Genomic DNA, 72,089 nt, shown 5'->3' with positions numbered 1-72,089 from the left:
TACAGAGGTTCTTTCTGGAGTAACACAAATGTTCTAAAATGATTGTAGGGATGGTTGTACATCTTTGTGAATATATTAAAAAATGTAGTTGTACATTTTAAATAAGTTTTATGCTATGTGAATTATAACTCATTATAACTACTTAAAAGCTGAGATAACACTTCACACTCATTAGAACGATTAAAATTTTTAAGTCTAAAAAAAGACCAAGTGTTAGGATATGAAGCAACTGGAGCTCCCATATATATTTTTTGGAATTATAAAATGCTACAGCAATCTTTGTGCATTCTTAAGTAGTTTCATATAGAGTTACACACTCAATCGCCATAAAATTGGGTGATTGTACTACTTATAAATTCAACCAAGAGAATAAAAATATATACATCCATACAAGAGTGATATAGTACTAATGTTTATAACAACTTTACTTGTTATACACTTATGTAGAAGAAACACAAATGTCTATCAAAAAGCCAATATATAAGCTTATAAACTAATGTATTATTCACAAATTACCACAACAAATTATTGTGCTATAACAAAATGCTGCAAACTTAGGGTTCTTTTGGAAATATGTGTTGTGGGGGCTGCATATTTGTACCAACAAAAACCTGGAGCCATTGGTACCACAGCGTGAACACAACACAGAAGCCATATGCCATGTGCCCTGCCCTGGCCCTGGCCTTCCCAGTACTGGTCATGTCTGAAGTTCAGCGTACTGAGGAAGATCCTGAGCTTCCTTTGCGGGTTGAAGAAGTGGAAGGCTACAAGAAGATTACAGAGGCTATTTTGCTTCTTAAAAAATAAAATTAAATTAAGGCCTGGAATGATATCAAAAAGGTCTATTTCTCGCAGTGAATGAGAGCTGGCAAGGGCAAGATGAAAAGTCATCCTTGCATCCAGCACAGGGGACCTCGCATCATCTATTAGGACAACAGCATCAGCTAAGACTTCAGAAACATCCCCAGAATCACTCGACTTAATGTAAGCAAACTGAACATTTTAAAACTTGCTCCCGGTGGGCATGCAGGCCATTTCTGCATTTGGACTGAATGCTTTCCACAAGGATCTGCATGGCACTTGGTATAAAGCTGCCTCCCTCCAGAGTGACTACAACCTTCCCGGGCACAGGATGCTCAGTACAGACCTTAGCAGAATCATGAAAGCCAAGATATCCAAAGAGCCCTTCCTCCATTTCCAAAACCAGCACCATTTCAATGCTGCATCCTCTGACTAGTCTTCCATAGTCACATAATTCTGCATTGTTTGGGAGTTTTGCAATAAGTATTTCTAATTCAAAAATAATTAAAATGGACTTGCTCTTTAATCCATAAAGTCCATTTCTAAGAAAATGTTTTCTTATGGTTGGAATCAGAAATGCATGCAACATTTATATGCAAGAATATTCATTTTATAATGTTGCATAGGGAAATTAGAAATAACAAACTATCCAAGACCAGGGGTAGAATTAGGTTGTTTGGATGTAACTATTGGTTGATATCTATCATTGAAATGCTTTTATGCTGGCAGTAGTTTATGACACAGGAAAGATGAAATATAAATTAAAATAATAACTGCATATTTACCAAGATGCCATTTTTAAACACATAATATATTTCTAAACCAGAAACACTTACAAAATTGGCAGTAGTATTTCTGAAATTATTAATGACATTTATTATTTATGCCCTTTTATATTTTACACATCTATAATAATAAAGCATAATATGCTAACTAGACCAGACAGTCAAATGACCTTCCAGACGTCATTCTGGACAAAGCCATGGTGGCAGAGGCTGAGGCAGAGGCAGGTAGGGGCAATCAGGCAGGCAGGCAAATGGTTATGGGTGATCAGGCAGGCGGGCGAGTGGTTAGGGGCAATCAAAAAGGCAGGTGAGTAGGTAGGGGTGATCAGGCAGGCAGGCAGAAGTGGTTAGGGGCGATCAGGAAGGCAGACGAGTAGTTGGAGGTGACTAGGCAGGCAGGCAGAGGTGATTAGGGGAAATGAGGCAGGCAGGCAAACAGGGGTGAGCAGGCAGGCAGGCGAGCATTTAGGGGTGATCAGGCAGGCAGGCAAGTGGATAGGGGCAATGAGGCAGGCAGGTAAGCGAGCGGTTAGGAACCAATGGTTCAGGATTGGGAGAGGGATGTCCAACTGCCAGTTTAGGCCCAATCCCGCCGTCAATCGGACATCCCTCAAGGGGTCCCGGATTGTGAGAGGGTGCAGGCTGGGCTGAGGGACACCCCCCCACCCCGCACCAATTTCATGCATCAGGACTCTAGTCTAATATAAATGTGTATTACTTTTATGCAATAAAGCAAAATATGTGCCTAGAACATAAAATATGCTGAATTAATAGTGGTGAAATAAAATTAAGCAAAATGTTCAAAATAATGTAAGATGACTAGATATGTGTATGTGTTTCTACTGTATAATGGGAAATAGAAAAAAGGCTTTTAATAATGAATGAGAAGTTGCTTCATGTGAACTTGCCGGTTTTGTAGGTACAAAGTAGTCAAATATTAGCAATTTTCTATTTAAGCCTATTACATTGAAAAGATATTCTAAGAGATCTATTATGGAGAGAAATATCCATATAGAGCACTTATGGGAAGAAAACATCAATTTCTTCCCCCAAAGCAGCCATTTTCAGATTTGAAGAATTTTCAGGTTTGAAGAATTAAAAGGACTTTACTAGGATATATTTTCCATGTTGATCAATTTTTTTTCAATACTTAGCTTAGACTTGGATTTCATTTTTCTATAATAGCAACAGTATACGAGGTGATAATATCCGCAGTGCAGCTCACAAAAGCCTATTTAACCCACAATGTAGCTGAAATATCGTAGTAATTTTTCCACATAAAATCGTGTTCATAATAATGTTGCTATGGGGAGTTGAATGCAGAGTTTATTTCTAATGGAAACATTAGAAAACATGGCTCCCATGGGACTAGAACCCATGTTCCCTTTGTTGTGCATTCTAGTATGGATAAAACTGCTTTAAAGGCATGTGGCCCACAGGAGCATATTTTGCGTTCAGCATTCATGGATTGCTGGCAATGCATACCATTTCTGCTTTCAGCCTGCTGCCCTGAGAAGATGGGAGGTAGGCCAGGCATCTGCCAACATGGACTGTGTCTTGTTTCAGCCCCCATGTGCCTAGTGCCTCTAGTTAGGTCATTTAAGTTGTTGTGTGACCAAATTTCCATTTCTGAGGAAAATATACCTCCTAACAATGTATTCACTGGGGTTGTTAGTAAATATAATGAAATTGATTAAGTATTATTTGAATAATGTGTCTTTTATAATAAAGACTCACATTAGGCAACTGATTGAACTATGTGGATCCAAAGTAAAACTGAATACTGGAAATAAAAAACAACAAAAGTTGTTCCCTACATGTGCTCTTTTGTTGTCAGGTTATATGTATGCCACTTATTTGGTGTGAGTACTTAAAAGAGGGTATGGAGGACAAAGAAGGACAGAATAACCAGGGGGAAATACATACGCATGAACATAAGTGCACCCTACAGTGAAGGAGATAATGTGACACTTTATAAATGTGGAATGGATACACTATTCCTCTAGTGGGAATCAGAGTAATGATTGTGATTGCCAGGTATTGTTCAATGTAGTAGATTGTTAAATTAATACTGGAGAAGGAATTTTTTACTTAAGCCATTATATTTATTATATACTAGAGGCCCGGTGCACAAAATTTGTTCAGGGGGGTGGCGTTACCTCAGCCCAGCCTGTGCCCTCTTGCAGCCCAGGAGCCCTTAGGGGATGTCCGACTGAAGGCTTAGGCCTGTTCCCCGCTGCACTCCCAGCCATGAGCCCGGCTTCTGGCTGAGTGGTGCTATCCCTGTGGGAGCGCACTGACCACTGGGGGACAGCTCTTGCGTTGAGTGGGATCAGGCTGAAACCGGCTCTCCAACATATCCAGAGGGGTTCCAGATTGTGAGAGGGTGCAGGCCAGGCCAAGGAACCCCACTGGTGCACGATCAGTGCCAGGGAGGGATGTGGAAGGTTGGCCAGCCAGGGAGAGACCGCAGGAGGGCTCCAGGGTGTGTCCAGCCCATCTCCCTCAGTCCAGATCAGCCAGACCCCAGTAGCAAGCTAACCTAACGGTTAGAGTGTCTGCCCCCTGGTGGTCAGTGCATGTCATAGCAAACAGTTGAGCAACCTTAGCATATCATTAGCATATTATGCTTTGAATGGTTGAATGGACGACTGGACAACCAGACACTTAGCATATTAGGTTTTTATTAAATAGGACTAGAGGCCCGGTACACAAAAATTTGTGCACTCGGGGGTAGGGGGTCCCTCAGCCCGGCCTGTGCCCTCTCGCAGTCTGGGACCCCTCAGGGGTGACCACTGGCTGGCTTAGGCCTGCTCCCTGGGGGATTGGGACTAAGCTGGCAATCAGGCATCCCTCTGGCAGCCTGGCAGCCCTTGGGAAATGCCCACTTGCCAGCAGGGAGCAGACCTAAGCTGCAGTTGGACATCCTTAGTGCTTCTGAGAAGGCAGGAGAGGCTCCCACCACCACTGCTGTACTGGCAGCCATCAGCCTGGCTTGTGGCTGAGCAGAGCCCCCGCTGTGAGAGCGACTGACCATCAGAAGGCAGCTCCTGCATTGAGCATCGCCCCCTGGTGGTCAGTGTGTGTCATAGTGACCAGTCATTCCCAGTCTTTCTGCTGTTAGGGTCAGTTTGCATATTACCCTTTTACTATATAGGATAGAGGCCTGGTGCACGGGTGGGGGCCAGCTGGTTTGCCCTAAAGGGTGTCCTGGATTAGGGTGGGGGTCCTGCTGGGGTGCCTGACCAGCCTGGATGACAGGCTGATGGCTGTTTGCAGCTGGTCACACCCCCTTCAGGGTGGGGGTCCCCACTGGGGTGCCTGGCCAGCCTGGGTGAGGGGTTGAGGGCCATTTTCAGGCTGGTGGGCGACTGAAGCTCCCAGCCTCTTTTTTCCTTTTTTTTAATTCTGGGATTTATTTACCTTCTATGGCTGTCACTGGAGCTGAGAGCCTGCTCCAGCTCTGAGGCCATGACTGGCTGAAAGCAGGTATCTGGGTTTGTTTAGCTTCTATAATTGAAACTCTTTTGCCATCACTGGCGCTCTAAGTTCTGAGCCCACTGGTGGCTGAAAGCAGGTTTCTGGGTTTGTTTAGCTTCTATAATTGCAACATTGTTGCATCTGGAGCTCAGAGCTCAGCTGCAGCAGGCAGGGAACCTTGGCTTTCTCCATCACTGGAGCAAGCAAGCCTCTTATTCGCTTCAGCTGCCTGGCTGCCAGCCGCCATCTTGGTTGGCAGTTAATTTGCATATCACCCTGATTAGAGAATGGAAAGGGTAGCAAAGTTACAGTTAATTACCATGTTTGTCTATTATTAGATAGGATTATATTATAAATACATGACATGTAATATATATTATTTATTGTAAATATTTAATTTCTTTTTATAGTAAAGCAAAAATAAAACAAGGGAAGTTTAATTGTAGTGACAAAATACATCCCATAGTATGAGAATGCTATAGATCTTACTCTACAGATTATTAATTATGAATTAGACAAACCCTCATTAATGTACCTCTGATATAGAAAAATTCTAGTATTTAATTTCTAATGTCCTTTTTATTTTTGTATGTAAATGCCATGAGCCAAATGTGGTTAAGGGAAATATATGTTTCTTTTTTATTTTTTCACCAATATTTTTCCATTTCTTTTCTATTTGCTCTACAAGGCATTTTATCCACTTGGTTCTATTTAGATGGATATCTTTGTTATCAAGAGACAATATAGGATATTGGTTAAGGGCCTGCCTCTAACACTAGACTCCTTGGTTTTAAATGCCAGCCCTGTCATTACTACTCGTGTGACCTTGAGCAAGATGCCTCATCTCTCAGAGGCTCAGATTCTTCATCTGTATTATTGGAAATGGAATAGGATTGATGAGAGGATTAAATGAGTTCATGCACTTTGTACAGCTCTTGGAACATTTTATTCCTTTAAAGATGTCAATTTTTTTTATTTTTTATTTTTTGGTCTTTTGCTAGGTACTCTCTGAATTTTGTCCTTATGTTTGGTCCCACTAGTTTTGGGCAGGCATAATAATAACGTTAATGTTGTAATAACAGAAAGCATTGTATATTGAGCAATTATGATATAACATGCATTGTACTAATTGCTTTAAATAAAATGCCCACTGATGCTCACAGTAGCTTTGCAAAGTAGTTTAAGGAACTTGTAAAGATCATGTAGCTAAGAAAAAGGTGTTAAAATTCGATTAAATCCATGCATATAATACTTACTTAAATAGATGTCTAAATAATGTCCTTATTACCCACTCTCATGTATGTTACATTCCAAATAAGCCTGACCACACGCAGAGAATCCTATATAATAAAAGCATAGTATGCAAATTGTCCCCTTGACCGGGTGTTGTCTGGGAATTCAACCAGGGGGGCGGGCCGGCCGGGGGAAGGGAGGGAGGCCCTCGCCAGCAGCCAGCAGCCACTATGGGACCCTACCAGGGCCAGAATTTTGTGCACTGGGCCTCTAGTCCATTGATAACTTCCCTTATCCTGGGTCTGGACCATAAGGTCCTATGATGCTCTTTCTATCTCACTGTGAAATATTTAGGCTGTAAGTAATTTATGAAAGCAACTTTACAGCTCCAGATTTTGTTCAAGTGCACAAACACTTCTTAAAGCTTTCTGACAAATGGCACGGATAAGATTTTTAACTATATGATAGAATGGAAAATTAACAGAAAATTCTAAATGACTGACTTACCACAATTTAAGGGCATAATATCAAATTAAAACTAGGTGAGTGCATTGTTTAAGGGAGAGACCACTTGACACAAAGTTAAGGTTGAAACTTGTTTATAGCACAGTATTATTTGGCCTACAAATGATGTGTATGTGGGGATGTGTATGTGTGTGTACATGCACTCGTGCATGCGTGATCATTTTATTTTATGCCAGTGAGGTCAGGCAAGACATGCACTGTCTAGATCTAAGAGTTTACTTTTCCTTTCTCTCTTTGTAATGAACCAATACCTGGCTAGACTAATTGGCACTTCTCTATTACCTTTGAGGCATTTTCAAACCTTTGAGTTCTAATCCCTACATTTAATTAAAAAATCATTCCGAATATGGAACTAAATATTTTCTGTATTGTGGGAGCCTTTTATCTTAGGACTACTTGATCACTTTCTTACACATTCCTTCCCCCCTCCAATTCCAAGTAAGATGTGAGATAGCTATTTGGGATATTTAATTTGTTTAACCTCCAAAATTTTTTACTTGATTAGGTTAGATATAAAGGGGAAATCTGAGACACATAAATAAGGCAGAGAATCTGAAAAGCCATCCCATTTTCTATCTGGATCAACACTTTAAGGAACTTGATGGCATGCCTCTTAATTAGGGGTATAAATGTGTGTGTGTGCGTGTGTGTGTGTGTGTGTGTGTGTGTGTAATAAAGTGTGAGCATATGGGTATTGACAAGATGTTTTTGGAGCACACATCTGCCAATTAGATATAGATTTATTTGTGTTGTTTCTGAGACTAAAATATTCATATCTACTTCTCTTTTGCTTTTGTGATGACATAACAAAATGGATACGTGGATGTTATATATCAAGATCAGAAAAAAAAAACAGACAAAATAGATTAATATTTAATCAGAAGGGCATTTGCTAGGAACCATCATTTGTGTTGTAATGTGAAGTTTTCCATTAAATCCTGTTGCATCTTTGCTTATGAGTAATTCTATGGAAGATATCTCTGAAGGGATTTTTTAAGGGGGATGGGTGATGGGAGGAGGTGCCAGTACAGAACAGGAAAGATTGTGATGATAAAACACATAAGAGGTAAATTCTTTAAATGTCACTCCCCTGAGTTCCACAGGTATCAGAAGTTAGCTTTCGCCTTAATCACTCATCCCATTTTATTAACATAACTAGAGGCCCAGTGCACGGATCCATGCACCAGTGGGGTCCTTCGACTTGGCCTGCAGGGATCAGTGGACCTCCATGCCACTGCAGCCCAGCCTTACCCACCAGCTCATTGGGCTCCAGCCCACTCTTCCTGTCTGTCCTGTACAGCACGAAGTAGTGTGCCAAGCAGAAGGCGTGTGGGGAGGAACCTGAGCCTGGGCTGGGCGCTGCACCACTCCTGATCATCCAGGCCCCACTGCACCTGCCACTGCCATGGCTCAGGCGCGAAGTGGGAGTGTCCATGGGAGAGGCTTGCTCCGCCACAGCTTTGTTAGCCAGGCTTGCTCCACCGCAGCTGCTCTGGCCAGCCATCAGCCCCTCCTCTGGAGCCTGTAGGTCAGCTGAGTGGGTGCTCCTGCTGTGGGATCACACTGACCATCAGGGGGCAGCTCCTGTGTTGAGCATCTGCTCCCTGGTGGTCAGTGCGCATCATAACTACTGGCTGGTCGTCTGGTGTCCAGTTGTCAGGTTGCTTAGGCTTTTATATATATAGATGTAAATCACTTACTTACTAGTTGTGTCTTTCATCTTTCATTCACTTATTGGTTACCTATTTGAAAATATTTATTGCCTACTATATTCCAAGCACTTAGGAGAGAGGTATACAATATACAGACCCAATCTGTGGTGGATACTGTCTGTGCCTGGTCCATGATGATGAGGCGTTATTACTAGGTGCTTTGTGTGACTTCCCCCTGCCCTTCTGCATCTGTGCTGAAGACCACCTGTGCCACTGCAGGGGCCAGCTACCCTCCCCAAGCAGGCAGAAAGTGGTGAGAGATCAACAGCCCTTGGGAGCAGTCTTTACCAAGGACTCTCTGGAGTTACTATATAAATACTTCTGTTCACTTGTCTTGTTAGTAGGATAATATTGAAGAACTTATGCTGTCAAATGTCTCAGTTTCCCTATGGGATTAGGCTACAACTGTCTAATAATACAGCTTTTATCAGCTCTTATCTCTTCCCCCTATTGCATTTCCTCTCTTCGTCTGTATTGGTGTAATTTGGATGTCCTACAACAACTGCTCATTTGAATTCTAATCTCAGGTCAGCTTTTGGGAGGACCAAATTATGACACAGTACCTGTGGTCATGTAATTTATACTCTACTACCGTGTAACTCAAAATAAGGTCAGATGTTATCTGCATTTGAAAGTAATCTATATGCTTGCAAAAGCACAGTATTCTAGACACATTGAACCCAAATCTCTGAAGGAGGAGTTTAGTAATTTGGACTTTTTACCTGCTCTCTGGTGGATTCCTATGCTCCCTCAAGTTTGAGAACCATTGGTCTAATGAACAGCTCAGTGTTTGCAAGTCTTCTTGCCTTAACTTGCAAAGATATTGAGTCATAATGATTTAATATATTTTTGTCAAATATTTAATATTTTAGGAATAAAATATGTTTAATAAAAGTAAAATTTTAAAGAAAAATAATTGCTTTTATTTTTGTATTTAAAATATTAAAATGCATTTGAAAAACAGGGGTATCTTTAAATTTCAAATTGTTTGGATTATCAAACTAGAATGAAGGTTTAAACAAAATTTGCATACACTATGTAGAGATACAAATAAATACTTTTGTCAGATTTTTGCTTTGATGAGAGTATTTTGTGTTTTAATTAAGAGCATATTTTAGCATTTATCGATTTGCTTATTCACCCCTTAATCATTCAAAAACTATGTACTTAATAACATAATCAAGTACTAAATTAAAATATAGCAGTGCAGAAGTGAAAAAGCAAGACATGGCTATCACTTTCAAACATAGAGTAATTCTATGAGATCTAGGACATTCTTATTAAAATATAAACTTGAAATAAATTTCAAAAATAAGTATTTTCCCTAAATATCTAATGAGAAGAAAATATATTATTAGTGATTAATATTTGTGGTTTCCTATTCTTAAAAACAAAAAAAAAAGCTCTTCACAACTTTCGGTACACCTTTTGTCATTTCCTAGGAACTGTAGTTAGTGAAAGGGATATATTTACTTCTTGTTCAGAAAAAATGGCATGGTGTGTAGGAAGATGTGAATTTTTCCACCTGTATGTACCTAAAAATTCTTCAACTGAAAATTTATTTTATTGTTGTTGTTTTTTTCATCTTAGGTATAGCACAGGCAACTTGGAAAATGCTATTATTTCTAATGACTTCAAAATACATCCTTTTAATCAATAAGATTAGAAAGCTTATTTATCTCTTAGGCACATAAGTCCTCATCTATGTCCAGCTTTTCAAGAGGTCAGCCCTACATACATATGACAAATAGTCTGTCAAAATACAGAAACCATATTTGCATTCCAGGTTTAGACCTGCCAGTGAACCTACTGTTATACTTGCATCTCATAATATTGACATTTTGGAATTTCTGGAAATTTTAAAGACATTTGTTAGTGTTTAACAGCACTGCCTGAAACAAAACAGTAAAAAGTAACAATGGTATTTTGTATAATATGGTTATTCATTTAACAGCCCATTTCAATAGGCTCAAATGCTCATTTGAAATACTATAATCATCTATATATTGTATTGTGTGTTCACCACACCAAGTTAAATCTCCTTTCATCACCATTTATCTCTCCTTTACACTCTTCTACCTCCTCCCCATCCTCCTTCCCTCTGGTAATTACCACACTGTAGTCTGTGTCTATGACTTTTTTGTTTGTTTGGTTTTTGGCTCAATCCCTTCATCTTACCCACCTCAGCCCTCTAAACGCCCTCCCTTCTGACAGCTGTCAGTCTGTTCTCTATGTCTATGAGTCGGTTTCTATTTTTATTTGATAGTTTACTTTGTTTATTAGACTCCACACATAAATGAAATCATATGGTACTTGTCTTTCTCTGACTGACTTATTTCACTTAGCATAATACTCTTCAGGTCCATCCATGCTGTTTGTTGCAAAAGATAAGATTTCCTTCTTTTTTGTGGTTGAGTAGTATTTCATTATGTAAATGTACCACAGCTTTTTTATCCACTTATTTGGCCCACCAATAAATTCAATAATAAATATATAAATAAATAGGTAGGTAGATAGATAGATATTTCAGTACTGTCAAAGTGATGTTCAGCCATAAGTTCACACGAGAACCACTTTGGAAATGTGATGACAAACTGTTCTGTAAAAGAAAATTTTTACCTATCCTCACAAGCCTTGGCTTTCCAGTTTGTGCTGCCTCCACTGATTAGTCTGATGAAACAGTGTTACACAATATATAATAAAATGGGTATGTAATGAAAATTATTGACTTTAAAAAAAATACTGTCATGACCATTCCTTCCTGTACCACATTTTTTTTCTCGTCTCAAACATGTGCTCATGTGAGTTTTTCATTAGCAAGTCATTTTCCCGGCCCCACCTCAGATATCTTGACTGTATTCCTGTGTTCCCAAACGTGTTTCTGCCAGCTTGATTATTATTTCTGTGCCTGTTTTGCTCTCACATTTTTTTCTGCTACCTCTGATTAATATTGCCCTTTTTTTCTGAAAATAATATGCAGGTTTTCACAATTGTTCCCTATTTTCTGATCACTTCATATAAGCAACAACATTTATCATTATTCAAGATGATGGTATATTCTACTAGGTATCAAGGAAAAGACAATTTCACACAAAAAAACACCTGCCACTGAAGTTGAAGATGAGGAAAAATGTTGGCAGTCTTAACATTTTCTGCATCACCAGATTTTCACCTCACCATATTGTAGACAAAATGTGGAAAATGATTTTATTGATTAAGTTTATTCTCTACTCTCTATACCAGTGTATGTTGGTATGCAATATACATTATGCATGCTATAGAAAATCTGCTATTGAAGGAAGAAGGAATTGTTTGCACCTTAGAGTTTTACAGAGGTTAGAGTTACACAGATATCAGAAGCTCAGAGGTAAATTCTTAAAGAAAGGGGATCCACATTATGATCAGGGAAGAATAGCCTTACTGCAATTATATGAAGAAAGGAAGAATACATATTGTGAGGGCAAAGAGAGTCAGAAAGATTTTAAAGTAATTCAAGTGAACTACCCCATATAAACAAATAATGTGTGGATACACAGATGTATTCTAAAGGTGACCTCTGTGGTTGACAGTGTTCTCAAAACATGTGTGGACTGGAAAAGGATGGACATAAAATAAAATGTCAGTAATTTCTTCATGTCTTTTTCTTCTTTAATCTTGTGCCCATGTGGATGAGATAGGACTAGCAAAATTTTTATATACATACTACTTTCAGTTTTAAAATTATTTTTCTTATTTTCAGCCTAACCAAAGTACTTATGGAATGAACAATTTGTTTTATGATGCTAAAGGAATAAATATTTACATTTTGGTAACTATTAATAAGACAGTTAATGGGGTGGAACAGGTCAGAATGGTGCTGGCAGTGGCATATCAAGAATAGGAGAAACATGAATTTCAGGGGAAGAACATTAGGGTACATGGTCCATGTGCCTCTCCTCATGAGGACATTCTCCCTCCAGTGATAACTCAGAGGTTTGAGGTTTTATTTTATGAATGAAGACCAACTTCTGGTAATTTTGGCAAATTAAATATATATTACTTCTGTTTGCTCCCCACATCACAGTAAAATGTCAGAAAATGATGCAAGTTAATATATACATCCATAAGTTCAAACTTGGAAAAAGACACACAGTAATAAATAGTGAAAAGTGGAAAACAGAAGAACATAAGATAACTCATTAGCACCAGAACAGGAGACATTCTAACGCAACAGGGGGAGAGCTCAGCGAAAGCATGTATCACTCACAGAACCACAAAAGTTGGAGGCACTTCTGAGAGTAGGGTGCTTATCAGGCCGATGAAAAGGAGAATTGTTTGGAAAGCCTTCTAAAGAACAATCACCTGCATTTAATTAAAGGCTAATTGTATGACGAGGTGGAGCCATGGTTGAGACCTGGCTCTGGACATGCAGGCACCAGCTTAGATGAGGATGGAGATACTCAGAGGAAAGCCAGGGATCTGTGAAAGCCCCTATAGAGATCAGTAAAACCACTTCTCCCACTCAGCCCTGGGAACACTAGCTGCTGGACGTGTAGCCTACAGGCAGGATACTAAATCATTTCCCTCCAGGGAAGCTGAGAGATGAAGAGACTTTGATAGTGGTAGTTCCCCCAAGAAACACTTTAGCCTGATCACCATACTAAGAAGCCTGGCAGTCAACTTACATAAAAACGAGAAAAGGTTGTGTATTTATAAATCAAGAAAGGGCTAAAAACACAAGGGAGAAAATTTTGAAAATGAGGGTATCTTAAGAAAAGTTAACAATCAAAGCATTGAAAAATAAAGTTAGCAAAACCTCCCAGAATATAAATGGAAAATAACTGAGAAAAAAATGGCATTGGATGATTCACATAAAATATCCAACATCCAAACAACTGAAAGGGATAACAGTGAAAAATATAAAGGGATACTAGAGAAAAGAAGAAAAGAAGCTAGAATTCTCTGTCAATTACTCATCATGTGTGTTGTTAGAGTAGTAGTATTGGGTGGTTGTTTAGCATAGGGGTTAAGACATGGGCTCAGAAGCCCAACTTTAGGCATATTTATGTTGATCTAGCAACCATCTCCATGACTTAGGGTTTAAATTTAAATTTCTTAAATTTACCTTTGTCCCAGGAAATACGGATCAGCTATCTTACAGGGCTGCTTTAAGGACTAAATATGTAAATAGTATAAAATGCAAAGAGCAGTCTCTGGCATCTAGGAAGTTTTTAGTAAGTGTTAGCTACATTGTTATTTTATTTCTAGGCCTCCAAGCCCTCAAAACTTTACTTGTTTTCAATGACCCAATATAATACATGATCTATTATAATTAAAACCATAAATAAAGACTAAGGAAAAAATTCCCAGCTTCAGTGGCTCAGTGGTTGAGCCTCGATCTCTGAACCAAAAGGTCATAGTTTGATTCCTAGTCAGGGCATATGCCTGGGTTGCAGGTTTGACCCCCAGTAGAGGACGTGCAGAAGCAACCAGTCGGTGATTCTCTCTCATCATTGATGTTTCCGTATCTCTCTCTCCTTTCCTCTCTGAAATCAATTAAAAATATTTAAAAGAATAGAATAAGCAAAAAAATGGAAATCAGGGAAGAGAGATCCAATTCAGGAAGGAGTTGATGGGAACCACTATGATAAGGTTGAATAGAGAGTCCAAGGGGACAAAATAACAATTATCCTGAAAGATTAAAACACAGACTTTAGAATGAGAAAGAAAAAGAGAGAGCTTTAAAAAGTACTTATCTAAGAAAAAAATGTGATGTGTGAATATAATCTTCTTTCTGGAGAGTTTTGGGTTGAATTAATAACAAGCAACACTTCACCACATACAGACAAATAATTTATTAAGTTTAGTTAAAACAAACAGTTGTATGAAAAGAAAATAGATTAGAAATGTAAAATATAACCTTAGTCATGAATATAATGTATGTAATTGTAACATGTGGGCATTAAATATTGATCTAGTAAAGTATTTGAGTAATTTTATTGTGATCACTGTGTTTGTGTTTGTGTGTTCACTTGGCGTGGTTGAAGTGGTGTGGTGGGTAGTTGGAAAAAAGAAATTCCCATTTTTCATGGTAGAAATTCAGTGGATAACAACTGAAACTGAAATATTAATATATGGAGAATAAGTAGTCTATTGATAGATGTGGATGTAAATTCCTAAAGAAATTGAAGATGTTGGTATTGGTATCAGAAATTTGGGTGGGAAGGTTTGAGGCAGGGATACTGTTGTTATCAGAAAAAAGCATGGGTGGTCTTTCTCCATTGCTGGTGGGAGGGGGGTTCTTGGAGTATCGCTGAAATAAAGGCCCCACAGGAGGGTGAGATATGGTAGAAAGCTTTATTTCTGTGGGAGTGCATCCCTTCTGTGAAACTAGAAGCAGAGTCAGAATCCAAAGTTTGGAATTGGGTCTGGTTTAGCATTAGGCTAGTTGCAGTTCATTAGTGGGCCAGGTGGGCAATTGCAAGAGGGCAGGAGCGTGAGAGTCCTGCAGGCTTGGAGTCAATGGTAACATGCCAAGAGACTAGAGAGCGCACTTCTTTGCTTAGGAGATAAAATATGACCTGTTTCCAGGTGTGACTGACAGACAAGTACTTCCCCTATTTCACCCAGACTTTACTGGGCATGCTTCTATCTTCCCACTTCCAGTCCCTCCCCCCAGCAATCTGCAGGGAACAGACCAGAGGCTTCCGGGAGAGTGTTAAACTGCAACTTTCTAGCAAAGATGCACAAATGAATGCCTAAATCTGTCCTTCCCTTTGCTCCTTTCCTGTTATTTATAGCTAGGTTAATTACAACCCTATTGCTGCTACATTTGGTTGTAAGCCTGATGGGTTAGTTGATATTTTACTTTTATTTTTTTAAAATATATTTTATTGATTTTTTTACAGAGAGGAAGGGAGAGGGATAGAGAGTTAGAAATATCGATAAGAGAGAAGCATCGATAAGCTGCCTCCTGCACACCTCCTACTGAGGATGTGCCCGCACCCAAGGTATATGCCCTTGACCAGAATCGAACCTGGGACCCTTCAGTTCACAGGCCGACGCTCTATCCACTGAGCCAAACCAGTCAGGGCGATATTTTAAACTGTGCTCTAGTAAAACTATTAATATAAAACTACAGAATCATTGCTACCCATAGATAATTAGAAATTTAACACAAATTTACTCTTGGCAGGCACAAGTGGTTATGGAATAGGGTGAGTGCTGTGTGGGCTAAATTTCAGGCCCCTATGTATGCTCAGTCAGAGACCCTTGGTCAATGGTAGCCTGCACAACCATAAACCAAAACAATTGAATACATGCAGCTGTTAAAACAGACTTCATGGGACTTCACATTATGGAGAGATGTTTACCGTATTAAATATAGGAGATAAGGACTATAAAAGAATATTTGAATAATCTCATTTTGGTTAACCTGAACTTTTAATAACTCTTTCTTTTAAATTGCATCAATATTATATAATTAGTCTCTCTCAAAAGATAAATCTCATATTTTTACTTACTTCTGAGTTGTAAAAATGTGAATAATTTTTAAACCACTTTATTTTCTCATCCTATATAATAAAACCCTAATATGCAAATTGACTGAATGGCAGAACTACCAGTCACTATGACTCACACTGACCACCAGGGGGCAGACGCTCAATGTAGGAGCTTCCCCCTGGTGGTCAGTGCACTCACACAGGGGGTGCGCCGCTCAGCCAGAAGCCGGCCTCATGCTGGTGAGTACAGTGGCAGTGGAGGGACCCTATCCCACTTCCGCAGCAGTGCTAAGGACCTCTCAGGGGATGTCCAACAGCCGGCTTAGGCCCACTCCTAAGCCGGCAGTTGGACATCCCTTGAGGGGTCCTGGACTGTGAGAGGGCAATAGGCCCACTCCTAAGCTGGCAGTCAGACATCCCTCGAGGGGTCCTGGACTGCGAGAGGGCTCAGGCCAGGCTGAGGGACCACCCCTCCCCCAGTACACGAATGTTGTGCACCAGGCCTCTAGTTTTATATAATGAAAATACATTACTTGTGTATTTTTGTTAGCAATATCTACCTTAAATAATGAAAAAAGAAGCATCGATCAGACTGTCAAACCTCAGAGGGCAGGTAGAGGAGGGTGGGGTAAGGGGGGAGATCAACCAAAGGACGTGTATGCATGCATATAAACCTAACCAATGGATATAGACAACAGGGTGGTAAGAGCATGAGTGGGGGTGTGGGGGGGGGCAATGGGGCAATAAGGACACATATGTTATACCTTAATAAAGAAAACAGAAGAATTTTAAATACCTCAGTACTAAAAATAAAATTCTCTTAGATATAGTATCCTTTGTTAGGAAGCCATGAAACAAAATGAAATATATTTGAAAAGGGAAAATTGGAGAAGTCTTTAAAGAAAAAAAGTCTGTTGTTGCTGGGAAGACATTGTTCATAAAGGTTATTGATGAGCTATTTTCTTTCCAACTCCAAGTGACAGGGTGCCTAGGCAATCGCTACATTTAAGGCAACAGAGAGAGCAGAGAGTTAGAGGATACTGTCAATCATACTGGTTCCTGGAGGACTGGTAATCATTCAGATCAGGGTCACACTTGTCCCTGTGAGGGCACACTCATCCATATGATGTTTTAAACTGTAGACCCGGTGGCTGAGAACACAGCAAGTAGGAAATGGTCAATGATGAGGTGGATTAAGTTCTGCCCTTTCAAAATGCAGCCTATAGAATTTTATGAAAAGAAGTAGATCCCTATAACTTAAAGGGCAGTTTATCAAAGGAAATAGTATCTGATATAGAGTGATATATTATGCCAAGATTAAAGTGTAGGAGGTAAGTGGAGTCTGTCTACCCCTAACCACGGAGATATGCAGATAGTTAATGTGACTTGATCATTTTTTAACCTCTACTAGAAGAAGGAATTAATTCTGCAAGGATGTAGGAGGTAGTTTAATAGAAGGGACTTCCCTGGGGAGGGAAATAAAGAAATTTAAGAAGATATTGCAAGAGTCTAGCTACTGATAAATAGCTTTCATGTCATAGTGATTATGAGAATCTCATAACATATTAACCCCAACATAATTCAATGATACTAAATTTGATTACTGTAAATTGTGACCAACATATCTGTGCAAAATGAAATTACAATTAAATTATTATCAAACTGAAGTTCAAGAAGAATTGGAACAATTAATGAGAAACAGAACCTGACATGAAATTACCAAGAGAGAATTTGTTTTGTTACTTTATCCATACCTACATCAAAAGACAGATTTAATCTATCTTGAACATTAAAGAGCCACAGGCAATTTTAGGCTGCTGGATGAAAATACTTATCTCAGTAACTTCTTCCCATTTAATAATTCTCCTATTCAAAGAAAAGTTTCATCACAGTTAACCTAACAGCAGTCTGCTGCAGAGAAATATCATTGACCTCTTTCTTAATCCCCAGTGGAGAAACTGGCAGATGGATCCCTTTCTTTAAAATGTGACTACTTTCTTATTTGGTAACTGTTATCCAATATTCTCTCAGCCACCTTTGATTCAGTTTCAGTAATCCAAGTTAGTCTAACCTATCCGTAGAGACCACATTTTCCAGTAGTTAATTATCTCTGTGACTCTCAACTGAGCACACTTCAATTTTACCACATCTCTATTTTGCTCCTGAGCTCAGATTTGAACATATTATTCTAATAAGTGTTTGACCAGTGTTAAATACAATGGGATGATCATTTTTCAATTATAGTATTTCCTGTACATGTGTGCTTTTACTGTACATTTTTCATTCACATCTTAGTGTTTGCAATTCATATTTGACTTGTGATATCCTATGATCTCTAGATCATTTTCTATTGTAATTATAGATAATTTTAATGTATCAATCACTGAGATGTCACAATCTCTTATGAGTAATACCTTTATATGCTTATTTTTTCTTGAACTAATTTTGTTATTTAAGATTTATAATACATGTTTACCCTTTAAAATTTATAATTCATACCTTGGTATTAGCAATACGTAAGAAATATAATCACTTGAAAAATAAATGAAATCCTAATTTTCATTCCCAATTTTGACTTTAATTAAGCATCAGTTTTAGAAAAGACCATTTAACATGTTTTGTCAGTATTCTCTCCATAAAATAAGAATTGAAAAATGGAACATCTAAGATTTCTGTCTTTCTAAAATTCTGTAATTTACAAAAACTTATCTTCCATATCTAGGATAAATATCAAATGAATATTTATTGAGCATCTGCTTTTGATGTGTCACACACTATAGTAGACCCTATAATAAAGCAATAAACAAAACATGCAAAAATGCATTGATTACATTCTATATGGGAATGTAAGTGGTAAATAATATAGTAGCACTGATTAGTGCAAAGAAGAAAAAAAGTAAAGAAGAGAATTTGGAAGGAGTGAAGGAGTGGATTTATAAATAGAGTGTGCAGGGAAAGTTACACTTAGTAGATAATAATATGTAAGAAACAACCTACAGAAAGCCAGCAAAACTATTATCAAGGGGAGAACACTCCAGGCAGAATGAATAACAAGTATGAAAGTCTTGAGGTAGGAATGTGACTGGCATATTTGAAGAGAAGCAAAAAGGTGGGTGTGCCTGAAACATAGTGATTGAAAGAAAGAGTAATGAGAAATGAGATAGGGGTAGTGTCTTGTAGTTCACTGTAAAGACTTAAGCCTTCCCTTTGAGTCAGAGGGGAACCACTGGAATGTTTGGAGGTCAAAACTGATAAGATCTAATGGTATCCCTGTGGATGCTCTATGAAACCAAAATACCAAAGCAGTAATCAGTTAGGAGGCTGTGGCAGTAATTCGAGTAAGAGATCATGGTAGGAGGCTGTTACATGGTGATGTTGACCAAAGTAATAGTATTAGAGGGGTGAGAAGTGATTTACTTCTGAATAAATATGTTTTAAAGTTGCAGCAGACAAATTGTTCTGATGGGTCAGATACAGGGTATAGGAAAAAGAGTACATAGTAATTGTACAGTGATACAAATGTATATCTGTGTGGACATTCTTTTGTAAAAAATACCAGATACATGTAGGATTTATATTTCTTAGTAGTTTTTAAAGCTTTCATCTCTTGTACATTACTAAAGGAGACAAAATTTTAATAATATGTGAAAATATTTTATGTAATTAATTAAAATACTAGAGGCCAGGTGCACAAAATTCCTGCACTGGGAGGGGGGGTTCCCTCAGTTCAGCCTGCACCCTCTCCAATCCGGGACCACCTGGGGGATCTCCGATTGCTGGTTTGGGCCTGATCCCTCTCACAATCTGGGACCACTGGCTCCTAACTGCTCACCTGCCAGCCTGATCACCCCTAACTGCCTCTGCCTGCCTGCCTGATCACCCCTAACTGCCTGTGCCTGCCAGCCTTATCGCCCCTAACTGTGCCCCCCCCTCTGGCCTGGTCACCCCCAACTGCCCCCTGTGGGCCTGGTGACCCCCAACTGCCCCCCTGCTGGCCTGGTCACCCCCAACCTGCCTGGTTGCCCCACACAGCCTGCTGTTCAGTCGTTTGGTCATCCCTCCCTATCCCCCCTGCTGGCCTTGTTGCTGCACGCAGCCTGCTGTTTCATCATTTGGTTGTCCCTCACTAACCCCCTGCCGGCCCTGTTGCCACACACAGCCTGCTATTTGGTCATTCATCCTGTTGTTTCAGTCATGACGGCCCCTGGCTTTTTATATATTAGGATATTACTTACTTGGTAAAATTTGATTCAAATAAACCTGCCTTTATACCCTGTTTCCAGTGGATATATCTCATATGTGTCTGTCTCTGTCTCTGCATCTAAATGCATATCTGTATCCATACAGGTAGCGATGTAGATAAACTTATTCTAATCTCAAAACAATCTTGCATAACTAATAGAATTAGATTATCATCATTATACTTTCTAATCATCACTGTAAAATCTTATGCCAGTCAGAGTTTCTACCCCTAAAAAAAGCTTTTGTCCTTTTTTTATTTTTTTTATTATTATTATTTTTTTAAATATATTTTTATTGATTTTTTACAGAGAGGAAGGGATAGAGATAGAGAGTTAGAAACATCGATGAGAGAGAAACATCGATCAGCTGCCTCCTGCGCATCTCCTACTGGGGATGTGCTCGCAACCCAGGTACATGCCCTTGACCGGAATCGAACCTGGGACCTTTCAGTCCGCAGGCCGACGCTCTATCCACTGAGCCAAACCGGTTTCGGCTGTCCTTTTTTTAATGATTAGGATGCAAAAGTGCCCAATGGGTACAAGTTCCATAGAGGAAAATTGTTGTTAAAAATCTTGGCTAATGCTTTGTTGAATTTTACTAGCCAGTGATTAGATTATTAGAGGGAATCTTCTCATATAATAATCTCCTTTAGATAATTTCATTCATATATTTTTATGATAAATATGGCTATTTAATGCTTCTAAATAAAACCTAAGGAAGGAAAGTCTATTCTCTGAATATAATAGGTGATAAACATACTTTCATTATTTCTTACTAGGGGCCCACTGCATGAATGTGTGCACCTTGAAAGGAACTGTGGGCCACGAGGCTGTGGTGGGCATAGGGCTGGGTCTTGGCCCATCCTCTGTGCCTCCGCCCGGCCCTTCCCACTGTGGTTCCTGGTTCCCTGTCTGCCAGGAGCCCCGCTCCCGCCACCACTGCTCCCATGAGATGATGGTGCCAGCCCCGCTCGCACCCACTGATGGCACCAAGTGATTGGGACCGGCAGCAGGTGCGAGTGGCATCTCTGGCGCCAGCAGCACGTGTGAGCGGGGCCATCACTGGCAGTGGGTGTGAGTGACGGCTCTGGCGCCGGCAGCACAGGAGCAAAGAATTTTCAGTAACCACCAGAGGCTCACCCTGATGACAGCGACTGGTGCCCCGCCTTGGTCTGGCGCCCCGGCTCACCTCCACCATCCCGCTGTGCCTGATGCCCACCATGGTCCGTACTCTGCCACCTGCTGCCTACAACCGCCATGTTCTGCGCGTGTTCCCTGGTGGTAAGCACACATCATAGCAACCGGTTGTTCAGTTGTTCTGCCATTTGGTCTATTGCATATTAGGTTTTTAAATATATAGATGATATGTTAAGACCAAGAAGATAAAAGAAAAGAAAGAAGAAAAAGGAGTAACAGAGAATATAATTTCAAATATTTTGCAAAACAGGCTTTTAAAAATATCTTGATTTTAAAAATGGATAGATAGTTACCTCCAAAACTATTTAGGAAAATGGCATTTGTATTGGAAGCAAAGATATTCTTGAATTTTTTTTCTCATAATAGTGGCAATCTTAACGTTAATAGTCTATAATAGTCTATTCTCTATGGGAAAGTTCTTTCAAATATTACTCGCTTTTTTAAAAAATATGGTATGTAGTTCCCATCACTAAGGGAGAAAATATAAGGCTAATATTGCTATCATTATTATTAGATGCAGGAAATTTAAGAAGTAGACTCTCAAAAGGGATAATAAAAACTGGCCTACAGTCATAATCATAGCACTTAAGGTCTGTTCAATTTTTTATTATTGCTTTTACTTTGCACCCACTGTTTCATATTGTGCAGCTCTGAGAATTCATTAGCTGAAAACACTAGTACTTCCAACAGTTCAGTTAACACATTCCAGTTACCGAGAATCATCAGGGCTCACCAGACAGTGTTAACAAAACACAGTTATTGAGCAAGGCTGGAGGATGCACCAAAAAATTCAGATCAACAACTCTGAGATATTCTTTCAGAATTCACAGTTATCCTTTTATATCTATTCTCCTTAGAATGCTGGTCTTCTATTTGAGAGCTTGGTCAGAGTACAAAGAAGGGTTTCTTTTTATTGTAATTATAAAAACCTGCATTTATAATGAATGATTTTAATTTTAAACTTTAAAAATGCAGGATGCTCTGTTTTGCTTGGGCAGACAAGCAGAATATTCACACACACACACACACACACACACACACACACACACACATGATCACTGTCATCATGTCCCTAATCATCTTCCCAATTTTCACTATAGTTCTCCCTAAGGATTTACTTTGAGCTGATATATAATTTTTTCATTTATTTCTTTATATTTGTTAGTAAGATCCATTAACAGTAATTCAGTACAACAGAAAGTTGCTTTATATTTCATTTGTGTGTGTGTGTGTTTTTGAAACTCTTTGACCTAAATATTTGTCAACCACCAGTGAATATGGTGTGTTTTGCACCATACTTAGAATTGAAATGTGTTCCACCCCTGAACGTGTCATAATGAATATGATTTTACACATTCTTTTGGTTAAATGTAATAAAGGAGATACTTGGAAGTATATGCTACCTGGGTGATAGGTAACACATGAAAATATATCAGGTAGTAACAATTCATCCGGAAATACTTCAGTTATTTTAGTTAGCAGGTTTCTAGGAATAAAACACAGGACAAGTTCACTTACCTTTTTCATTATCCATTTGTTTTGTTCTTCCTTGTTCCCTATTTTATTCAATATCTCCAAAAGATTTCAACCATGGAACACTATTTTGTTATTCCTATCACTATTTTAAGGAACTAGTAATTTTTTTTAGTACACACTTTGAGCTAACACTGTGCTGTAGTATATATTTCGATGGGTAACCTCTGTACTAAAGTCATTGGGTTGCTGGGAAAGCTATTATTTGACCACTATATTTAGCTATTGCACTGGTTGGACCCATATACTTTTCTTGGTTATTTGTGTTTTCTTTTTTCTTTATATTTTCTTATTTAAAGGTGAGAGTATTATAGATGTCCCCTCCTCCTCCTATTGCCCCTCTTCACCTGGTTCCCACACCACTCCAGGCCTTCACCACCCTATTGTTTGCATCCATAGTAATACATATCTAATCTAATAATAGAGGAATATGCAAATTTGTCTGTTACAGTGTCAAGGGTCATGACCGGATCAGCAGGCTTCATCCCTGCCCTCTGCTCAGGCAGCTGCAAGGCCTGGGGTTGGACAGGATACAATGGAGGGAGCATGGGAGCAGTGGTGGTGGGAGCGGGGCTGCTGGCAGACAGGCCACCAGGGGCCTCAGTGGGAAGGGCCGTGCAGGGCGCAAAGGATGGGCCGAGACCCAGCCCTGTGCCCACCACAGCTTCGCGGCCCACAGTGCCTTTCAAGGTGCACAAAGGAAACTCTATGCGGAAGGGGGTGGCGACGGGGGCCAGGGGGCCGGGCAGAGCAGGTGCGCTGGGTGCAGGCGGTGCAGAGCGGGGAGCTCCGCCCAGACGCGGGGGAAGGGCAGTGGTGCCTGCTGGCTGGGAGACACCCAGGGGTCCGGTTTGGAGTGGAGGACAATCTGAGGCCTTCTGGGCAGAGACGCTCCTGCTTCGCAGCAGCAGCACCCGGGCCACGTGGGCCTCAGCCACCCTCACTGGGCAGGGCATCCTGGTCAGGGAATGGGAGCAGGACAGTGGCAGGGAGGCTGGGGATGGGGGGGCGGTGAACACCTGGCCAGGGCTGAGCCCTGGGTTTGGGGGTTAACGCCCCCCCCCCCCCCCCCCGTCCCCTAATGGAAGCTTTAAGAAGGGAAGGAGGGAGGGAAGAACTTTATAAAGGAGTCAGCAGAGAGCAGAGTTAAAGAAGGAAAGAGGTTGCCGGAACTGGTTTGGCTTAGTGGATAGAGCGTCGGCCTGCGGACTGAAGGGTCCCAGGTTCGATTCCGGAAAAGGGCATGTACCTGGGTTGCGTGCACATCCCCAGTGGGAGATGTGCAGGAGGCGGCTGATCGGTGTTTCTCTCTCATCGATGTTTCTAACTATCTCTCTCCCTTTCTCTCTGTAAAAAATCAATAAAATATATTAAAAAAAAAAAAAAAGAAGGAAAGAGGATGTGTGAGTGAACTGTAGGCGCTATAATGAAAATCAAGTATAGTTGTGTACTGGGGTCAGATCTTAAAAGTAGGAGTCAGAAAAGAAAAAAAGATAAATGATAGTGAATAATAGGCAAGTAGATAGATATTAAAACAGTGGAAGTAAGTAGAGAAGAATGTGGATGAGAGAGAAAGAGGGAGGGAAGAAAAGTTTTAAAGGGGAGCTGGTAGAGCTTAAAAGGAGAATGGGAAGAAGGAAGAAATGGGGCAGGGAGCAAAGCAGGTCTGAGGGAGGAAGTGATGAAAACAATTAAGGTGGGAAGGAAGGAAAAGGGGAAGGGGGGATGGGTAAAGATAAAGAAAAGAAAGAATGTGGGGAGGGAGGGAGGGTAGGAGAAATGCAGGAAGAAGGATGATGGAACAGAAGTAGGAAATTAGGAGGAAAGAAAAGTTTATAAATGATGAGTCAGTAGGAAAAAGTGTTACATAAAGGAGAGAGAAAAATTGTGTGACAGGGAAAAGCCAATAGGGAAGTCAAATACAATTGTGTGTGAAGGGGATAAGATTAAAAAAAAAGTTAATAGGGTGACCAGGCTGGCAGGGGAGGGCAGTTAGGGGGATCAGGCAGGCAGAGTGGTTAGGGCAGGCAGGCAGGTGAATGGTTAGGAGCCAGAGGTCCTGGATTGCGAGAGGGATGTCCAAATGGCAGTTGGACCTCCTCCGAGGGCTCCCAGATTGAAGAGGGTGCAGGTTGGGCTGAGGGACCCCCCCCCCCCCCGCCAATGCATGAATTTTGTGCACTGGGCCACTCTAGTATACATATAAGATCTTGGATTAATCTCTCTCCACCCCACTCCCACCTTCCCTCTGAGATTTGCTAATCTGTTCCATGTTTCCTTGCCTCTGGTTCTAATTTATTCATCTCTTTCTTTTGTTCAGTAGATTCTTTGTTCATTTATTTTTATTTTTATATTCAGTTGTTAATAGATAGTTATTTATTGCCATTTTGTTGTTCATATTTTTAACTTTTTTTTTCTTCTTCTTCCTAACGAATACCCTTCAACATTTCATGTAATACTGGTTTGGTGGTGAAGAACTCGTTTAGCTTTTTTTTATCTGTGAAGCTCATTATCTGATCGTCACTTCTAAATGATAGCTTTGTTGGGTAGAGAAATCTTGGTTGTAGGTCCTTCCTATTTATCACTTTGAATATTTCTTTCTACTCTCTTTAGGCCTGCAAACTTTCTGTTGAGAAATCAGCTGACAGTCATATGGGTGTTGTAGGTAACTAACTGCTTTTCTCTTGTTGCTTTTAAAATTCTCTCTTTGTCTTTAGCCTTTGACATTTTTAATTATAATGTGTCCTGGTGTGGGCATGTTTGAGTTGCTCTTGTTTGGGACTTTCTGCACTTTCTAGACTTGTAAATCTATTTCTTTCACCAGGGAGGGGAAGTTTTCTGTCATTAATTCTTCAAATAGGTTTTAAATATCTTGCTCTTCCTCTACTCCTCTGGCACCCACATGTTGTGAATATTGGTACACTTGAAGTTGTCCCAGAGACTCCTTACACTATCTGCATATTTTTAGATTCTTTTTTCTTTTTGCTCTTCTGATTGGGTGTTTTTTTGCTTCCTCATATTACAAGTTATTGATTAGATTACCAGAATCCTCTAATGTTCATTCCCTGTAAATTATTCTTTATTTCAGTTAGTGTATCCTTCATTTATGGCAGGTCCTTTTTCATGTCATTGATACTCTCATTAATTTCCTTGAAATTCTCATTAAATTCCTTGAAGCTCTCTTTAAGATCCTTGAGCATCCTTATATCCATTATTTTGAACTCTGTATCTAGTAAATTGTTTGGCTTCCATTTCATTTAGTTCTTTTTCTGTAGATTTCTTCTGTTCTTTCATTTGTGACATTGTTTTTTGTCTGCATTTTGGCTGCTTTCCTGTGTTTGTTTCTATGTATTCAGTAGAGCTGCTATGTCTCCTGGAATTGGTAGAGTGACCTTGTGGTATTAGGTATCCTGTAGGGCCCAGTGGCTCAGTCTCCCCAGCCACCTAAGCTGGGCACTCCCCTGAGTGGACTGTCTTGTTGTAGTTGAGCCTTGATTGCTGTTGGCATCACTGGGAGGAACTGACCCCCAGGCCAATTGGCTGTGAGGACCAGCTGCAACTACAGTGGAAGAGCTGCTGTGCAGGAGCCACCCCTATGGAGCAGGAAGACTTGCTCAATGGGCTTTGTTGCTCACTGCGTCTGTCCCTTGAATGTATCGCCTGTTGATGTGCAGAGTTGTAATTAGGTGTGGTCTGAAGCTGTCTCCTGGATGTACTGGCTCTGGGGCCTTCTGGGAGCTGCAAAGTTAGCCTACCCCTTGCCTGGGGCCACTCAGCAGGAGCTACAGAGTGATCTGCAGATGGCTGCTAGTTGTATTAGGCTTGGAAGTGCCCAGGAAAGGCCAAGTTATGAAGCAAGGCAGGCTTCTGCTAGTTCCAGGCCTGGGCTTTTTATTGATATGTAGGGGCACACTGAAGCCAGCTGCTGCATGTTTGAGACATTTTAAGAAAGTCTGAAGCCTGAACCAAGACATGTCATTCATATGGAAAGCCATGGCAACCAGCTTAGGTGGAGCTGCAAAGTGCATGGGGTGGGGTCTCAGGGAATAACCAGGCAGAGTGGACAGGACAGTGTAAGCCAGGTTGATGGAGACTCAGATATGGTACCTTCCAGTCAGCTCTGTGGCAGGGGAGGTTTCAACAAAGGAATAATCACCTTTGTAAGCACTTTTGTCTGCAAGAATGATGTCCCCAGTTCTTGCTCCAATGCCAGACAATCCAATTCTTCCCTATATGTCCCTAAATCCCCCCAAGCCACTGCCCCAGTGCTGGAGCTCAGAGGGAGCGAGCCCATGTAAGTTCATGTGCCCTCCCTTTAAGCAATTTATGTGCCTGGATCTCCCGCAGCCCCCTTGTCACTCAGCCACAATTCTTCTGGATTTTATAGCCCAGAGCTATGGGGGCTTCTCTTCCCAGCTCTGGAATCCTGGGCTGGAGGTCTCTTGTGGGCTGGGACCCCTTGCTCCTCACAGAAGGCCTCCACAGCCTAGATATCCCTCCCGATCTAAAAATGGCACACGTGAGTGTCGGACCAGCCTGTTCTGCACCTCCACCCCTCCTACTAGTCTTCCTTCTTTAATTCTCTATTTGCAGGACTTCCATTCAGCCAGATTTCAGGCATTTCTGAATAATGGTTGTTCTGTATTTTAGTTGTAATTTGTATGTGGTTGTGGGAGGCAGTGAATACCACGTTTACCTATACTGCCACCTTGGTTCTCCAGTAAAAACCTTGCTCTTTTCTTTCATATTTACTGAGTATGTTCTTCTAGACTCTGGGCAAATAATAGTGAGCAAATTCAGACTTTACCTTTGTGTTCATAAAGTTCAATGTTTAGTTTTAGAATAAAAAAATCATTTTAATGTTTTTTCCCTTTTCTTTATATTTATTGTTTCAGAATGTTCAGAATCATACAACAAGGAAACCCTGCACCAAAAGTATTCACTCTCCACTCCTAATGCTTTTGGAAACCATGGATCTGCTTTCTGTCTCTGCTCCTTTACCTATTCTGGAACTTTCCTATAAATGGAATCTTATAATAGGTGTCTTTTTTTCTGTCTGCTCATATATTTTTGTTTCTTTTTATCTGGAATAGCATTTTTGTTATTTGAAAGGGAAATCCTAGATAGATTGGAGATCAGATGCAAAAAAGAAGCTGCGAGGAACTCACTCCTCGAACCCGCACATACTTCTGAACCCTGCTCGCTGTACTAACTGTTGGGAACTCAGTTTCTCCTTTATCCAAGTATGGATGCACAGGTCCTGATCCTGCCCTACTATGCCAACAGTTGGGTCCAAGCCCCTCTGCCAGGTGCTGGACCTTCTTGGACACTGGGTATTCAATGGAGAAGCCATGAGAAGTTATAGGTGTATAAGAAAGTATTTATTGTAGGAGCCAGTGGCCATATAGCCATTGCTATCAAGGAGCTACTAGACACGACAGTCCTTTAAAGCAAAGTCCCATATAGTAGGTAGCTGTACACTGGCTAAGTAATAATACATCTTTCCCACATAGTAGTAGCAGCCTCTGTACCCACAACGTCACATGGTAACCACCTACCTGACCTAGGAGCAGCCTCTGGTCAGTAACATACATATATACAGGCTCATACAGGCTTAGACAAAAGAGGCTTTCAGCCAATTAGTGATCTCAATCTTTGGGGTTATAGAAGGGCACACTTGTGCAGTGCATAGATCACTACATCCTTGCACCTGCATCTTAGCCTTGAACATTCTGATTAAGATCCCCACATTCAGATTGCCTTGGACATCTGGTGTACTCTGCATAGGGCCTTTACACTCTAATTGGCTTTGAGCATCCGGCATACTGTAGACAGGGCCCCACAGAAGCCCTTTTAGTAAGTGTGTGTGCATAATCTCAGGGTAGAGACCACTGTGCTAAGTGCAACCCCCCTGGCCAGAAGCCAGTCAAGACTATTCCAAAAAAACTCAAGAGTTGCCCTGGTCGGTTTGGCTCAGTGGATGGAGCGTTGGCCTGCAGACTGGGGGGTCCCAGGTTCGATTCCGATCGAGGGCATGTACCTTGGTTGCAGGCACATCCCCAGTAGGAGGCGTGCAGGAGGCAGAGAGCTGATCGATGTTTCTTTTTTTTTAATTTATTTTTTTAATTTTTTTTAATATGTATTTTATTGATTTTTTACAGAGAAGAAGGGAGAGAGATAGAGAGCTAGAAACATCGATGAGAGAGAAACATCGATCAGCCGCTTCCTGCACACCTCCCACTAGAGATGTGCCTGCAACCAAGGTACATGCCCTTGACCTGAATTGAACCTGGGACCTTTCAGTCCGCAGGCTGACACTCTATCCACTGAGACAGACCGGTTACGGCACTCATTGATATTTCTAACTCTCTATCCCTCTCCCTTCCTCTCTGTAAAAAAATCAATAAAATATATTAAAAAAAAAAAAAAAAACTCAAGAGGATGGGAGACAACCCAGTTTATTTTACAAGGCCAGCATCACCCTAATTCTAAGACCAGATAAAGACACTACACAGAATGGAAAATTATAGGCCAATATCCCTAATGAACATAGATGCTAAAATCCTCAACAAAATATTAGCAAACTGGATCCAGCAATGTATTACAAGGGTCATCCATGTTGATCAAGTGTGATTTATTTCAGGGATTCAAGGTTGATACAATATCTGAAAATCTATAAATGTGATACACTGCAAAAAACTCTTGACTCTAAAATGTTGTTTCAGGAGACACCATCTTAGAGATAAGGTATAAACAGTCAGTAGAAAGCCAGAAGTTCTTACTCTTTAAAGCGAAAGTACTACAAGGAAGATGGAAATAAGGACACAGGTAGTGATTTATAAAGTCATGCGTATTGATGACGGAGTTTTGGGATATCATTCAGCTGCGATTAGCCCTTTTCAATGCTCCTTAATTGTGACTTGTCAAGATTTAAGACAAAAAAAATTAATTTATTTTTATTGACTTCAGAGAGGAAGGAAGAGGGAAAGAGATAGAAACATCAGTGATGAGAGAGAATCTTTGATTGGCTGCCTCCTGCACACCCCACACTGGGGATTGAGCCTGCAACCTCGGCATGTGCCCTGACAGGGAACCACTGGTGCATAGATCATTTCTCAACCAATGACTCACGCCAGCTGGTCTAAGAAAAAAAACCCAAACAACTTTGATTGATTGAATTACACAAACCACTCAGTTATTTACAAGAGATTCATAAGCATCCCAACACATTCCTTCTTACAGCACAGTGCTTGTATCCAACTTCAAGTGTTCCCTTTAGTTGTGGCTTCTGCATTTGAGATTTAAGAGCTTTCAAGGTATCTTTCTTACATCTTTCCTCTCATTGTAATACTAACTCAGCTGACTTTACCCCTCCCTCCCACTTGACAGACCTTTGGGGAATGAGGCCAGAGTCAAATGCTTTTACTGGGGATGTGACATTTCTGAGCTTATTGGGCATATTAACTAGTAGAGTCATGGGCTGATATAAGAGCTGAACTCACCTTGTGTTCTGTGGACTCTGTGCTATTGTGGGCATCACATAATTTAAGGCACTTAGGCAATAGATTTAGTTATGTTCTCTCAATTATATATATTTTAATATATATATTAAAATTTTTGTCACTCTGAAATTTTCTATTTTTATAATTCCAATATTAAGAATATATTTTTTGTCCAAAAATTGTCTTGCAGTAAATAAGGAATTGAAACAATTTGGGCATAAATTAATTTTAATACATTTCCTAGCATCTGCTTTGCCCAACATCTGCCCAGTTTTCTCTGATAAGTACACGCTAGTTTTGCTTTGGGGAACCAACAAGCAGCTACCTCATTGAACCTACTCTCGATGAGACTATTAGAGTTGCTCATCCTGCTATAGACCTGTGTCCGGGGCACATAACCCCAAATGCATTTTCTTAATTGACAAGCAAAATGATACAAGTTGAGCTATGCTAGCTCTGGGAGATGATTAAAATTTTAAATAAAATAGTGAATCAAGCTTTCACTGAGAAGCAGATATTTAAAGAAAGACCTGAAGGAGGAGGTAAGGGAAGAAGACACGAGAATATATGGGGAATTGCAGTGGCACTGAGTTAGAATGTGCCTGCTGTGTTCCAAAACTAGCAAGTAGGGTTTTTTTGAAAAGAGAGCAATGGTAAGAAAAAGAGGAGATAAGACAGGACATTGTAATGATTTTGTTATATTTTACTTGCAGTAATTTGGTTAGAGGCCCCTGGGAAATTTTAAGGAGAGAGTGATATAACCTGATTTCTGATTTAATGGGATCATTTGGATACTATCTGAGGAAGAAAAAAAACCCCATCTGAAACACAAGTGTAGATACAGATATATTGTTTTGAAGAAATGATATAGTATTTGTTCACATGTATTCTATCACCACCTGCTTTTATTACTTATGCCTATAAGTAACATATTTACTTCCCCATTGTATTGACTGTGGACTTGGCAGTAGATCTACTTTGGTCAATGAGAAATGAGCAGATGTGACTTTTGTGACATTTAAGTGGAAACATTAAATGTACCTAAGTATAGTTAGACTTTGTCCAACCAGTCTCCTACTGTGTCCTCAGGCTACTATAGTCTTCCATGAGATGAACATGCCACAGATAATAGGTGGTCCTTCTTCCTTAATACTAGAATAAAAGGATATGGAGCCCATGTCTAGCTATACCACAACAAGCCAAGTTAGGCTCAGAAAGTTCAGCAAAGCCCAAGAGAGCTACAGTTATCCCTAACCACTCATGGAATATAAGCTAGAATAATATTTGAAGCTGAAAATTACTAAGATTTGTAAAGTTACTTGTTTCTCATCAAACCTGAATAATACCTGTTGGAATTTGGAAGAACTCAGCCAACAGGTGATGGTGGCTTGGGCCAGGATGGTAACAATTAATGTGGTGAGATTTTATATATATTTTGAAGGTATAGAAAGCAGGATATGTGGCATATTTCTTGAATTAAAAATTATTATAAAAATTTGAACTTCCAGCTGGTCTATTAATTTATAATCACAAAAATATTCAAGTATATTTTAATTTATGTAAAATTGTTCATCAATATTAACAAAAGCTTTTAGGTACAAATTGTATATTTAATTATGTTATAATTTGTGGGTGACATATTTAGAAATATCTCTGCTTTCAGAGTATGGCCTGTTCATGATTTCATATATTGAGCATCAAATTTTATGATATTTAAATCCTAGTAACTATATTTTAAAGCTGTAGTTCTCAACCTTCTGGCCCTTTAAATACAGTTCCTCATGTTGTGACCCAACCATAAAATTATTTTCGTTGCTACTTCATAACTGTAATGTTGCTACTGTTATGAATTGTAATGTAAATATCTGATATGCAGGATGGTCTTAGGCGACCCCTGTGAGTTCGTTCGACCTCCAAAGGGATCACAACCCACAGGTTGAGCCCGCTGTTTTAAAGGATAATGTAATAGTTAAAATTTTAAAGTATCTGTGTGTGTGTGTGTGTGTGTGTATATATATAGCTAATATGCAAAGTGTCCCCTTGGGAGTTCGACCAGGAGACCATGAGTTCGATCACTCCCTATTATGTGCGCTGACCACCAGGGGGCAGCACGAAACATGGTGGGTGACGAGCTGCGGTGGCAGGGTGCTGAGGGAGCGAGGGAAGGAGGAGGTGGGGAGGTGGGGAACGTGATCACTGGCCAGGCCTAGGGACCCTACCCGTGCATGAATTTCGTGCACTGGGCCTCTAGTATATTTATAATATACTTAAATTACAGTCTTTGCAGTTAAAATTTCCAATATTTGCCACTCATGAGCAATATAGGCAGTTGTATGCTTACTGTATCTTTTATAAAATCTTTATAAAACCCCTGTCTGTTTTAGCATCTCTAGCTAGAAATAGAGGAAATTTAATTCATTTTTATAGCCATAAAAAAATATTTCCATGTCACATACACTTAATATTTCATCAGAAAAAAATGAGAAAATTGTGTTATTTTCTTTCTTCCACTTTTTCACTCTGAATAGTTTCTTAGGATTATGTAAGTAAATGTGGCTTCTTGAGTATATTGTCATAAGTTTAAATAAGAAACATAAAAATAATTCAGGACCTTAACTTATCTCGGTATTCTTACTCTAAGACAAAACTCATTCTTAGAAATCTTACTTCATTTGTGATTGTAATAATCCTTTCTATTTCCATATTCTACACAGGCCCCTTTACTTAGGGCAAAGGGATGAAAATATACTCATATCTTTAGATTTCAGTAAAGAACACTTACTCTTTTAGAAGCATCTGACAGCAGAGTGAGCCAGTGTCTTATTAAGAAATCCTGCTTTGTTTACATTGAATTAAATGGTTCAATGTGTTAAGTTCCTAGAGACTGCTTACCACCTGGTCACACTGATCTTTACTAGTGATTTCTAGGCTGAACGGCATCCACTTGGGCTTGACTGGTCAGGAGTGTGATTGTAATGGTAGCAGAGCATTTCCCAAGACCATGGATAATGGTCTGAGAGAAAACATACCCCTTTTTTCCTACCTATAACATCCATATTGCTAACCACTTCTAACACTGCTGAGGACAAAATTAACAACTTCATATTGCCTGATTCAATATGTAAATATGTGTGTGTGCATGTATTGTGCACATATGTATACATATGTGTGTGCATGCACTTAATTAACTTTCAATTGAATATCTTTTTTTTTTTTTTAATTTTTTATTAGTTAAGGTATTACAAATGTGTCCTCATCCCCCCCATTAACCCCCAACCTCCCCCCCACACACACTCATGCTCCCATCCCCCCTGTTGTCCATGTCCATTGGTATGGCTTATATACATGTATACAAGTCCTTCGGTTGATCTCTTCCCCTTACCCCCGCCCTCCCCTACTTTCCTTCTGGGGATTGATAGCCTGATTGCTGTTTCTCAGTCTTTGAGTCTGTCCCTTTTCATCAGTCTATGTTGTTCTCTATAATCCACAAATGAGTGAGATCATGTGGTATTTATCTTTCTCTGACTGGCTTATTTCACTTAGCATAATGCTCTCCAGTTCCATCCATGCTGTTGCAAAAGGCAAGAGTTCCTTTTTTTTTACCGCAGCATAGTATTCCATTGTGTATATGTACCACAGTTTTCTAATCCACTCATCTGCTGATGGGCACTTAGGCTGTTTCCAAATCTTAGCTATGGTGAATTGTGCTGCTATGAACATAGGGGTGCATATATCCTTTCTGATTGGCGTTTCTGGTTTCTTGGGATATATTCCTAGTAGTGGGATCACTGGGTCAAATGGGAGTTCCATTTTTAGTCTTCTGAGGTAGCTCCATACTGTTCTCCACAGTGGCTGCACCAGTCTGCATTCCCACCAGCAGTGCAGAAGGGTTCCTTTTTCTCCACATCCTCTCCAACACTTGTTGTTTGTTGATTTGTTGATGATAGCCATTCTGACAGGTGTGAGATGATAACGCATTGTCGTTTTGATTTGCATCTCTCGTATAAGTAGTGACTTTGAGCAGGTTTTCATATGTCTTTCGGCCTTCTGTATGTCCTCTTTCGAAAAGTGTCTATCTAGGTCCGTTGCCCATTTTTTTATTGGATTGTTTATCTTCCTTTTGTTAAGTTTCATGAGATCCCTGTAAATGTTGGAAATTAAACCCTTATCGGTGGTATCATTGGCAAATATGTTCTCCCAGGTAGTGGGTCTTCTTGTTGTTTTGTTGATGGTTTCCTTTGCTGTGCAAAAGCTTTTTATTTTGATGTAGTCCCATTTGTTTATTTTCTCTTTAGTTTCCATTGCCCTAGGAGCATTATCAGAGAAGAAATTTCTTCGGCATATGTTTGCGATTTCGCTGCCTGTGGATTCCTCTAGTATTTTTATGGTTTCCCATCTTACGTTTAAGTCTTTTATCCATTTTGAGTTTATTTTTGTGTATGGTGTGAGTTGGTGATCTAGTTTCATCCTTTTGCATGTATCTGTCCAATTTTCCCAACACCATTTATTGAAAAGACTGTCTTGACTCCATTGTATGTTCTTGCCTCCTTTGTCAAATATTAATTGGGCATAGTGGTTTGGGTTGATTTCTGGGGTCTCTATTCTATTCCATTGATCTATATGTCTGTTCTTGTGCCAGTACCAAGCTGTTTTAAGAACAGTGGCTTTGTAATACAGTTTGATATCTGGTATTGAGATCCCACCTACTTTGTTCTTTCTGAGGATTGTTGCAGCTATTCGGGGTCTTTTTTTATTCCAGATGAATTTTTGGAACGTTCGTTCTAGATCTGTGAAATATGCTGTTGGTAATTTAATGGGGATTGCATTGAATCTATAAATTGCTTTGGGTAGTATGGACATTTTGATGATGTTGATTCTACCAATCCATGAACACGGTATATTCTTCCATCTGTTTATGTCTTCCTCTATCTCTTTTTTCAGTGTCCTGTAGTTTTCAGCATATAAGTCTTTTACCTCCTTAGTTAAGTTTATTCCTAGGTATTTTAATTTTTTTGGTGCAATGGTAAATGGGATTGCTTCTGTAGTTTCACTTTCTGTAAGTTCACTATTGGTGTAAAGAAATGCCATGGATTTCTTAGCATTAATTTTGTATCCTGCTACATTGCCGAATTCATTTATTAAGTCTAATAATTTTTTGATGGAGTCTTTAGGGTTCTGTATGTACAGTATCATGTCATCTGCAAATAAGGACAGTTTTACTTCTTCTTTTCCAATCTGGATGCCTTTTATTTCTTCTTCGTGTCTGATCGCAATGGCTAGTACTTCCAGTACTATGTTGAACAGGAGTGGTGAGAGGGGGCATCCCTGTCTTGTTCCTGTTTTTAGGGGTAATGGTTTTAGTTTTTGCCCATTGATTATGATGTTGGCTGTGGGTTTGTCATATATGGCTTTTATTATGTTGAGGTATGATCCCTCAATTCCTATCTTGCTGAGAGTTTTTATCAAGAAAGGGTGTTGGATTTTGTCAAATGCTTTTTCCGCATCAATTGATATGACTATGTGGTTTTTCTCTCTCAATTTGTTTATGTGATGTATCACATTTATTGATTTGCGGATATTGTACCATCCTTGCATCCCTGGGATAAATCCTACTTGGTCATGGTGTATGATCTTTTTGATGTACTGCTGGATCCGATTTGCTAGGATTTTGTTGAGGATTTTGGCATCTATGTTCATGAGGGATATTGGCCTGTAATTCTCTTTCATTGTATTGTCTTTATCTGGTTTTGGGATTAGGGTGATGTTGGCTTCATAGAATGAGCTGGGAAGTGCTCCTTCCTCTTGGATCTTTTGACATAGTCTGAGGAGGATAGGTTTTAGGTCTTCCTTGAATGTTTGGTAAAACTCCCCTGTGAAGCCATCTGGCCCCGGGCTTTTGTTTGCTGGAAGCTTTTTGATTACTGCTTCGATTTCCTCCATAGTTATTGGCCTATTGAGATTTTTAGATTCTTCCTGGTTAAGTTTTGGAAGGTTGTATTTATCTAGGAATATGTCCATTTCCTCCAGGTTGTCTAGTGTGTTGGAGTAGAGTTGTTCATAGTATTTTCTAACAATCCTTTGTATTTCTATGGGGTCTGTTGTTATTTCTCCTCTTTCATTTCTGATTTTGTTTATTTGGGTCCTCTCTCTTTGTTTCTTGGTGAGCCTGGCTAGAGGTGTATCAATCTTGTTTATCCTTTCAAAGAACCAGCTCTTGGTTTTGTTGATCTTTTGTATTGTTTTTTTGGTCTCTATGTCGTTTATCTCCGCTCTGATCTTTGTTATTTCCTTCCTTCTGCTTACAGTGGGCTTTTTTTGTTGCTCTCTTTCTAATTCTTCGAGTTGTAGAGTTAGGTCATTTATTCTCATTGTTTCTTGTTTCTTGCAGTAGGCTTGTAGAGCTATGAACTTCCCTCTCAAGACTGCTTTTGCTGTGTCCCATAGGTTTTGGATTGTTGTGTTTTCATTGTCATTTGTTGCCATGATGTTTTTTATTTCTTCTTTGATCTCACTGGTGACCCAGTCGTTGTTTAATAGCATGCTATTTAGTCTCCATGTGTTTGATTTTTTTGGATTGTTTTTGTTGTAGTTGATTTCCAGTTTTATGCCTTTGTGATCTGAGAAGATACTTGATATGATTTCAATTTTCTTGAATTTGAAGAGACTTTGTCTGTGACCCAATATATGGTCTATCTTTGAAGATGAGAAATGTGCACTCGAGGAGAATGTATATTCTGTGACTTTGGGGTGTAATGTTCTGAAGATGTCAATTAATTCCATCTGATCTAGTGAGTCATTTAGGATTGATGTTTCTTTGCTGAGTTTCTGTTTAGAGGATTTGTCCAGTGGAGATAATGGGGTGTTAAGATCCCCTACTATGATTGTATTGCTGTCAATCTCTCCCTTGATCTTCTCCAGAAGATTTCTTACGTATTTGGGTGCTCCTATATTGGGTGCATATATATTTACCAGAGTTATTTCTTCTTGTTGGACTGCTCCCTTTAGTATTATGAAGTGGCCTTCTTGATCTCTTTTTATGTCCTTCACTTTGAGATCTAATTTGTCAGATATAAGTATTGCTACCCCGGCTTTTTTTTCACTTCCATTGGCCTGAAAAACCTTTTTCCATCCCTTCACCATCAGTCTGTGTGCGTCTTTTTTTGTGAGGTGGGTTTCCTGTAGACAGCAGATATATGGGTCATGTTTTCTTATCCACTCATTTACCCTATGCCTTTTGACTGGGGAATTTAATCCATTTACATTTAAAGTTATTATTGATAGAAACTTGTTAGTCGCCATTTTTGTTCTTTACCGCTGCGTTCCTTCTTTGTTTCCTGTTTTTTCTATTTACAGCAGACCCTGTAGCATTTCTTGCATTGCTGGTTTGGTTGTAATAAACTCCCGTAGACCGTTTTTGTCTGTGAAGCTCCTGATTTGACCCTCAATTTTGATTGATAGCCTCGCTGGGTATAGTATTCTTGGATTCAGACCCTTCCTTTGCATGACTTTGTATATTTCATTCCATTCCCTTCTTGCCTGATGTGTTTCTGTTGAGAAATCGGTCGCTAGTCTGATGGGGGATCCTTTGTAGGTAACTTTCTGTCTCTCTCTGGCTGCTTTTAAGATTCTTGCTTTGTCGTTGGTGTTTGCCAATTTAATTATTATGTGCCTTGGTGTCGGTCTTTTCGGGTTCATTTTGTTTGGGACTCTGTGAGCTTCTTGGATTTGTGTGAGTTTTTTCCTCCCTATATCAGGGAAATTTTCTGTTACTATTTTTTCAAACAGGTTTTCTATTCCTTGCTCAGTTCCCTCTCCTTCTGGCACCCCTATTATTCGGATGTTGTTTCGTTTAGCATTGTCCCAGAGTTCTCTTAGGCTCTCCTCCTGCTTTTTAATTTTTTTTTCTAGAAGCTGTTCTGTTTGGGTATTTTTTTCTACCTTGTCTTCTAGCTCGCTGATGCGGTCCTCTGCTTCTTCTAGTCTACTGTTGATGCTTTCTATTGAGTTCTTTATGGCAGTGATGTCGTTTTTCATTTCTTCTTGGTTTCTCTTCATTTCCTCTTGGTTCTTCTTCATTTCCTCTTGGTTCCTACACATATTGTTGAATTGGTCTTCCATTTTTTTCATCCACCTTATGACCATTACTCTGAATTCTTTCTCTGACAGGTTGCTTGCCTCCATTGCCTCCATTTCGTTTACTTCCTTTTCTGATGATGCCTGTTTTTCTCTCATATTTGGGTTGGTTCTTTGTTTCACCATGATTTCTCTTCTCAAGGTGTTTGGTTATGTAGTTCTCTCTCTGCTGCGCTGATTCAAAGGCACAAAATACAACACAACAAGGCACAACGTACAAGGCAACAAACTAAATGCATTCACGATATTAATAACCCCAAATAAAGGTGACCCCCCGAGCGAAGAGAATTAGGGGATATAGAAGAAAAAAGAGAAAAAGATTAAAGAGAAAAATAAAAAACAAAAAGGAGTGCCGAAATGAGATTGGGAAAAGGGAGAGAAGAAAAAAAACAAAAAAACAAAAAAAAAAAAAAAAAAAGTAAGAGAATGAAATAGAGGTGGGGAAGAGGCTATTTGTATAGGGAGAGCGAGGGATTGGAAATTAGATATATAAGTAGGGTGAAATTTAGACAGTGGTTAGAAAGAAGGAATAGGTAAAATCCAAAGCAGGAATAGGGTAAGAGAAACAGGACAACAAAAGGGGAAAAGTGAGGAAGAGAGTTTTGGCTTAAGGGTAAATGTGAGCTAGAGAGAAATGATGCTAAAGGAACGATGAAAATAGTGTATATAACACTGATCCCAAAATAAAATAAAGAAAAATAAAAAAAAATAAAAAATAAAATGACACTTGAAAAAATGGTAAAAGGATAGCAATAATACTGGTTAAAAAAAAGTAGTAATTAAAAAGGTAAAATCAAGTGATGAAAAAAATAAAAAATAAAAAAATAATAATAAAATAGGTTCTTAATGAAATGGTGGAAAAAGAATTTAAAAAAAATATATATATATATATATATATATATATAAAAATATTCGGAAGTGAAGGTGCTTCAGATCTTCCACTCTTCTTTTTGGCACGCCTCAGTCCTGCCAGGCATTCAGGGAAGTGATGAACTTCCCTGCGATACACTGTCCCTCCGTGCAGTAAACCACAGACCTGATTTTAAGGCAGCTTGTATTTGTTTACCAGACTGCCTTTATTTGTGATCGCAGAAGAGACAGTTCGTGGCTCTGCCTCTTGGTGGCAGTGTGTCTGGATTGACCTCCGAGGCTATAAGTCCTCTCTATCAGTAGTATTTTTTTTTTTTTTCCCTCTATGGTACTGGGAACTGATTCAGGAAAGACCACTGCCCAGAGCTGGTTCCTTGCCACTGCCCGCTGTTTCCCAGGCTCCCCAAAAAGAACTTTCCCCTACAGGCTCTGTGAATGACCCCAACTGGGGAATCCCATGCACTGGGTTTAATAATCAAATGCACGGATCTAAGGGGAACTGTAACAAGAGCCTGATAGTTGTGCGAATTCGCAAGCCTCCACCTTCCAGGTCTGCGCACAGTCTCCGCGCGCAGTCTCCGCACGCTCACTCGCCCCTGGCACCAAGCAGCCAGCAGATTGGCAAAGTCCAAGGCTGCTCCTTTACATCCAGTCCAGCTATGGGCTCATTTTTCGCGTTCCCTTCTGCCAGCAGCCCTGTGGGGCCCCTTCCCCACTCGCGGGTCACGCTGGTCCCAACTGCTGCAGACTCTGTGGGGCGCAGATTCCGCCCCGCGCGCGATCTCGGTCCTCCCTCCAACCCGAACTGCAAACCGCACCTTTAGGGGATGTCCAACCTTTCCGTGAGAAGAAGCAGTGCTCGTCTGAGTTCACGCAGTCACGCTGCCTGCGATCCCTTGCTCCCCGGTCAGTAGCTGGTCTCTGGATGCCGGCAACAACCACCCAAGATGGCGCAGTCTCCCTCAATTGAATATCTTAAGAATGATTGTGGATATAGACTAGTTGATTCATGAGGATCAGAGCAAATAACTTCCACAAAAAAGAGATATTGTATTGATAATGATTTTTAAAAAGAAGAGAAGGGAAACTTATTTTAACCACTAAAGCTCAGTTCCACAGTATGTACTATACTTATACTTACATGTATGCTACTTACAGAAATACTATGTGATAGCTATCATGAGCTTGATTTTTCAAATGAGGCAGGTTATTTTACTTTAGAGATATTTAATAATTCTCTAATGTGCACAGCTTGTAATTAGTAGTGCTCAGGTGTGAACAAAGCCTGACACCAGAGCCTCTATTCTTTTTAATAAATTGCATTCTAAAGAGAGAGCAATACGAGATGCATTCTCAAATTCCACAGAAACCAGAACCACCCTATTAGATATTACATTTCTTGCAAGCAAAAATCTATACAGCAAGCAAAAACATCTTCTGTGAGGATGAGTTCTTGTCTATGGCTAATGTATATTTTCTAAAGGTCTAAACATGAGAAGACATTTTATTTGTATTAAGTGGTTTAGTTTGGAGACATGGATAACGAGCTAAGGAAAGACTGTCTGTCATTTCTGATTTTTCAGAAGGAATGTTGATAGTGCCTTGCCAGCAGTTTGCCCATAGCTAGCAACAGAAAGCAGACAGAATCTCTCTTATAAGGTCAAATCGCAAAAGCAGTGTGAAAGCAAAAATGAGAAAAGCCTGATGGACAATGTTAGACTAGCTCTTTTTGCATTCTTTATGTGATTTTGTGATATATTTGTTTTCCAGTTTGGCTCTATCACAAATAAAAATCATCTTTGCATTTTGCTTTTTTTCAGCTAACAAAGCTAACTCAAATATCATGGTGATGTGTTATAATTCCCTCCCAGCAAAGTGTGAATTTCAGGGGAAGTACTCAGTAATTATCCCACAACACTAAATAGACCCCCTTTCTTTTTTCCCTTTTCTTTTAGTATATCATAGTATCAAATTCTGTCCAATGTTATTTTCAAGGACATTTTATTTCCCCCAAATATCATGGAGTATCACTCTTATTCTAATATACTTTTACTCTTTATATGTTGACCATTCCAACTAAGCAATTTAGAGGTAAGATAAAAAGTGTAAATTTTTTTTTTAAAAAAAATTGACTTCTCTCTACTTTCCACTTTAAATATAAATAATAGTATTTATATTATTCAGAAATAATAATACTTCTGAAACCTTCATCTGTTTTATTCTGTAAGTGTGGGTTAGATGTGGAATTTCATAGATTTTTAGCTTTGAATTATTTTCTGTAGTTGACTTGTTGGCATTTTGCATTGTTAAAAAAGTGTGGATGTTGGAATGAATGATATTCAGTATCATGTTTTTAATTACGTTGCCTCTGTAGTTCAAATGAAATAGATTATTTATTATATAGCCCATGATTTCCCTAAATGGTTTAATAATTTCTATGAAACATATATATTCTGAATTAAGAAATAGTAGGTGTCCTGAAAGTTAATGCCTATGGAAATGCTAAATTAAGTTAAATGAATTTCTTTCCTGAAGGATTGTCAGAAGTTTTTAATGTAATGTAGGTGTGTTTCTTCTAGAACACCTCTTACCATGATCTGGCACACAACTTAAGAAACACTTTTATTTTCAAATTGATCTATATCAGCCAATTCAAATAATACATCTTATGTAAAAGAATTAGTTGTCTTTAATATTTAAGCAATTATGAGGAATGAGAGGAGAAATCCATAATAATGGTCTATGTCAGAATTGTGGAAGAATGGCTGGCCTTCTCTTAGATGTCTCGACATTGTAGTAGTTTACAGATTGTAAGACTTCTGTGTTGTCTTATAAATAAACTGGGCAACAGTGGAAGGGTTTTTATCCTTATTGCCTGGATGCAGCCAGGAATGTTTAGAAGTGAAGCATCTACTAATTCCTGTTCCTGGGAACTGGCATGTGCAAGATATTTGAGCTTTGGGTTTGTAGATTGTATTTTTCCCCCTCCCATAAAACACTGCCGCTGCCAGGAGCTATTTCTCTCCTACCACTACAATAAAGTTCCTTAAAGGGAAACATGTCATCTTTTTTATAAATGAAAGTAGAAAGATAAATCTAGTAATAAAAATAAGAAGAAAGATTGTAGAGTTTCACTAGTTTACCATGACAGGAAAGTGTGTAGACACTAGAAGGGAACATTAAGGGGAAATGAGAGAAATTATAGAAGTTATCTTAATAATGTTCTGATTGTTCATTTATATCTTTAAGATGCTAATGCTCCTCTACTGGGAAAAATCGCACATTCAACACAGGTAAAATACCCTAGCTTTCAGAGTGCTTATGAATCTCCTGAAGCCCATCCAAGCTTACGGGGTCCATGGACCTCATGTTAAAAGTTACTGATGTAGAAGAAAAAGGGGAGAAAGAAAACGATATAAGACATAAGGGGAGAAGCAGTAGAAAATATTCTGGATGAATACAAAGAGAATTGGCTGTAAAGAAATACGTAGTTGTCAGAGGTAAGGGGTGAAGAAAGAAAGATAAAAAAGAGAAGACAAAAATAAGTATGAAGAAAGTATTGCCACGGTTAAAAAAATTACTAGAAACAACAGAAAAAATTGTTGGAAATTCCCTCATTTTCAGTAAGACTATACATTTTCCAGTTCTACATAAAGTAACGCATATTATAAAATTTAATTTGACAATAGTCAAAAGAATAGGATAGTTTAAAAAGCAGAGCAAGAATGAAAAGACTAAATTCTTGAATCACTACAGATTCACGAAAATATACCATTCCTAGAGAGAAATGGGTATTATGGTAAAAATATAGAAAGTTATCTTAGCCTTAAAATTCAACTTTTGAAGTTTTTAGACCATTAATATTTCATATAATTATTACATGTCAGGACTTAACTATTGTTTTATTATTATTATGAATAATTACATCATCTGTCCTCTTTGCATTATGGATTTGTTTCCTTCTCCTGACATTTTTGGATTATTTAAATTATTTTTTATTTTTTCAACTTCCATTCTCTTTATTTAATGGCTTTTTAAATATATCTCTGTATTTAATCTCATTTTTTATAGAAAGATCTCTTTTCAGAATCTGCCTAAGTTAATATTTTAGACCTTTGTGTAATATCCAGAAAATACCAACACTATAACCTCATTTATGCCCACTAACCAACCTTCAATTTATAGTTTGTATATGTATTGCATACAATATATTGAAAAATATTCATTGCTATCATTTTTGTTTTAAAGAGTTATACATATTTTATCTAAAAGACACAGGACAAAAATTATCTTTTATATTTAATACTTGGTTGTTCTTCCTTTATTACTGAAAATTCAAAGTTCTCTCTTATATTATCTCTTAGAAGTTCCTATTAGAGCACTTCTTCTATGTTATGATCTGTTCATTGGTTTATCTTAGCAACAGGTTAATTTAACTTTCAGTTGATTATGCACTCACATTCAGAGGTTATTGATTATTGGATAGCCATATGTTCAGAAAGTATTCCTCTGCAGCTATGGGACCCCTATTTTCTTTATCCTCCATACTTCTGCTTCTAGATCCACCTCTGCACCCACCTCTCAAGGAAGCTGCCTCATCTGCTCCCTGTGTACCACCTACTTTATTTGTTTTTGTTTCACTACCTGCCTTGCTTATAGGACTCCAAACCAAGATGGGTTAATACTGAGAACTAAACTCAATCAGGGAATAAGTGTAATTATTTCCATCACATTGGGAGTTAAAATAACCCTTATGATTAAATATGTAATATAATTATCACTTAAAAATTGTATCAATAGAAATCGTCAATCCAAATTCTAATACAATTAGTTGCAAATAATATTTTAAAGGGCTGTTCATGTTTTTAAGTTTGGAATTTGCCAGCTTTTTATTTACTAGTTTTATCTTCTCCCTAAAAGCTTTTACTACACTGAAAAATTTTTATACAGATATCTAAAACAAGAATTCTATGAATTGTCTGCCCTGATGGGTGTGGCTAAGTGGCTTGGGCATCATCTGGTGCATGGAGGGTTGCAGGTTGGATTCCTGATCTGGGCACATGCCTGGGTTGTGGGGTCTGTCTCCAGTAGGGGCTGTGAAGGAGGCAGCCAATCAATGTTACACTCTCACATTCATGTTTCTCTTCCCTTTCCCTTTCCCTTCCTCTCTCTCTAAAAATCAATTTAAAAAATGGCTAAAATTTAATTATATAAATTCTCAAAGAGAATTTTCAGAGGTCAAGAACAAATTGTGAATAAAATATAAAATTATTATTCCAGTGACACATAAAACAGCCATCTGAAACCAAGATATGGAAAGTTTTGTGAATATATGGGGCCTGGTTCTCAGTTGCTTAAATGTGCTTAATTTTTCAGTAATTACACTGAATTGTGCTTTTAGTTCTGGATCTAAGAGGTGGTAGTTATTGGATCATGTAAACGTTCCTAATGGCTGAAACATGGTTATGTAGAAAAGGCAGTCACAGATGGGTACTTGAGTGGCTATTTACCGTGAATATTGTAGGCATCTAAACCTATACATTCCAACTACACTCCTCCACCTTTTATCAAATAGTTGTGTACAACCTCTCAGTAAAATGCTTTCTCAGGGAGAATAGAAAGCCCCATGACGGAATATATACTTCCACTTCCTTTTTATTTCTTGTGAGGCAAATGCTATAATTAACGTGAGAATGGAGAATAAAGAAATGTGTCTGCATTTGTGTGTGTGTGTGTGTGTGTGTGTGTGTGTGTGTGTGTGCAGTATATGCTAAGGCACTGTTTTCTTATGAAGGAAACATATCTCTTCAAAGTGGACAACGTTGCTGGATGATATTTCCATTATTGGATAATGTAAAGCCAAGGGACCACATATTTTCTGCAATCAGTTTTATGTTTTCTGTTTTCTGTGCTTCTTCATATAAATGTACATACTACTTGCATACACACATAAATACACAGAGCACTAGCTAGGTGTGTTTGATTTCAAGTTCTGATGGACACTGAATTCATTTTCAATATGATACTACATAATAATTGCTACTGTTTTTTCATGGATGATTTTTTTATGTATGATTGTTTCTTCTTCACTTGCAATCTGTCCAAAGATAGCATGCTAAGGCATACTGAGAATCCATCAAGAATAGGCGAAATGTGTCTAGCTCTGGTGGGGTTATGCTTTGGCAATAGTTGTTTTAATGGAGCAAAATTCACAAATGTCAGTGATGTTGCACATTAGATAAAAACAGTTTTTCATGTTCTGTGTTGTAGTATCAAAGTGGTGGAAAGCATATTATGTGAGCATCTCTCAAACTGTTAGTTCAAAACCAGTATTCTGAAATTTATTGCATGTAACTAAATTTTAACTAGATTTAGTATTAAATTAGAAAATTGTTTGAACTCCAGACCCTTTCCTTTCTAAATTACATAGTTGTAATGATTATATAACTTTTAATTAAAGGTTTAAGCAATTTATTCTCAATAAGTATTATAACTATAAAGATTAATCATAACTTGTAATAGCTTTTAAATTAATAGGGCCTTGGTTTAACAAATCTTTGTGCAGTAGGGCAAGAAATAATTACATTTTATTTCTCTTAAATGTGTAAGTAATGAATATTTCTAATTTGGTATGTGAAGTAAGCACTTTGGTTTAAATATAAAAATACATTAACATAGACTGCACATGCCGTAATTTAAACTGCTGTCACACAATATACCTACTCATTTGTTAACATTAAACTTTTTTTTTAACATTTGACCGTATTTCTAAACTGTTGTAAAAAACTCTGAAATACAGTAAGCTAGGTTGAAAACTATAAATAATGGCCAACAAATGTATAGATGTGGACAGGGTCAGAGCATGTTTCAAGTACAAAGACCTGGAAACAGTGTTATACCCTTTAGAAGATAGTTTATTGATCCAAGTGCCTAAACACATTTTAGGTAGTAAAACTACAATAAAAATAGTAGGCCACCACTATATTCCATCACTAAAAATGGTACTGAAGTATTTCTAAATGTTATCTTGGTTTTTTTTAACATAGCTTACTATGGATTGCTAACCAGAAGTTTAGTATGTCAGACCAATATGAACCTAATTTTACAAATATGACAATTGAGTATATTGGCTAAATAGATGAAGACAGATAATTACTTTTCTAAGCAACCAAACACAATGTCTATATACATAAAAGCCAGGTGACTGGAGTGACTGGTTGCTACGCTGCACACTGTGGCTGGCACACCTCCCACCGCCCCTGCCCCTGCTGGCCCAGCCCCATTTGCCCGCCCCCCTTATTAGGGGTGGGGCCAGCCGGCCAACCTCCAGTGTCCCCTCCCCACAGCTGGCTGGCTACAACTGGCCCCAATTGGGGCTGCCGGCCACACTGCACCGGTGCACGATTCATGCACTGGGCCTCTAGTTATAATTAAAGGTATACAATTAAAATTGTAGGAAATAATTATTTCTCACAATTATAGTTTAAGTCATATACAAAGTTGTTAGTTTATCTAATATTAAGATGAAAAATATTACCACTTCCGGTGGCATTTCTGATTAAAATATTCAAAGTGATTATATTAATTCTCTGGATTATTATTTATATTCTTAGTCAAATTAGAATCCATGTTAGGGCAACAAACTAAATATTTTATAAATTGCACTTGAAAACATTCAAAAAATGTTTTACTTCTAAATATGCACAAAACTGGATTTTTTTTTATTTCTGTGGGTTTAGAATCAGTCATAAATATAAATCACAATGTTTTTCATGGCTTTTAGGAGAAAGCTTTTAAGTAATAAAAGTAAAATCTGAGTAAAAATGTAATTCTTGTCAACATTTGGCTTATGGGCTTACGCTCTGTCTTCTCAACATTTCTGTTTTATTGACAATAAAAATAAGAGAGTTTAAATATAAGAGCATGGGGTCTTATTCTGGATGATTCTAATATAAGTGTTTCAAATGACTACAAATTAAACATTTCTCTAAATGTTTCATTCAAGAACACCCTATAATACCAACCTATTTAGATAATTCATTAAATCCAGGGGTAATATAATCATTTAGATTAGGTTTTGTCTCAAAATAAATGAAATAACTCATTGCTTAAATTTGTTTTTATTTTTCCTTTTGTTATAGCATAACTGAGATAAAAGCTAAAATTAAAGGTAGAAATCCTTGGATAATGTGATACAGTAAAACATGTTTTTAAGTTTAATAACTTTTTATTTTAAAATAATAAAGTTGTCAAATAATTGTGACATGTAGTAAATAACTTGGAGTTAAATGTTATATAGTAAGTTATCCAGGCTGGTGTAGCTCTGTGGTCTCGGTTCAATTCCAGTTAGGGGAGGTGCAAGAGGCAGCCAATTAATGATTTTGTCTTTCATCATTGATGTTTCTATCTCTCCCTCTCCCTTCCTCTCTGAAAGAAATAAAAATATTTAAAAAGAAAATAAGTTAATATTTTTAGTTAGGTAATAGTTAAACAGATTCTTGCCCTGGTATATTATCTTCCACTAGAGTATAAATTAGAACTAAGGGACAATAAAAATACTATTTTCTCTTACTTGTTTTTCCTTTCACTTCAACCTTATAAAGTTTACATGTATTTGCCCTATGAAGTTACTTACATTTGAATATTTTAAAATTATAATAATACCCTTGATGGATTTTAGTGAATGTGTATGAAAGGATGGGGTGAATATAATGAGAGATTAGAAATAACTGAAATATCTTTGTTACTCCTCCCGTTGGAGTAGCAAATTGGAGTATAGTTCCCTCTCCTAGAATCTGGCATGAATTTAGTGACTTTTTAGATACGTAGAATGGAATGGAGACCAGATAATAGGAAGTCCTGCAACTTCAAAGCAGGGCTCATGGGACTCTCTCCCTTTGAGCCATCAGGAAAGAAGTTCAACAACCATGAGACCCTAATGGAGTAGCCAATGGGCCATTTCAAGTCTACTGCTGCATCTGGGTTTTGTTCCCTAGGCCTTTCCATTTGATTCTTATAGTTTCCCTGGACTCTTCTCTTGTAAGACCCTTAACTCACAGAGGGAGAGAGAGCATAGCTGTTCACCTGACAAAGGCAAAAAACAAACGTGTGACCACGTGAAGAGTAGAAAAAACAAAGTCCTCTCCTCCTGAAAGAGAAGTAACCATTTAGGCTCAAGAAACTATACTGCTACTGATACAGAATTTTTGGACCAGAACCCGGATTCTTTGTCCACCAGAATCAAAGAATGAATCCACCCACAGAAAGTGGTATAGCAAAGGTGGAGATTTATTGAAGAACAAGTACAGACTCCCACGTGGGGAGTGGGAAAGAGTCCCACAGAATGGACTCCCAGGTAGGGAGGGAGAAAGGTTCCCACTGAGTTCCTTTTCCCTATGGTTTATAAAGACTGCAGATCCTGGTGCCTTGATATCCCCTCTGATTGGTCACTATTCCCTTAGACTGGTTACTATAGTAACTCCTGGGCTTAAAGTGGTTCCCCCCCTATTGTTTTCCTATTCCCTTTGGGCTTTCTTCTTCTCCTTCTGGATGAAGGGCTTCCTTCTCTTTATTTTGTAAATATAGACCTTTTGCTGTTCCCAGCTCCTCATTCTATGGAAATATACCTTCTGCTGCTCTGCAGCCCTGTGCTTCCTTCATGGTCCCCCTAATTTCCAAAATTTCTAATATTCCTAAACCTGTCCTATCTTACCCCTAAAATTCCTGTTTTACTACTATGTATAAGTCTTATTCCACTGAGAAAGGGAAATTTCTGCAAGACCCTCTATAAATACAAAGTTTGGTTGCCTTTATGATATGAAAAAACACTAGACACTCATCCACATAATCAATTTTATGTATAAATTACATATATAAGTATATATATGAACCATTATATATAATTGTATATATATTATTTTATTTTATTTATTTATTTTTTTTATTGCTTAAAGTATTACAAAGGGTATTACATATGTGTCCATTTTATCCCCCCGCCCTAGACAGTCCCCTAGCCTCCCCTATCCCCCAATGTCTTATGTCCACTGGTTATGCTTATATGCATGCATACAAGTCCTTTAGTTGATCTCTTACCCCCCTACCTCCTGCTTCGCAACCCTCCCCGGCCTTCCTGCTGCAGTTTGACAATCTGTTTGAGGCAGCTCTGCCTCTGTATCTATTATTGTTCAAAAGTTTATAATGGTCTCTATTATCCATGAATGAGTGAGATCATGTGGTATTTTTCCTTCATTGACTGGCTTATTTCACTTAGCATAATGCTCTCCAGTTCCATCCATGACGTTGCAAATGGTAAGAGTTCCTTCCTTTTTAGAGCAGCATAGTATTCCATCGTGTAGATGTACCACAGTTTTCTGATCCATTCATCTACTGATGGGCACTTAGGCTGTTTCCAGATCTTAGCTATGGTGAATTGTGCTGCTATGAACATAGGGGTGCATATATCCTTTCTGATTGGTGTTTCTGGTTTCTTGGGATATATTCCTAGAAGTGGGATCACAGGGTCAAATGGGAGTTCCATTTTCAGTTTTTTAAGGAAACTCCATACTGTCTTCCATAGTGGCTGCACCAGTCTGCATTCCCACCAGCAGTGCACAAGTGTTCCTTTTTCTCCACATCCTCTCCAGCACTTGTCGTTTGTTGATTTGTTGATGATAGCCAGTCTGACAGGTGTGAGATGGTACCTCATTGTTGTTTTGATTTGCATCTCTCGGATGATTAGTGACTTTGAGCATGTTTTCATATGTCTCTTGGCTTTCTGAATGTCCTCTTTTGAAAGGTGTCTATTTAGGTCCTTTGCCCATTTTTTGATTGGATTGTTTATCTTCCTTCTGTTAAGTTGTATGAGTTCCCTATAAATTTTGGAGATTAGGGCCTATAATTGTATATATATTATTTTAGAAAAAAATATTACTACACACTTCCTTAGGTTTTCCATTAGGAAAGCCATCATTCTACCATCAACCTACATATTCACAGGGAGTGGATTAAGACTGGGATAGAGAAGACTGGATGTAAACTGAATAAACCTTGAATCTAGATAAATGTTTTGTTTTCTCTGTGACTTATTTTTCAACAACACATATTTTGAGATTTAATTTTAGACTTGCAAAGAAAGTGAAAACATCTGTTCTTATAAGATTTACAGACAATTCTACTAGCTCAAGTAATGTGAGTAGTTGACACAAGTACTGAACTTCTTCACTTTTTTCTAAAACCTTCCTCTAAAATCACCATTATTTTGCTGGTTTTCTTGCTTGTAACTATCATATCTATGGCTCTATTTACTCTTGATTTCTTATTATATACTTTGTCTGTCTTCACCAAAATAGGAGGCTTTACAATCTGAAAAAAAATCAAAGGCAGAAGCCCTTTTTTTTAAAAAAATTATCTTTATTGTTGCAAGCATTTGTTTGTTTATTTTCCCCATTGACCCCCTCTACTCCCAACCCACCACTCTGAGGCCTTCACTACTCTATTGTTTAACAGTGGAGGCAAGAGCATACAATGGAATAAAGACACAGTCTCTCCGAAAAAAATGGTGCTGGGAAAATTGGACAGGTACATGCAAAAAAAGAAAAGGAAGGAAAAGAAAAATAAAAAGAAACTAGACCACCAACTTACACCATACACAAAAATAAACTCAAAATGGATAAAAGACGTAAGTGTAAGTTGTGAAATAATAAGAAATCTTAGAAGAAACCATAGGCAGCAAAATCAGAGCAATATGTTTACGGATATATCTCCTAGGGCAAAGGAAACTGAGGAGAAAATAAACAAATGGGACTACATCAAAATAAAAAAATAAATAAATAAATAAACTATCAACAAAATAACAAGAGAGCCCACTGAATGGGAGAACATATTTGCCAATGATACATCCAACAAGGGGTTAATTTCAAAAATATATAAAGAACTCATACAACTTAACAAAATGAAGACAAACAATCCAATTAAAAAATGGGCAAAGGACCGAAATGCACACTTCTCCAAGGTGGACATGCAGAAGGTCAAGAGACATATGAAAAAAATGCTCAAAGTCACTGATCATCAGAGAGATGCAAATTAAAATGACAATGAAGTATCACCTCACACCTGTCAGAATGGCTGTCATCAACAAATCAACAAATAAGTGTTGGTGAGCAAGTGGAGAAAAGGGAAACCTAGTACACCGCTGGTGGGAATGCAGACTGGTGCAGCCACTGTGGAGAACAGGACAGAGTGTCCTCAAAAAACTAAAAGTGGAACTCACATTTGACCCAGTGACCCCACGTCTAGGAATATAACCTAAGAAACCTGAAACACTCATCAGAAAGAATATATGCACCCCTATGTTCATAGCAGATCAATTTACAATAACTAAAATTTGGATACAGCCCAAGTGCCCATTGACAGATGAGTGAATAAAAAAACTGTGGTACATTTACACTATGCAGCTGTAAAAAAGAAAGAACTCTTAACATTCGCAACAGTATGGATGGACCTGGAGAGTATTATGCTAAATTAAATAAGCCAGTCACAGAAAGATAAGTATCACATGACATCACTCATATGTGGAATCTAATGAACAACATAAACTGATGAATATAACAGATCCAGAGACATAGAAGCATAGAACAGACTAACAAATCTCAGAGGGAGGGCAGGGTTGGCGGGGGGGGGGGGGGGAGGGGTAGGGGAGCGATTAACTGGGGACCTTATATGCATGTATATAGAACCCTTTTTTAATTAATGTAACTTCTTTTCTGGATTCCTAATATTTGACTTCCCTCATCTCTAACCTGATCAATCTCTATTTCATTTTCTTTTTTTGGTTAACCTGATCTCAATAGAGGCTTAATTTTAAAAAACCATATCTCAGTGAAATTGGCAATCACTATCAATAACTTTTATTGCACATCACACCACTTCTTGCAATCTCTTTTGCCCATTTTTACTTTTAAAATATTTTTCAGCATATCTGGTAGAGCTGTTGTGAGGACATTAGTTTATTGAAAATCATTTTGTACAATACATCATGTCCTTGGGAAAATGTACTTCATTTGACTCATTTGTGGAGCAGATCAAAGTTCTAGTGAAATATTTTGTGTGTGTCCTTGAGCAGTTGAAAATAATGTACATTCAGTTATTGAGTGGAGTGTTCTAAAAATATGAATCAGTTCGTTAGTTGATAGTGTTATTCAGGTCATCTATATCCTTTCTGGTTTTCTGCCAATCACTGATAAGGAAGTGTTATAGTTTCCAACTATAATTTGTGGATATATATATTTTTTTCCTTTTAGATCTATCATTTTTCATCATGTGTTTTAAAGATCTGTTGTTAGATACATACACCATTAGGATTGTTGTCTTTAAGAATTCACCCTTTTATGAGTGTGCAATGTGTCTCTTTATTCCTGATAATATCATTATTTTTCCCTTAAAATTTACTTTTTCTGAAATCAATATAAGCAGTCCAGTTGTTTTTTATTAGTATTTGTATGTAAACCCTTTTACATCCTTTCCTTTCCTTTTTAACCTGTGTTTTTAATTTGGAGTGGGCTTCATTGAAACAAAATCCTAGCTTAATATTTTGATCAGTTCATGTGCCATCCATTAGTACCTTCCCTAAGTAAATATTTTGTTTCTAACAGCAGGTATCTGTTCTGTTCTGAATGTGAGTGAGTTGTTTGCTCTGTGCCCGCAATTCTTTGATGGGTTCAAAAAATATCATTAATTTGTAGTGTGTCCTAATTGGTTTCTGGTTGTAAAGAGGGAATGATTCTTTCTTCAACTCTCTTTATACATTGCTGGGCTCTTTTATACCTTTAAATTGTATGTATTGTTCGTGCTGCTTTATTTTTCTAGCTTGGTATTTTAGTAAGATGTTGATATCTATGGTGAGAGTGAGCATCTTTATCTTTTTTAAAATTCAAGGTTTAAATTGCTCACTATTAAGTATGTTTCTGTTAGCTTTTTGTAGATTCTCTTTATTAGATTGCAGAAATCCTATGTATTCAATGTTTGCTGTCATTATTCTTAATAATGATAAATTTTACTATTCCTAAATTATATTTTATAAACATTTTTAGGAAAAAAACGTTCACTACAATTAAATTATTTGCCTCTATCTAGTATGTAATGCTGCAGTGAACACAGGGGTGCATATATATTTTCAGGTGGTTAATATTTTTTATTTTCTTCAGATAAGTACCTACAAGTAGAATTGTTGGATCATATGCTAATTCTCTTTTTAATCCATAATAATGTCATCATTTATATTCCCACTAACAATGCCCTTCCTTCCTTCCTTCCTTCCTTCCTTCCTTCCTTCCTTCCTTCCTTCCTTCCTTCCTTCCTTCCTTCCCCCCCCCTCTCTCTCTCTCTCTCTCTCTCTCTTTCTTTCTTTCTTTCTTTCTTTCTTTCTATTATAGCCATTCTAACAGGTCTGAGGTGATATCTCATTTTGGTTAATTTGCATTTCCCCATTGAAATGCAAATGTTGAGCACATTTTTATATGCCTGCTGGCCGTTGTATGTTTTCTTTGGAAAAAATCTATTCATGTCTTTTGCCCATTTTAAAATTGGGTTATTTGGGGGATTTTGCTATTGAGTTGTATGACTTTCTTGCATATTTTTAATATTGAATGTTTATTGGATATGTAAATTGTAAATACTTTTTCCCATTGCATAAGTTGCCTTTTCATTTTGTTAGTGGTGAGATAAGTGGTAATGTTTTTGCTATCGTCAAATGTAATAGGACCATATCATATATTTTCTTCTACGGGGTAATTAAAGATCATATATTTTTAAAAATTGGGTAATCATTCTTCATTTGACCTTTATTGTACTGAAATCATAAAAACTCCCTAGAGGTACAACATTATTGTTTTTCTATTATATCCATAAAAACAATTACCACAAACTCAGTGGTGTGAAACAATACAAATATATTATCTTAGAGTTCTGTAGGTCAAAAGTTCAAGTACAGTCTGGCAAAGCTAGTTTCTCTTCAAAAAATGTTCAAGGCAAAAATCAATGTGTTGGCAGGACTTGGTTTCCTTCTGGATATTTTGGAGAGAATCCATTTTCAGATTCATTCAGGTTGTTGACAGAAGTCAGTTCTGTCATTATAGAATTAGGATTATAGAATGAGGACCCTGTTTCCTGACTGGCATTTGGCCAGGAGTCATTCTCAGTCTGTAGAGGTCACCCTCATTTCCTAGCTTCTGAGCCCTTTCTACATCCTCAATACCAGCAACTAGGGTCCAATCCTTCCTCTGTGCTTTGAATCTTTCCGACCTCTCCATTGACATATGTCCTTTGCCTCTTTTTCTGCCACATCTCTCTGATTGGCCAAGCTAGAGAAATTTCTCTGCTTTCAAGAGCTCTAGTAATTACATTGAACCCACTCAAATAGTCCTTGATCATTTCCTCATCTTAATGTCTATAACCTTAATTCCATCTGCAAAGTCCCTTTTGCTTTGTAAGCAAATGTATCTACAGGCATGACATCAAGGGACAAGGAATATGGAGGTCAAAATGCTGAATATGAGGAGCATCATACTTTAACCTAATGGACATGTTCTTATTGTAAACCAAGTAAATAAAGATCTACAGGAAACTAAGCCAAATCTTAGTGGTCAGATTTATACAAAGAAGGGGATATAATAAAGCATAGCTGATTTTTTAGATTACCTTATTTAGAGGCATGTTTCTTAGGTAGATTTTTGGCAGAGGTGTGGTAGCAAAAAGTTAAGGCTAAACTTGCCTGCAAAAACCTGGATGCCAACTCTTCTCACAGAGATCCATATGTTTTGTACAGCAGATGTTCAAGTGGAAAGGTTGATATCCCATGGTGGATAGGAAATGTTGGCCTGTATTCACACAGAGATCATTAACACAACACACGAAGGAGTGAAGAGCTAATTATCTTTGCAGATATATCGCACATGTTAAATTTTGTCAAATACCTCAACAAATATCTAAAAAAAATTTTGGGGAGATATTTGAAAACATTTTCACATTGAATAATCTAGGTATTCAAAATGTTGATGCTCTCCCCACAAATGTCATTGCTTCTATGAATTCGTTGAAAATCTGAAATTGTGATAAAATTGTGTCTACCTTTGACTGAATTAGTCACATAATTAAATTTTAGTAAGAGCATCAATTTAAATGAAATACTGTCAGATTTCGAAAAGTTTTCACTTCCTCCTAGAAAATTAAGTGTTTTAATATAATTTTAATAGTTTTCTGTTATTATAATTACTTCCTTTCAAGTTAATAAAAGTATTAGCTTCCAATTGTAGATAAAGTATAAAATTATAGGTGGTTAACAAAGAAAAAGAAAATTTACATACATATCTGTGAGTACATATATAGTGTATACCTACCATTGAGAGACATCTACAGCTAATATTTTTATTATTATATGTATATGGTTGTCAAATTCCTAACCAAATTTAAAGAAAGAAGAGGATATAATAAATCATAGCTGATTTTTCAGATTACCTTATTTAGAAGCATGTTTCTTAGGTAATAAATTTTAGGACAATATTCTGTCTTAGATGATTACCTATTTATTTCTCCTATTTTTAACATTTTACACAAACAACATTATTTTTTTTAACAGCGATGATATTCATATTCTATGCAAAAGAGAGATAAGAAAGATAGTTTGTCATTTTCATTGTCATGGGCAACCCATATTAAAATTATGTTACAAGCTGGATTGCATTGTATAGTAGATACTGAATTGTCTTCATTTTGAAAATTGAATACATGGGACCATACTCTAATAGAGACTCATTTCCCAAAAATCTGGTTCTGATCAAGACTTGTGCTCCATCACGATGATAATGCTTTATCCCGGGGATGTTGTTTCTTTCAATGCCTTTGTCTGTCTCTGGTCAACAGCCCGAGATCAGTAATCATCACCATCCTAGTCTCAGGGGCTCCTTCTTAAATAGCCCTTATCGTTCTGTCTGTCAGGCTCCCTATCCATTCTTTCACACGTGTCCCTTTTAAGACTAAACCACAGAATAACATCTTAAAATACTTTGATGCTAATAAGTAATTCCTAAGGTGACAACCTACATATAATCCATGGTCTTCTATACTTTGCTTGCATGACACTGCTATTTCTTGAGGCCCAATTTATTTTGGTGCTTGAGTCCTGACCAGAACAGGTGCTCATTTATCTGGACGCCTTATATGCATATTTCTTTTGCACCTGCTCTAACATGTCTTATTCATCTCATTCCAACTACAGTTGTTTTTCTCCTTAATAGTTAACTTCTACTCATCCTTCATATCTCTCATTTTATAAGTCTCTATTGACCTTAGAACACTGTTCTAGTTATAATTTTGCCTTTATTTGTGTGATTACTTTACTCATAGTTCTTCCCCTCACTTAACTCTTATTTTTATGAGGGTGTGATTTCCTTCTGCTTCTGCTTACTGTTTCTTGGCTGCATGTCCTAGGACCAGGATATAGAGAGATATTGATTGAAATAAGAAGAAAATGAATATAGACTCTGTTGAGCTAATATAAGCTGATAGTTACTTTTGTAAAAGCAATACATATATTTTTGTTAATAGCATTCTATCCTTGTGCACAATTTATTAGTACAAAGAAGGTGAGCAGGCCTTATGCATACCTACAAGACACAGACACTGTGATGGGCATTTGCATGCATTTTATTACTTGTAGCACATAGCATCCCTTGTTAAATGATCTTACTACTTTTCATATGGAAAGTTAATCCTGATAATCTGACTAAAGAGCTTTAGAAGATCATAAATGTAGTAAGTGGTAGATTTGAACCTAATTGGATCCAAAACTAGAGTTCATCTTTTATGCATGTACTATACCATATCTAAAATGGGGAGCAAAACATGTTTAATAAAATGCATACCATCTCCCTGACTGGATAGCACAGTTGGTTAGAGCGTCATCCTGAAATGCCAAGGATGTGGTTCAATCTCAGGTCAGGGAACATACAAGAAATAACCAATGAATGCATAAATAATTGGAACACAAATCTGTAAATCAATAAATTTTTTAAGTACATACCATAGTATCCTTAGCAAAAGAGAAAATTGACCCTGTCTGGACTTCTGATTACCTCCATTTTGCTTTCTAATTTGCATAAGAGAGTTAAATGTAAAAACCACATTTCACAGAAAATAAAAATCAGCTTTTCATTTGCATACACCAGCAGTTTGCAGAATGCTGACACACAGAGTACAGTGACACCCGGATCCAAAGCTGACAGGGGACAGCATGAGCTGAAGGAAATCCCCTTCTCCAAAGCACTCTCAGCCCAAACAGGAAGACTACTCAGGCTCTGGAAGGAATTGCTCCAAAAATGCCTCACTAACAGGGACCTTTATTCCAACGTGAATTCTATGTTTAAGATTTCCTTTTCTCACAGAACAACTCAAGAGAAGCTGAAAGGCTCTGGTCTTTTTAATGACAGGTGTTGCAATCTAAGACAATTGAATTTTCTGCTCTGCATCCTGGCTTTTGAAAGCATAAAACTGAAAAACCAACTCATGGAATTTAGTAAAGATTAAAGAAGTTAATGGTAAAATGCCTTACATTATCACTGATAAATACTTAACACATGTTAGCAATTCATTAGTAACATTAACAGAAAAAAATATTTTAAGCATTTATTTTCAAATGAGGCACTTTGCTAAGTTTGGTGAGAGGTACATAGAAGCCTAAATCACTACCAGGACATCCAGGTTTATGCAACTTACGTAGGAAAAAAACCAAGAAAACAGCCTAGAGACTTAATGGCACCAAACAGAAATGAAAATAGGCTGCAGTATGTAATCAATGAGCACAGCATTATCAATCAGGAAAAAAGACCACTTCCTGCTAATAAATGAGAGGAAAACAACTCAACTAGAATCACAAAATGTGACAGAGTAGCTGGTCTGCTCACACATTTGCTTATTTTATACTAGAGGCCCGGTGCACAAAAATTTGTGCACTCGGGGGGGGGGGGGTTCCTCAGCCTGGCCTGTGCCCTCTCGCAGTCTGGGACCCCTCAGGGGATGGCCACTTGCTGGCTTAGGCCTGCTCCCCGGGGGATTGGGCCTAAGATGGCAACCAGAAATCCCTCTGGCAGCCCGGCAGCCCTCAGGGGATGTCCACTTTCCAGTGGGGAGCAGGCCTAAACTGCAGTCAGACAGCCTTAGCGCTGCTGAGGAGGCAGGAGAGGCTCCCACCACCACCGCAGTACTGGCTGCCATCAGCCTGGCTTGTAGCTGAGCAGAGCTCCCCATGTGAGAGCGCCCTGACCACCAGAGGGCAGCTCCTGCATTTAACATCTGCCCCCTGGTGGACAGTGTGTGTCATAGTGACCAGTCATTCCCAGTCCTTCTGCTGTTAGGGTCAGTTTGCATATTACCCTTTTACTATATAGGATAGAGGCCTGGTGCATGGGTGGGGGCTGGCAGGTTTGCCCTGAAGGGTGTCCCGGATCAGGGTGGGGGTCCCGCTTGGGTGCCTGGCCAGCCTGGATGAAGGGATAATGGCTGTTTGCAGCTGGTCGCACCCCCTTCAGGATGGGGTCCCCACTGGAGTGCCTGGCCAGTCTGGGTGAGGGGCTGAGGGCCGTTTTCAGGCTGGTGGGTGACTGAAGCTCCCAACCTCTCCTTTTTTTCTTTTTTTTTTAAATTCTGGGATTTATTTACCTTCTATGGCTGTCACTAGAACTGAGAGCCGGCTTTAGCTCTGAGGCTGGCTCCAGCTTGAGGCCTCAGCTGCTGAAAGCAGGTATCTGAGGTTTGTTTAGTTTCTATAATTGAAACACTGTTGCAGCTCCAGCTCTGAAGCCTCGCTGGCTGAAAGCAAGTATCTGCAGTTTGTTTAGCTTCTATAATTGCAACATTGTTTCTTAGAGTGCAGCTCAGAGCCTGGCAGCAGCATGCTGGGAACCTTGGCTTTCTCCATTGCCGGGGCAACCAAGCCTCCTGTTTTCTTCAGCTGTGTGGCTGCAGGCCGCCATCTTGGTTGGCAGTTAATTTGCATATCTCCCTGATTAGCCAATGGGAAGCATGTCGGGGGTACGATTAATTACCCTATTTGTCTTTTATTAGATTAGATTTAGGCTAAAACAAATGGCTCCACTTGTGCTCCCTGTTATGTGTATATATTGTTGCTTTTTTTCCCAATCATAGTATCTCACATTTTATTTTAAACTCTTTCTGGAATTGTTCTTACTGGAACCTCAAAGGGATCTGTGGAAATCGCATGTCGCTATGGTTTAGACTAGGGAGCAGAAGCACACAGAGTGATTGTTGTTGTGAAAGACCGCACACTATGAGGCAGAACACTAAATTCCAAATATCCAGACTTTAATCTCAGTGGAATTTGTGTTGTTCCTCCTTATATGAGTTGCTCATTAAAACTCCAGGTTTAAACCCCAAAACCTTGTTTTAAATGTCCCATTGACTTCACCTGTCTTACTTGCCCTTAAAACAAAATAATGCCCCCTCTTCAATAATAGCATTCGCTTAATTCACTACTAATATTGTATAACTTGGAAACCATAGGATCTGGGAGACATAAGACATTTTTAACATTGTTTAACATTCTGTAGTTGTTTAAGAGTTCTATATAATAAAGTTCTATATAATAAAGAGCTAATATGCTAATTAGACCACACAGCAGAACAACTGTCTGGACGACCTTCCGGATGAAGCTGTGGCTGGGAGGGCCGAGCCCCTTACATTGGGCCTTTAGTATCTATATAATTAAGGTTACAGGTTTTAGTAAATAACACAGGGATACAACTTAATGGCAAAGCTAAAACTTACTTGCAGGACCTGAAGAAAATAGTGGAATTTTTTTTTTGCTGATCTCCACGCTACCATATTTTGGATAGCCAGGCTCTCAGCTGAAGTTTAATCCCTGGCTGCTCTCCCCTGGGGAATGAGGGGAACTATAATTGCATCACCTCTGGATGCTTTAAATTGTGCACAGTGCCTGATGTATAGTAGCGTGGAGGTGACTGAGAATTTAAATATAAATAGAAAGGCTAGAATGATCTGCAAGAGAGATACTTGGATATTTAGATTGCTACACCAGACAAGAATTCAAAAGGGGACAAAGTTCATTGGTCAGTGCATTATTCCCTCATTGATTTTCCCTGCCAGTTCCTTCCAGCTCATTGATTTTCATTGCTGATTGAGTCATGTTCATGGGCGGCTAGGAGGTCACTTCATTTCCCTTTTGCTCATTTTTTCTGCCGACTCTGCACTCCTCCACATGTGCCTGTCACTTCCACTAATCTCAATTGTCTGCTGTCAACAAGGTGATATTCTCTTTGTACAATGTGCCATGCGATGCATAATGCTTAACCAGGGCCTACTCCCAGATTCCATGTAGTCTGCCGTCACTTGGGAGTTTTTAGTTCCTCTGTATTAGAGTTAAAGGTATGCAATAAACATGGTCCCCATAGTCATAGGCAATACACCCTAAGCTGGCAGGCGGAAATAATGTCCTGATCTCTCTGAAAACAGCTGATACCACAGTGTGGAGAGACACAGAACAAAGACACCTAACGGTCACAAATTTGTTTTTAGTTCACACTCTCTAGAAGTCCTTTCATTCAGCAGCAATATGAGGTTGTCTGCCCACTAAGAACTGTTCAACAGGTGGAGGAAATAGGTATATTTTCAGTGATAGCATTTTGTATAATCTGTCAGCAATTTGGATTTTACTTACAAGCAAACCCATTTCAAAATACAGTTAAATGTTTCTGTCAAAGTATCAAAAGAATATGAGTATGCGGATCAGGTCTGTACATAGAAGACATATACATTTTTTTTTATTGCACATATAGTTCTATATCCTGCTGACACACACATTACAATTCATAGTGTACTTTAATCACAGATACAGTCCTTGGGAAAATAAAACCAGTTGGAGAGCTGTACAGTTTTATGTTATGCAAATTATAAATGCATTAGTGACAAAGCAGGCTGGTCATGTCCAGGCAAAAATCACAAACATATCCACAGAAATGACAACAAAAGCTTCTTTAAGACCACAGAGTTGCTGCCCTTAATGAGATATTTTTCAGGTCTGTTTAAACATTGAAGATTACGCCTTTAAATTTTTTATACCACTTGAAGATGTCATTTACTTTGTATTTATATTTAGTAATTGGCCATGCAAGTTTCGGTTTTAAAATTTATTATGCAACATTCAACAAGACAAACAATATTAAATACTAATCAACTTTTAATAAGAATTATAAATGCTATCTTCTTGCTCAAGACAAGAAAAGCAATCATTGCAATCAATCAGGTAGTCTAATCAATTTTCAAAATGAAATTAACCATGCATCATGTAGAAAAAAAAATCCGTGAATAGAATAGTATATTATGCCTTTGCTACAAGAGATAAGCTCAGTTTTATAAAATGTTAAAAGGATATTTAGTTTCTGCATGATCTAGTCATGCTGATACGTTTTCAAGGGTCTTATGCCTTTCAGTGACTTGATGGCGAATTACAAAGAGTCAATAGATATATGTTATGAGAATGTCATTTGATATCTGTAATTTTTCTCCACTTTAGTTCTTATACCAATTATGTCATGGAATTAATTTCAGTTGCTCCAGCATTCACCAATGTTCAAATATGGTATAAACAATAAGTAATTTATCACAGAAGTGTATTTTATGAAAATAAGTGTTCTTACTAATTAGAAAATGATTTAAATTGCTTCCTAAGTAAGTTTTGTCAAAGAGTTTTTAAATAAGCTCTCTTCAGAAATATTATGTTATATAAAGATGAGTCATCCAGTTTAGTTAACAAACTAGAGGCCCGATGCACGAAGATTTGTGCAAGAATGGGCCTTCCTTCCCCTGGCTGCTGGCACCGCTTTCTCTCCGGCCAGAGCCACCTTTCCGCCTCCCGACGCTGCCCAGAGGCCCGGAGTGGCTGGGGCAGTGCGGAATGCCTGTGTCCATGGTGATGATGCAAGCGTTCTGCCCCGCCCCTGGCCACTAGGCACCTGCATATGCAAATTAACCAGCCACCTTTGTTGAGTTAATTTGTGTACTCACTCCTGATTGGCTGGTGGGTGTCTCAAAGGTAGGGTCAATTTGCATCTTTCTATTTTATTAGTGTAGATAAGGAATTGAGGACTGTAGTGTACCAAACGATATACTGGGCACTGGTAATACCAATATGAAAGAAATTTGCAGATTTTAAAGAATTTTAAGGCCAGTGAAGTAGACAGCCAGTTAAACAGAATGAAAAATAAAGTTGTGAAGTGCAATGACCTTTCTAACATACCTGACTGGTAAAAGAGAGTTGGTTTTTATAAATATTTCATGGAGAAGTCTGAGTTTTTAGTAAAACAATAATTATAATAATAAAAACTTCTATTGTATAATATTAAATGTTAGTTGTTCTACAATTTATATATACTATGTTCTTTTATTCTCACATAATATAAGTGTGCTTAGTGTTATAATTACACTCATATTCATTTTAAACATGGGGAAAGCTGCCCAATGGTTGAGCATTGACCTATGAACCAGGAGGTCACAGTTTGATTCCTAGTCAGGGCACATGCCTGGGTTGTGGGCTTGATCCCCAGTGTGGGACATCTAGAATGTAGCCGATCAATGATTCACTTTCATCACTGTGTTTCTATTTCTCTTTTTCCTCTCCCTTCCTTTCTTAAATCATTAAAAATATGTATTTTTAAAAATGGGGAAATCTGAGTCTCATAGTTTGAATAACCTGTCCAAAGTTACAAGGCACTAATTGGTGAACCTGGTGTAGTAACCATGAATTTGACTACAAGTCACCTAAATGCTTTACTGTTTTGTTGAGACATATTTAAATTCAAAGTTCAAAAACCCTCATTTAATTTCTCTTTTCTTTGAGTCAGAAACCCATGAGAATTATCTGGAGATACCATTTACCATCATTTTCAAATAATTAAACGGGTATCTAACAGTGTGCTGCACATTTTAAATGAGTTATTTTATTATTAAAAATACAAAGACATTTGAAAGAACCATTTGACATTAATGTTGCTGACTATCGGCATAACAAATAGGCTTTGCTGATGCTATCTGCTTTATGTATAGAATTCTGCAAAAAAATGAGTTTTGAATAAGAGAGCAAGCATACTTGACAGCCTATCCAATATTATCTATTAAGGATATACACTTGACATGACAATACTTGACCAAGAACAAACAATAATCACTATTACATTGACATAAAAAGCCCCTTTTACAAATAGCATGTAGCTTGTTACTCAAAAGATTTCGCAAAGTCAGAGGCATGAGTAACTCAAAAATCCTTTAAAATTATTTTCAATTGTTTTCTGATGCTATCATTTTATAAACAGGGAGTCATTTTAATAGTATTATTTAGAGCATGTAGCTATACCCTAAGGAATAATTCATTCTATAGCATTGGTAAGGAGGGCAGGGAGAATAATATGTGTGCTTATTATCTCAATCAACCCCAGAATCCACCTTGACATCATTTTCCCCACTTACCCAGATAGGAAATTTTGAATGAGGGAGGTTAATGAATAAGCCAGAGTCTTCCTTGTAATACAGGCAGTATCAGGGAAGCCAGGACCCATATTTACTAGTAAGACTTATGACTCTAAACTCCATACATTATTTTTCACAACATATTGCTTCTAAACCTTCCTTTGACATTCACAAGAATATATAAGGTTACTTACAAAACAAAATCGAGCCTTAAATGTTCTATAATATCCAGACTCTAAAGATCTTATGAAGAACAAGTGCATGATTTAGTGCCAAATATACCAAATAAAATGTAATTTCTAGCAGGCATGTTCATGTTTATGTGGGACATCCATGCCCACCAATCACACAGGAGGTACCTGCAGCTTCAGTGAGTAGTTTTATCCATAACAGGAATCATTCCCTCCTAGGTACCTAATTTCATTTTCTCCCTCATGATTTCTTGCCCTTAACTATGACACATACATCTTTCCTGTCTTTGTTACTTTCCATCTATCTTTACACATCTAGCCTCTGTTTATCATAGTGGTTTTGTATAACCCCTTATCAATACTTATTTATCCAGGCAATGAGTGCTGCAGTACTCCAACAAATCCCTCACCACCATAATATTTAAGTTGTGGATGTAGAAAATAAATAAGTAAACCTTCAATTGATGAAAAATGTTATGAAAAGCATAAAGTTGCTAAGCAACTTTGGGGAACCTTTTTTCTGTCAAGGATCCATTTAGATATTTATAACATTATTTGCTGGCCACACAAAATTATCAACTTAAAAATTAGCCTCCTATATTTGGTCAAACATTTCATTAAGTCACCCCTAATGCCTTGGCAGGGCCAGACGGAATGGCCTGTTTCAGGTATACCTATCAAGGAAGAGCTCGCTGAGAAAGTAATATTCAAAGAGACTCACAGAATGAGAAATACTGAGACACAAGGAGTTTGTTTCAAACAGTGTTCTAGAAATTAAAACACTACATGCAAAATCCCTGAAACAATAAAAAGCTTGGTTTGCAGGAATGACACCAGTCAAGAAAACCTTTGAATATTTTGATACAAGAAAAAATATATTAATAAAATTACTGCTAATGGAGGTGCAAGATTAAGAATAGTAGGACCAGTTTGGCATTGGTAGGAGTTGGATAAATAGTTCTGGCTTGGCCCTATTAGGTTAGAAATAGCTATTCAATATGCAAACCTTGAGATATAAACTTAGGAATTGTTAGTCTATAGATAGAGTGTGAAGCCATGGGGTCACAGTGGACATAATATAAATAAATGTATGTGGGTTAAGGAAAATTATTAGGGTTACTTCAATCTTTAGAGGCCAAGCACAGAAGGAAGAACTATAAATGGAGACTCAGAAGGAAAACTATGGTGTATGAATACAATTACGTGAGAGTAATGTGCTAGAAAAAAACAAAAGAAAGTGTCTCAAGAAAGTGGGCATGAGAAATTGTGTCATATGAAATTAAGAAGTTAAATTAGTATGAATATTGGCTATTGGATTTCACATGAAGGTAACTGTTAGTGATGCTGACAAGAATAGTTTCACTGAGAAAAGTCAGAGAGAAAAAGGCAGTTACTGTATGATTTCTCTTATATGTGAAATATAAAGAACAAAATAGACTCATAGATACAGAGAACAAACTGACAGTTGAAAGAGGGGAGGGGTTTTGGGGGGCTTGGTGAAAAAGGTAAAGGGGAACTACAAATTGGTAGTTTCAGAATAGTCACAGACATGAAAATTACAGCATAGGGAATAGAGTCAATAATCCTATTTAATAAAAAGCCTAATATGCAAATTGACCAAACGGTGGAACCACAATCGCTATGATGCGCACCTACCACCAGGGGGAAGACGCTCAACCCAGGATCTGCCCCCAGCCTGCAGGCCCCAGGCCAGCCAAGGTGGGTGCCAGTGGGGGCCCCCGAAGGCCCTGCCAGTCACCCCGCAGAGGGAGGCAACTGGCAGTGGTGGGGGGCAGGGTTGGCGAGCAGGCAGCACCAGGTAGGCCAACGCGAGTGACACTGGGGGCCCCCCAATTGCCCCACCGATTGCCTCACAATTTGCCCTGATCCCCGGCCAGGCTTAGGGACCCTACCCATGCACGAATTTCATGCATCGGACCTCTAGTATAGTAATAACTATGTAAGAGGCTAGGTGGTTTGTTGAAACAGGGGGGTGACCGGCAGGGCCTTCGGGGGCATTTTTCTAATAGCTACTGAGGTTGAATATATTTTCATATGTCTGTTGGCCATTTGTATGTATTCTTGGGAAAAGTGTCTGTTCAGGTCTCTGCCCATTTTTTAATTGGATTATTTGGGATTTTTTATTGTTGTTGAGTTGTATGTGTTTTTTTTATATATATATATATATTTGGATATTAACCCTTTTTTTGAAGCTGTTGTTTGCAAATACCCTCTCATTCGGTTGGCTGCCTTTTTGTTTTGTTAGTGATTTTTTTTTTTTTGCTGAGAAGAAGCGTTTTACTTTGTTATAGCCACTGTGGAAAACAGTAGGGTAGTTCATATAAACTTAAAAATTGAGCCTTCGCCAGTGTGGCTAAGTTGGTTGAGCATTGTTCCTAACAATTAGTACTTTTTCATATACCTTTTCAGCATTTGGAAAAACCCCTATGCAAGTCCTTTTGCCCATTTTTTTTTTTTGAATTATGTTAAATCTTCCTGGTTTTCATACACATTTTACATGCCAATTAGTAAAATAAAAAATAAAAGGCTAATGTCCCTCTTACTTGTTAATACTTAACAAAAATACATGAAATGATATTATTGGGACATAGAACACATTAAATGTATATTAACACAAATTAATATAAACCATAATCCTAGATAAACACATCTTACTGGTATCCTTTCAACTCTATGTTAACCATAATTACCAATAAAAAAGCATTGAATACCAACTCTTCTCAAGTCATAACAGCCTTAAAGTGCAACCAGCAATTGGGCAATAGTAGGCCTGCCCATGTAAATCCATAGCTACCATGCAGGTGTGTACTGATCCCAGATTCAACTTAAAAGGTTGTAGATGAATGGCTATATAACCACCACCAACAGCAACAGCCAAATAACACCTAGCCACTTACTGTGAGCCAAGCAAAGTAATTTAGTACACTTGATTGTTTTACTTTAATTAATGCAACAATGTTGAAGTGTGCACCATTAAAATCCACATTTTATAGTTGTAGATGGAAAGTGGTATAGGTGGTGAGTAATGTACTCAAAATCACACAACCCAGAGATCCTGACTTTAAAGGCCATACTTATGTATACCCTGTCATGTGCACGTCCCTGTCATCTTCACATAGAAGATGTGAGTTCCAGATGGTTTGATGAATTAGATGGGAAAAGATAGGTTTCACTGGGAATATTGGGAGTGCAAGAAATTCATAAAACACCTGAAAGTGTTCCCATTCACTATACTAAAGTGTTTTAGTATAAAAGTTAGTAATATAGAAGTTGGCTAGAAATATACTTAACACAAAACTTAAAATCAGATCTAAATTCAACTGACATTTTTGTGTGTTCCCTTATAGAGTTATATTTTATGTATATATTCCTCTCTGCAAGAAATATCTGGTCTGATTAAGGGCAGGGGTCATTTGTTACCCTTTGCATCTTACCATGTAGTTCCTTGATTTACACTCTCGCTACAGGAGGTTACAGAAATTAATTCATGTCATGCCCTTCGTAGAGAAACCATGAGACAAAATGAATGTCAGGTACTTTTAGTTTGCTGACCTCGAAAACATGGCAGAATTCAAGGAGCAAGTGATGTAGGCAACTTTTATATATATAAAACATATTCCCATGCTTTTAATCAAAATCTAACTGAACAGAGATGTACTGATTCTGATCCTTTGTGAGTTTGGTGTTTAGAAAGCATGGTCTTGAAAATCCTAATTGCCTTTTTTTTTAAGGAGTATGCTATTTTTTCTTAGTTTGTCTGCACCTGCACCTCACATGATGGATTTTGTTTTTATGACTGAATTTGCAGTTGTTTCTCTCCTTCATATAATGAAGCACAGAAGGTTGATAAGTATTAATGAGGTATTGCCAACGTAGCTTTCTATATTTTGTGGAATAAATAGTAAGAGAAACATAATGTTAATAACAAAGGGACACATGTAATGGTCTTGTGCTTTAATTGAAATTTTAGAAGTTTATTTCACCAACTCATCTAAATGTGCCTTGATTTGAGTCACCCTCTATTACTCTGAAATTTGAAAGGGTGAAAAGAACAATGCCAGCTTAATACCTGTTAAAGAAGGCATATATGTGAATTTATAATAAAGGCACATTATTGAAGATATTCCCCCTTCCTTCCTGTAGTGTCAGCTTTTCCAAAAGTGCCTCAAATTACTATTCAAACATTCAGGGGACTGCTCTGACAAATGAAACAATTAACACCCACTCATTGTTCTGTCATCACTATCAAAATGGAAACCAACTCACTTGAGATAAGTATGTGAGCAGGGATTATGATTTTCAGCCACATAAAGCACCATGCAGCATTGATGTAGTCAAATGTGTTCCTATCAAAAATAATCACTAAGAACCTAATAGAATATAATAGAAAAAGGGACTTAATATGGTAATGCATTCAGTTGCCTTGAAACTACTGTTTAAAAATTCTACACCTTCTTTACATGTCCCGGTTATTTCTCTTGATGCATACTACAACTTCTGGTCAGCTGGCTTGTTCATGTTTTCAGAGAATTAATTTGTTATTTTTATCCTTCCCTCAAGCAGGAACTATCCCTGTTGTTATAATATTATCATGAAAATTTGCACCCAGTATTCAATTAACTTGAAGAAAATTTTAGACAGCACTTTTTAAAGCAACATTTTTTATAGGTAGGGCTTTTAAGCATTTTAATATTTCTTCTAACTCATTCAGAACATGGGCAAAGTAATCACCCTCTTTGAGTTATAGGGATTTGCTTTCAGAAAAAGAACTTCACCCAAGACATTGGTTTTCAAACACATTTCCAATTCTTATTCAGTAGGAGAGACTGAAGACCCTATACCTTATCAGAAATAAATTACTCTCCTGTTAAACTGCCTGCTAAACAAGGAGCTACATTCCTATTAAAATCCAATTAAACATTCATCACATTTGATAGAAATAATTAGAACAACTGTAGAGGGTAAATGGCTTCAAGCACTGTAGCCGGAAGAACTGTAGATTAGTGTTAAAAGGGAAACTAATAGACAATATGCTGGGGATTTTTCTGCAATGATACTTTCTTTACTGAGCCAATTTTATTTATTGCCATTTAGTGATTTTTCATAGTTTCTCTAACTTGTTTGTAAGGTATTGCATTTCCTTCCTGTTTGCTTCTGCTAATAAGGATATTGCATCTGTTTTTATGGGGTAAATCTAACAGTGTAGTAATAACAGCAAATCTTGCAAAAATACTCTAAAACTTGCAGCATTTAAAATATTTGTAAATCATTTTTTCAGGTTTTTAAATGTCATCATTGCAGCATATACAAGTTAGCTATGGATCAATTTAATTGTCTTTCTCCCAAGGATATGAGCACTAGAAACTGCTAACCTAGACATTATAACCTGTGGATATGCACTCATGGTTTCCTTGTGAAGTCATCTATTCTCCCACAGTGGCTATTGCCAGTCTCTTTGCTGAATCTTTCCCAGTGGTTCTTAGCAGTAATTTGTACTTCTTGTCTCCTGGTTTTGCTAATCAAATTGTAGAGGAATGTTTTTAGACTTTACATATGTCTATAAAGAAAAGCTACTTTTACATTGGGGTTATTGGGGTTAAAAGGAAATACTCTAAGCAGAGCAATGACCAATACACAATATATTTTTGTAAAAGATGACAAATACTGTAAATATAACCATGTAGAAGAATATAAATGGAATATTAAACATCAGTTTATATACACTGACTTGGTAATATTAAAATTGAATAGTTAGATAATAAATGCATTATGAGACATCAGGAACAAATCAAGTAGGATGATTCTTGATCATTATAATGTATCCCTTCTCACTAGTTAAATATCAGCTATTTTTACCCATTAGATTTTTTAAATATTTTATTGATTTTTCATAGAGAAGAAGGGAGAGGGACAGAGAGTTAGAAATATCAATCAGCTGCCTCCTGCACGCCCCCCACTGGGGATGTGCCCGCAACCCAGGTACATGCCCTTGACCGGAATCGAACCTGGGACCTTCCAGTCCGCAGGCTGACGCTCTATCCACCGAGCCAAACCGGTTCGGCACCTATTAGATTTTTAATATCAAAATATTTAATTTTTCTTAAACCTCCTTGTAATTGTCAAAACTATGAATAGTTACTTCTTGGCTCCAAGAACCAATGAACTTGTTCATTATCAGTGTTCCTCTCTCTTTAAAAGTTGTATTTGTTTTTCCACAATTCGCCTCCTTTTCTCTTACTGAATAGATTATTATTGAGGGGGGATTATTAAGGGGGGAGAAAGGCAAAGGCAGCTCTCAACTCATTTCAGTATAAATGACCAAAGGAAAAGAAGTTCACCAAACAACTCCTAGTAGAAAAGTTCCTGGGATAGGACTTAGATTGGCCCCACATGGGTCAAGTACACAATCATTGTGACCATGACTGACTCAAACCTTGTCTCATGCCCACTCATAAGCAAGGAGGATTCCATAACTGGAAGTTGAGTTGTGGACAGAAACATATATGCAAGGCAGAAGGAACAGTAGATACATTAGGTCTATTCCATGAAACTACTGCCAAGTAATCTTTGATACTTTACTGCCTTCAAAGACTCCCTGGGCCTTGTCACAGCCAAGGCAGCTCATGGGCTGCCTGTAAAGCTGAGGTTCAGAGGGGATAAACCTTTCCTGTTTCCTCAAGTGAGAAGTGAGATGAAGATAAGTTAATCTATTTTTCAGGGCTTTCTGTCTTTCTCAATTCTACTTTTTTCCTTGCTCTCAATAAAGAACTTGATGCTATACTGTTTTGTCATCTAATTGTCCTCTATTATTCAATCTACCTCTATGTTTCTATAACAAAACCTTTTCACATTAGTGTTAGTAAATGTACAATTATATTTTTCTTGCAGTTTCACTTGAAAAGTGGCAAATTTATTGAAATAAAATAAAACTATTAAGATATTTCCATATTGAGCTTTCTTAACATAATTTCACTCCAAAATCTCATGTACAGACAGAATTTCTTCAATCTTTAAATTTAAATAAGGAATAAGTTCCCATGTTAGGGAAATGTCTAAATAGTTGGAGTTTTAGAACAAATGTATAATGTGAAATTTTAGGGCCTATCAAATTATTTGCATTTTATTTAAAATTAATTAAATAATTAGGTAGACACACATATTTAGAAGTAATAATTCATTCTGAACTAACTTGCTTTTGAGAAATACTTTTTCCCCCCAAAATACCTTAAAGGCTATGCTGACCTAAAAATCAGCCCATTGCTTATTAATTATGTCTAGAATTATATATTTTAAAGCCATTTTATGGAAGGATACTTGAATATTTTATGAGGACCTGTGTTTCATGGCATCAGAAATTTGAAAGAATCAAATTATCAGAAATAAATTGTAAAGAGTTATACTGACTAATAAGAGCAGTAATACATTCAGTTATCAATTTATTTTAAAATTGCATAGTAACATAATTATCATATACCTATGAATTTTAGATTTAAAGTAAAACATTAAATCTATATTTTATTTTTTATTTGTATTTGTTTATATACAAAGATCAGATATCCCCTTATTTTAAATTAATTACAATGTTACAATGTCAAATGGAAAACTCTAAATACATGACTTTAAAGAGAAAATTTATTTTATTCAAACTACATGGTTAGGTTAATATTTAAAATAGATGTTGTGAAAATAACTTATGGTTGAAAGTATTACAAATGTTCCCTTTTTTCCCCTCAATTGACTCCCTTCATCCTGCCCTTGCCCCCACAGGCCTTCAGTGCACTATTGTCTGTGTCCATGGGTTATACATATCTACTTATATAAAAACCCTGGGTGTAACA

This window comes from Myotis myotis, unplaced genomic scaffold (assembly GCF_014108235.1).
Source record: "Myotis myotis isolate mMyoMyo1 unplaced genomic scaffold, mMyoMyo1.p scaffold_m19_p_12, whole genome shotgun sequence".
In the NCBI taxonomy this organism is placed as follows: Eukaryota; Metazoa; Chordata; class Mammalia; order Chiroptera; family Vespertilionidae; genus Myotis; species Myotis myotis.
Note: the sequence above shows the minus strand (reverse complement) of the source record.